Consider the following 72,089-nt stretch of genomic DNA (forward strand, 5'->3'; position numbering starts at 1 on the left):
TCATTTTTGGCCACAAAGCCGAACCAGATGTCTCCAAAGCTGCGTGTTGTCTGGTCCTCCGAGTCCTCCGGGTCTTCAGTGCTGGAGGAGGCCTAGTAAGCAGGGGAGGCCACAGGTGCGACATCGTTCGAGGCAGCAGGGGTGTCAGTGTCTGAGGGAGAGGCAGCAGGTACCAGAGAGGCGGCGAGGGCAGTTCCTGTTGAGAACGCCATGATGTGTGCCTCAGGGGCTTGGAAGGGTGGCAGGGGAGGCAGCTTCACATCCGGTAGTCCATTCTCGGCCGGACTAGCTGAAAGAGTCTGCTGGAAGCAGCGCAGGGATGAGTCTGGTGACCTTGATCTCTGCTGCCAAGATAGCCAGGAGCTGATGGTGGACCCCTGTGTCCCTGGGGCGAGAGTGTTTTATCCTGACTCGGCCCATGGTGCTGGTCAGATCATGTTGTGAATGTGGAACGACAGCCACCGGTTGCGGTTTACACACACTGGTAGAGACACTTTACACACTAGGGGTGCACTGGGGGAAGCACTGAGGGAAGTTGTGGCGTACGCTGCACACGGGGGAATGCAATGGGGGAAGCACTGAAGGGAGTTAAGGCGCCAAGAGACACTGCCGATGTAGCCCTGAACCCGGTCTGTGGTTGTCACGAAAACACACTGATAGAATCCGCACACTGCACTGCTGTGGACTGCACGGGCTGGGAGAAGCACTGTAAGTCAGATGCTGATGTGTAAACACTTCTTGTAAGAGGCAGACAGAGCTGTGAAAAAGAACACTGCACTGCTGTGGGGGAGGAAAGAAAGCACGGCGGAGCACGTAGCAGCTTGGAGAACCCTGCCATTGCAAGGTCTGGCTGCCAAGTGAGGCACATGGGCCAACGAGTGGCTGGCCGCTGATTGGCTGAGAGCAATGCTCCCAGCAAAGGGCAGAGTAGCACGCTGCAGCACGCTGATTGGCCGAGAGAATTGTTCTCCTCCTAAGGATGAGAATGGCTGGGCCTTTGTGCAGCTAAGGAGATCTTGCCTCTGCATGATCTGGCTGCCAAATGAGACGCGCGGGACTGAGAGTGGGGCGGGGCAGCTGGCCGCTGATTGGCTGAGAGCAATGCTCTCAGCAAAGGTGAGCAGCGAGACGATTGGCTGAGAAAATTGTTCCTGTCCTAAGGAGAGAACGGCTGGGCGTTGGTGGGAGCGCGACACGAGACGTCCTTCTTCCACAGCGCCTGGCAGAGAACTGAGTGAGCTAGTGCAAGTGTTTTTTTTTTTTTTTTATTAATTAAAAAAAAAAATTATAAGGGAGGTGAAGAGAAATATAAAGCTAGCTAAAGAGAAAGTGGGTGGGAAGAGAAGGGGGTGAAAGAAAGAAGAAAGATAACTTGTGGGCTAACCACATTGCTCATAATTTATTTATTTATTTAGTTATTTATCTATTATAATAGCAAACACTCAGCACACACTCAGATTTACAACAGAATCACAAATGCACCTGTAGATACTCAGCTCTCCCTAAGACACGGACTTTTGGAGAGGGTAAGTTTGCCTCCAACTTATGCGAGAGAGAGAGAGAGAGAGAGAGAGAGAGAGAGAGAGAGAGAGAGAGAGAGAGAGAGAGAGAGAGAGAGAGAGAGAATGATGTGCTTGCCCCAATGAACAATCTGATATCGAGGCTGCCCTCTCCAAAAGAGACACAACTAAACACTAACAAGAGAGACTGCTAGGTGCTGTGATAGAGGGTGATCAGTATTTGCATTAATTAAATTGTTTTTTTTATTTATGGTACATGAATAGAACTGGGGTTATTATGCAAAATACATTACTTATAAGTATGATAGGACATTATCTCATTTAGCAAAGTGATAATAAAGATAAAGACATAAACATATAAACTTCAGGTACATGTTCATGTAGTATGGACAAAAGGAACAAGGAAGAAGGAATACTTCAGCAGGGAGCTCTCTTTCCACTGAGATGACCATTTCCATTTCTCCATCCGTAGAACATGTTAGTTACCGTTCCAGTGCTGCTCCAACTGCTGCTTGCTGCTGCTGACACCTTTGGGATCTGTGAAAAACTAAAAAAAAAAAAATAAATAAATAAAACGTTCTAGTAATAATTGCTTGTGGAGGCTCCAAGCTAACAATGTCACTAGATTTAGGGAACCACGTGTGTGTGTTGGGGCGTGGGGTCACTAACATTTCGTATTGTTCCGGTTCACCTGCTTGTATGGTTGCCCATATTCTTTGCGCTTTATGATAAGTCGATATATTCAGAAGAGTGATATTATATTTTTGATGCAGCTCCATTGTATTCAGTTCTTCTGATTCATTACAGTGTATGAATCTTACTGCTTTATTTAAGACAGTTTGTATTTTTCTTTTCTGGGTATTAGAAGCCATACATATTGGGATGGATAGATACTCCAGGACTGGAGTATCCATCGTAACGTTTTCACTAATACTGATTTAATTTTTGGTGTTAAATTACGGAACCGTCTTAGTTGTGTTAAAATTCCTTTTCCTTCCTTAGTCATCTTAGTTATATGACAGACAAATCCAGTTAATGAGATATTTAATCCCAAAAGTTTACCATTATTTGTTGTTTCAATTTATGTGCCATTGACTATGATTTTCTTTGTTTTAAATTGTGCCATAGGGATAATTTTGAACTTTCCTTCACTTGTTTTAATTTTCCACATTCTTTCAAATTTATTTATTCTTCCGATTTCACATTCTACTTTTGCTTTTATCATAAGTTTAGATTTGTTGGGTGATGAAATTACTTGGGTAGTATCGTCTGCATACATAATATCTGTGCAACCAAACTCAGGAGGTGTAAGGTCATTTGTATACAGTGTGTAAAGTGTTGGTGATAATACACTTCCCTGTGGGACAACACTTAATAATCTTATAGAGCTACTATATTCACAAACAAAATTTATTTTTGCTTTCCAATTATCCAGAAAATTACATAGAATTTCTCAAAAATGTCCAGGAGTCCCAATCTTAATATTTTATACTTCAGGCCATTGTGCCAAACCTTGTCAAAAGCTTTCGCAACGTCTCTCAAAACCAGATATACGTGTTTTTTTTTTTATCTGCGAGTGCATTGGCTACCGACTCATACATTGTTGTTATACCAGTCGATGTTCCTTTATAAGGTCTAAAGCCATGCTGCCTCTCTTTTAGCATGTTATTCTCAGATAAAAAGGTATTTAGACGTGCTAAAATAGCTCTTTCAGAAATCTTACACGGGACTTCCAGAAGAGAAATAGGTCTATAATTGGTAGGATTCTTCAAATTTTGTCTTTTTTAGGTATAAATTTAATGATTGCTTCTTTAAAAAACAGTAGGAAAGTATCCGATGGATAGATTAAAGTATCCGATGGATAGATTAAAAGTGTTTTTTAGGTGTTCTAATGCTTAAAATGTGCATTTTTCTAATATCTGTATATTTATTTTTGTGGACCCAGGGGCTTTCTTTTTTGCTCTTCGTATATATGATTTGATTTCATCTAAAGTAATTGCTCTGGTGAGGTAGTTATCAGTATTTATTCTGTTTAGATTAACTATTTGGAAAGTGTTCACTCTGTCAGGATTTATATTAATAAAACTATCAATATGGTCTGAATGGCAAGTGTGTGCAGCGTGAGTGGGGGATATTATACCCTTGCCAAATAAGCTCCGACGTCACACATGCGCAGCCAATCAGCGTTCGTAAAAAAAGGTATGTGCATGGCAACACTAAATTTCTGCTATACATCGCTAGCTAAGATATTTTTCATACGTATGACTAAAACTTTTATGGTAATATCGAGGTCGTTATAAATACGATGGTCAGTACAAATAACGTTCATATTGAATATCGAAGCTAAAGGGGAAAAGAATCCTGAGTAGTCGTATGAGTACTCATCTCGGAGAGTGGTATTCGTGTCAGTGGATTCGAGTACCAGCGTCGATAATCGGATCCGTCAGCTCTTCTAGGATCCATGGGATTCGGGTCCAGTACTCAGATCCCAGCCAGCCCTAGTGGAGAAGTGGTGACGCAGGACTGGACTAGCAGGCCAGAGACGGCTGTTTGGATGGCTGAGCACTATAGTGTAGGACCTACAGGTGTTTGGTGGGGGTTAGTGAACATGGCCCTTATCATTTCTCACTAAACTCTCGGAAGTTACAACGTGAGTGATATGTTTGGATTTATTGAATGCATATTAAAATAGTGTGAAATTATGTGACTATACATTACAAACTTCAAGTTTGATGTTGAGGGTCCTTTCTTTATATCTTATTTTATGCTTTAAACTGCAATACATATTGACTGTGTTGATCTTCACAGGCTGAAATAAATGACATTACAACGACAAAACGAGTTAAGTGTGAACCATTTCAACATTGTTCCATGATGGGTAAGGACGACGAGATTGAGGCGCTGAAGAGGAAAAGGGCAGTGTCCAAGGGCAAGTTCACTAGGAAAGCCAACCTCTTCACCACAGCACACGGTGATGAGGCACCCATCACAGTACTACAGGGTATTTATGAAGAGATTGAGTTGTCATTTAAGAATGTTGAAGATATCAGTGATGAACTAATTGAGTTACTTAACTTAGTGTGAAGAAAAGGATTTAACAGAGGAGGCTGACCAGTATATTTCAGAGTTGGAAGCAAAAAAAAAAAAAAAACAATTATGATAATAATAATAATAATAATAATAATAATAATAATAATAATAATAATAGTAATAATAATAAACAAATTCAAAACAGATTTGGAAAATTTAAAGTCTGCTAAACAGAATCAGATTCAGCAAGCACTACCAAAGAAACTTATTGTGAAAAAAAAAAAAATGATCCTCCCATTTTTTTTTTTTTTTTTTGGGTGATGTAAGGGATTTCCCTGACGTTAAAGATGATTATGAGAGACTAGTTGTGCCCACATTTGGACAGGATTCATACGCTTTAAGACAATGTTTGGTAGGTGAGGCATTGCAATCAGTAAAGAGATTAGAGAATGATTACAACGAGATGTTAAGTAAGCTAGAACAAAAGTATGGTAACCACAGAAAGATAGTTGACTTGATTATCAGTAACTTGCGTGCAGTAAAATCATTGGTAGAGGGTGATGATAAAGGATTAATTAAAACTGTGGAAGTAGCTGGGAGATGCTACCTAGACTTGAAGAAAATTAAATTAGAAGCCGAGATGGATTCCACTAATGTCTTAGGACTGGTAGAAAGAGTTTTGCCACATACACAGAAAGGATAATGGATGGTAATAATGTATGTAGAAGCTGTCAAAAATAAGAATGCATGCAAAGTGAGTTTTAAAAAGTTACTGGATTACTTACTGACTCAGAAAATAAAAATTTAATACATGGGATCTGCAGTTACAATTATCAGTAGTACTAGATCAAACATAAACAGTATATCAAATGCAGTAGTTCAGGAAACTGATATACATGCTCGAATCAAAGACATTCATAATAATCAGACAAATATGGAGAGACAGCTACTTAATGTTACAAAGGCACTAGCTGATTTAGCTGGCAATACCAAAAGACCCATAAATGACAGGTACAGGTGTTGGTTTCACGAAACCAACACTCATGACACACAGGACAGTTATCATTTTGAGTCATTAAGTGATGAAGGTAAACTAGATATGCTAAAAAAAAGAAGGGACTCTACTGTTGCATAAGTGGTCAACATTTGGCAAGAGATTGTACAAAATAAGAGGGTTGTAGTGTAATGGTAGACAACAAAGCCTGTGGCCTGTGGCACCACTCCTTATTACATTGGGCACGGGTAAATGGCGTCATGTATCACATTAACAAGGTGGTACATGACCATAAGAAGTCTAGAATAATGCTAATAGTTAGTTCTGTGTATCATAATGGCATCCCTATAACAAGCTTGTGGGACAGTGGTCAGTGGATCAGACATTACAGTCATTACCCACTCAATGGCAAGAAAATTAGGATTAACAGGAAGAGACATTCAGATAACCATAATCAAACTAGGGAATGTGGTGTAGACCTGTTTCAATAAGGAGTACACCATTGCTCTAATGGATCGTCTTGGCAAAATATGGCAGGTCAAAGCTTATGGGTTAGAGGAAATAACAACTGATGTAAGGGGGGTTGATTCACAGAAACTGTAAAATTTTGCAAGTCAGCCCCATTTGTTGGTCAGACCTGTAGGCAAGGTAGATATGCTGGATTGTTGTCAGTTACTCCCAAAAGTAGTGAAAACAGTCGACAACCTTCAATTATTGGAAAACCAATTTGGTTATTGTGTAAGAGGTAGCATAGTCTTTTATGGGACTGGCATTTCAGTGGGCATTTTTTTTTATTAGATTTTTGTTGCCCTTGGCCAGTATCCTTCCTACATAAAAAAAAAAAAAATAGAGTATGGGGAACGTCAAAGCTGTAATAACGTTTGCATCACTTTGTATCATGTCTCTGATAGTGTTAAAGATTATAATATTTATGTTTCTGAGATACCCAGTTTGAAATTTTCCTTAGATAGTGTGCTTGATAGCAATTTCTATCATGGTAATGAAACATACACTTGCAAACATGGTAGTGTAGATGATCACACCATAAAGGAGAAAAGAGAATTGGAATTAATAGAACAAGGACTAGTTTATGATCAAGCTACCAACTTTTGGGCGGTATAGTATCGCTGGATTAAAGATCCCATAGATTAAAGATCCCATAAATAATTATGAGGCTATTTGGAGAGCTGAGTAAAAATTTACTATACTGTGGGAGAGAGCAGGTCTTATACTTTATGTCCTGTTTAATACAACTCTCAGAAATTAAGTGAAAAAGGATAACTTTAAATTTATACAAACTTTTACGGTAAACACGGCCAGCCTCAACTTGTTTGCCATGCATTCCATGCTACTCGCTCTCTTTCCTCTTTCCTCCCCTTTCCATCTTTCCCCTTCCAGCTTCTCTGTTCTGTATCTCGCTGCACGTAATAATAATAAAAATAATTAATAAGTTATATATATATATATATATATATATATATATATATATATATATATATATATATATATATATATATATATATATATATATATATATATATATATATATATATATATGCTACATAATGAATAATTAAGTAGTAGTAGAAGTAATAATAAAACATATCGTACGAGTAAGCGCATTCATTTAATTTATTATGACACTTTCTTTGGGAGTACTCCACGCCACAACAATAACCCTTATTTGTTTGATGTAGACTTCACTCTTCATTCCTACTCTGTCCTTTGATAATGGTGTTCCTCTCATATCTACACGGTATACTTCAGATTTGTATATCTTAACTGTCGTTTCACTTTCTCCAGTGTTTTCATATGGCCAAAACCATTTCAGAGTTCTGCATTTGGTCACATCTACCAATCTATAATTTACTCATTCACTTTTACCTCATATTAAACTTTCCATTCATACATTACTATCGCCATCCACTCTTTTTACACAACAACAGCCTCTCAAATCATACGTATAACATTACATTTGACCTGATCATACTTGCTGTAATTTGGAAAAAAAAAAAAAAGATACACAAGAAATATCAGGACCTTGTTTAATGAAAAATACAGTGAAATGTTCTGCAGAAATACCAACAACTACGTCTGTAATGAATTTTAAGAGAAATACCAAATACATAATTACAATTACGTTATGTAATAACATGATGTGTTCATCTTTGCCAGCTTTGCACGTATGGATTTTGCAAAGAAAACTTGAAGCCTAAGTACTAAGGAAATTTGTTGATAGTGCAGTCTCCACGGTCATAATGAAAGATATTGATGTGCCCACACTTAGCCATATGACCAGAGGAGGGGAAGGGTGGAGGGCCACCAGCTGAACCTGAACAGACCTGCTGAGTCACATCCTCCTCCAGGCCAGAAAACTCCCCCGCTTCACCACTTAGCCAACCTTTGATAACAAACCACCCACCATTTGTGAGTGAACAGTCAAGATCAAAATCTAGCATCCAGTAGGCCTCCCCAAACCTGAAAAAAAAAGTCAGAAAAAGAGTATTTGAGTATAGCCTCGATGATTGTATACTATAACAATTATAATAATTTAAGTGATTTGCGTAAACATAGGATTGCCTTCAGCGGAGGCAATTCCCTGTGTCAGTCTGTTCATTGGAATCATACATCTGAAGCCTAAGCCAGATTTGCAACAGCCCCGTTGTACAATAAGCTAAAATTATTCTCCTGTACGAAATAGATAATCTTAGTTCATACCATTGGACATATCAATGATTACAGGACTCAAATATGTTTACCATATGTCTGTGAGACAAAAAAAAAAAAAAATCGTCAAGAATTGAAGAGAACGGAAGCGCAATCTTAATATATTTTTTTCTTTTATCTCTGTTATTTGCAGCATTTTATCAAATTACTTTCGGATAAACCATCTCACCATAGAAAAACGCCTTTTCTACAAAATGTCAAACGCAAAATGTAAATATAAGTAAAGCACGGAGCTTTTTCATGAAAATATGTCGTAAGGCTATAAATCACCCATAGAGAATCCACTGGATGTCAAAGCACGTGGCAGGCTGTATTAACATAATCCTCGCTCACGCGCCTAGAGGACGGCTGCTCGTGATCGTCCAGTAATATGCTTGATGAGAGCCAACCAGTCAATCAAATTTAGCCTAGGCTGCGGGGCTGGTATGCAGAATACTTCATAAAAGCTCGTCTTAAAGGAACTCATAACTTCAAAATCTCCTCACAGGAGCTAGACTTGTGAATCATACAGAAAAAGTGAAAAGGCGACTCCTGTGTTATGAGCGACTCATAAGAAGGAACTACGCGGTGTATCGTCCGCTTCTAATAGCGCTAACGTTTGGTTAAAAAACACTGTCACTATAGTAAGGTAGTATATTCTTATCACCTTGAAGTTAAAAGTAGAAATTTTGTTAATGCAGTAATTGCAGAAATGAGAATCTACCAATATATTATACCTCAAAAAGAATATGTGTGGATTTACTTTGGCGGCAAGCACTGCCCACTTCGGCTCAGAACAGCAACACAGGTCCAAACAAGTCTATTCAGTATCGACAAACATTACCAATAAACCTTGCCAGCACGGAGCCATCCCTGCAGTCATGCGACTACTATTTACTTAAACATTATTCTGATAGCAACATGTTTCAAGGTGCAAGTTTAAATATGCCGTCCTCTGTCCTGTAGCTCCAGCCCAATGAATCCCCTCTCTTTTTCGCTCTAACCCATTTCACTAACTAAATCAAACCAATCCAGACTAAAACCAAACTTAGCCACACCTAATCTAACTTAAGTATCTTGACATAAGTTAGTTTCGTTAATAAATGTTTAGGTAGGCTTAGTTAGGTGAGGCCTTGGGCCTCGCTGCTCCAGGTGTAGGGCACTGTAGGTTTATTAGGTTTATTAGGTCTACCCAAGTCTTGCGCATGCGTGAACAGTATACCAGTCGTACGATTCGAGTGAACTACACCGGTGTAAGTTCACTCGAGGTCTATCCAAAACTTGAGATCAGCGCATGCTTGAACAGCATGCCAGACGTGAGGTTTGATGCCTCATTTGAGCCCTGCCATCACGGAGTGAGCATCACGCATCTCTGAAGATGAATTCGGTAGATGGTGTATTCATTTGGCTAATGGTTTCTTGGAACGGTTTAAATACTCATATCATTATTGTTACATTTTATGTGATCTCCGTTACCTTAATAAAGTCTTCCTTTGGTTTCCAATGAACCACACTCGATAAGACACGAATTCGCTTGTAAACACTATCACCTCTGCGCTTTCACCATGTTTAGTGTTTACAAGCGAATTCGTCTCTTGTCGAGTGTGGTCCATTAGACTACTAAATACTGAATGAGACTCATATTGAATGGATAAGGACAAGTAAGATTTAGGTGGGGAATAGGAGTGACTGCGACGTTTTTTTTTTTTTTTTTTTTTTTTTTTTTTAAGAGCTGGGTATGCGTCCAGGACGCGTCTAAGTCTTGTCCCTGGTCTGCCTCTCCTCATCTCTCTCTCTCTTTCTCCCCTCTTTCATTATTTTTTTTTTCCTATTAATTTTTACTACTTCCTTCATTTTGTATTGCGTTATCTCGCTGTAAACAAAAAGCCCCCTCATAAATAAAAATTTTCGAGAGATATACGAAAGCTTACGAAAATTTTAGGAATACACACACTTCAAAATGTACACTCAGCCCATCGGACACATCATCAGACTTAAACAAGTGATACGTACTCATCACAAAACATCAATGAAAGGCTAATATAGCCATGACATGAATAATGATTACACAACTAGAAATAATAGGGCTCCCACTAGGCCCTTCAACTCAGAGTGCCATTTCTTCTTTCTCCTACTCCTCCGCCCAGACCCGTCTTCGGTTCTACACCAGGATCTGTGGTCTTCACGGGAACATCGGCGTGCAATTTTTAGTCATCACTTTTCTACAGCAGCTACAGCTGTTCCAGCGTCTTCTGTGACACCACTCCCCCTCCGTCTCCGTGGTCTTCTCGGTCCTCTGCCTTCACTACTTCGCCAACTCTCACCTCTCATCCTCTCTCTACTACACAACGTACTCCCTCTGTATCTCCTTCACACCATACAAGTTTCAGGGTCACCATGCAACAATGACATCCCTGCCTCCTTGCAACACACAATGAGCCCACCAGGGATCGTAGTCTTCCGGTGCATCATCATCACGGCAGGGCCAGGCAAAATACTTACTGGCTAAACATTGCTCTCACTCGGGCCTGCCCTATCCACATCATTAATCTCGCTTGCCCGCTTCCGGCTCCGTGGAGCCTCCGTGCCACAGCTATAAAAATGACAAAATAAAACTGCCACTTCCTTTGCAGAACTAAGGGAGGCCATCTTGCCGCTCTTAAAAAAAAAAAATAGTACTTCCTGGGTGTGATACCACCAAGTATGCCTCTCACTGTCAAATGCAACATTACTATTACTCTGCACTTCTCCCGCCGGTTCCTTGATGACATATGTATCGCAACAGCGAGTTGACAGCTGCTCCTTTCCAGTACGCAGCACACCTATCCCCACACACGGAGCTAAACACACGCTAAACGGAGCTAAACAAACCACGGCTCCAACATGAGTCCGGCCAACGTGCCACTGGGCCAGCGCCACCGGTCCCATCAACTGCTCCCATGTGCATTCACTTCTCATAATACCCGATACCTTGTCGCTTCGAGGAAGCTGGCATCCATTAACACATACTATACATCTCTTGCCCAACACCTGACATTCATCAACAACTCGGACACAGGCAGCCTCCAGCGACACTATATATATATATATATATATATATATATATATATATATATATATATATATATATATATATATATATATATATATATATATATATATATATATATATATATATATATATATATATATATATATATATATATATATATATATATATATATATATATATATATATAAATACAACAGTGATCGTCTACCACAGCAGCAATAGAGCGCTCAGAAAGGAAACTTCAGATGAAGTTACAGAGACAAGGATAGAAGTCATAGGAGGGTAGTTTTGAAAACAAGGCTTTGTGCCAGACTCTATCTAAAACTTATGATATGTCTAAGGTAACAGTAAAAGTTTCACGAAAATCTCTAAAAGAACATGACCAAGACTTAGTAAGGAAAGCCAAAAGATCACCAGTAGAGTGGCTTGTCGGAACCCATACTGACGGTCAACTAGAAGATTGTGAAGCGATAGATGTTTAAGAATCTTGCTGTTGAGGATAGATTAAAAAACTTCAGAGCAGGAAATTAAATCAATTGAACGGTAGTTTGAGGGATTAGAACGGTCACCGTTTTTAGGAAAAGGCTGAATGTAGATAAACTTCCAGGAAGAAGGAAAGGTAGATGTTGACAGAGTTTGACTAGGCAAGGTACAAGCACGGAGGCGCAGTCTCGGAGAACAAAGGGAAGGACCCCATCAGGTCCAAACGTGTTTCAAGGGTTTAGGCCAGCGAGGGCACGGAAAACATCAATTCGAAGAATTTTAGTAGGTAACATGAAGTAGTCAGAGGGTGGAGGAGACGGAGGAACAAGCCCTGAATCATCCAAGGTTGATTTTTTAGCAAAGGTTTGAGCGAAGATAGATAAAATAGATGTGATAGCAGTGGTGCCATCTGGTTGAAATAAAGGAGGGAAAGAAGAAGAAGCAGAAGATATTTTTGGCTAGATGCCAGAAGTCACGAGGGGTATTAGATCTTGAAAGATTTTGACACTTTCTGTTAATGAGATTTTTTGGCTAGTTGAAATACTGAACTGAATGTGCTTCCTGAGCGGCGAGCAACACACTATCAAAATATATATATATATATATATATATATATATATATATATATATATATATATATATATATATATATATATATATATATATATATATATATATATATATATATATATATATATATATATATTATATATATATATTTCCCGAAAAAATGGTGCTGATAATCATTTATTAAAATTCATAATCACATTACTAATTATTTTTTGACAATTTATTTTCTACACATAAATAAGGGAAGGAAATAACTAAATATATTTATTTATTTATTTGTGTGTGTGTGTGTGTGTGTGTGTGTGTGTGTGTGTGTGTGTGTGTGTGTGTGTTGGAGGAGGGGGGATATCAGTATACATACGTGTTGAGTGACTGGTAACCAGGACTGGTGTTAACATTTGAAGTCCACACAGACGGAGAGCCATATGGTGGTTGGCCCAGGTGGAGACCCTGTTTATCCTCTGCTCCATGCCAATCTAAAAAGTTATCATTAACTCGCCAGTCATTGTATCCAGAATAATGCTGCGAGAGGCCCAATGAGCGTGTTGTTATAGCCATGGAGCATGGGTCACTTTCTGCATCACTGCTGCCACCAGTACAGGCTGTAAGTAAAATAAAAGCAACATCTACAATATTGTCTAGCAAATAGTATATTGGATCGGCTAACCATCCATGGCTACTTTTTTTTTTCAAGAATATATATATATATATATATATATATATATATATATATATATATATATATATATATATATATATATATATATATATATATATATATATATATATGCAATATATATGCAATGTGCCGTGAGCGGCACATTTTACAAAATGGCAACTTGTCTCTTCACGGTCTGAAAATATATGCCGGGAGAAAATAACTACATGGCAATTTAATTTTTGCCTCCTATTTTTTTTGAAAGCAAAGTAAACACCAGCCTCGGAGTCCCCCATCTGGGGTAGGGACCATAAATGTCCCTATGTCGTACTGCTTCTCTGGTATCGACCCTAAGTGTCTTGACACCCCCCCTCAACTTTTTCTTCATTAACTTCTGCAACATTCGCAGTCTTAGATCTAATTTTTAATCTGTAGAACACCACCTCTCCTCTACTAATTTCATCTTTTCCTCACCGAAACACAGGTGTCTGAGGTAACAGAGAGTAGTCCCTCTTTTTGTTCCCTCCTACTTTCTTTATCTTCATTTTCAATCCAAAGCTCAATGTTGCATTTATATGCGCAACCACGTAACCTCCTCTCGTGCCCACGCTCTTGAATCTTCTGAGTTTTCCACCATCTTGGTACGACTACAGAGTCACTCTTAAACTAAATTAATTTGTTGTATACATCTCACTTAACTCCTCTGACTACAACAAATTCTTTGACTACTTAACTTCCTAAGTTAAGTTGTCAACATTCTGACTCTCTTCCCTTTTGCGGAGATCTCCATTCTTGGAGACTTCAATGTTCACTACCAGCTTTGGCTTTCCTCTCCCTTCAGTGATCATCGTGGTGAACTAGCCTTCAACATTGCTATCCTCCACGACCTATAGCAATTGGTGCAACACCCTACTCGTATTCCTGACCGTCTTGGAAATACGCCCATCATTCTTGACCTCTTCCTAACCTCTAATCTTTTTGGTTATGTTGTTACCCTCTCTTCTCTGTTAGGATCTCCAATCACAATCTCATATCTGCATCTTGTCCTGTCGCTCCAATCCTTCCTCAGCATCCCACTAAGCAGAGGTGCCTCTGGCGTCTTGCATAGTTTTGCTAGTTGGGGGGACCTGAGAAGGTAATATGCTGATTTTCTTTGCAATGACTACTGCTTCCGTGTCAGAGACCCGTCTCTGTGTGCCGATCGCATACCGGAGGTGATAGTGTCTGGCATGGAGGTGTACACTCCTCACTCTTTCAAATCTTAGTTTAACAGCACGTTCTCGTGCTATACATGATAGAGAGGTGGCCCACAAAAGGCACTTGAACGTTCCATCACCAGAATCTCATGCACATTATATTTCTTCCTGGAACCATGCTGTTCTTCAACAAGCTAAAAACTCCTTCATTAATAGAAAGTATCAAAATCATTCAAGATCTATGAGTAACTCTCCTCTTGACTTCGGACATTTAGCTAAAAACATCTCCAAACATTCTTCTTTTCCTCCTTTATTTCAACCAGAAGGCAGCACTGCTATCTCATATCCAAAGCTGAACTCTTTGCTCAAACCTTTACTAAGATCTCTAGCTTGGAGGATTCAGGGCTCGTTCCTCCCCGTCCTCTGCCCTCTGACTACTTCATGCTACCTATTGAAATTCTTCGCAATGATGTTTTCCATGCTGTCGCTGGCCTAAACCCTCAGAAGGCGTATGGACCTGAGGGGGTTTCTCCTATTCTCTGAAACTGCGCCTCTGTGCTTGCACCTTGCCTAGGCAAACTCTTTCAACTTTGTCAACATCTACCTTTCCCTCTTGCTGGAAGTTTGCTTACATTCAGCCCGTTCCTAAAAAGTGTGACCGTTCTAAAACCTTAAACTACCGTCCTATTGCTTTAATTTCCTGCCTATCTAAAGTTTTTATCTTTTTAATATATCCTGAACATGAAGATTCTTAAACATCAATCACTTCGCAATCTTCTATCTGATCACCAGTATGGTTTCTGCATAGGCCGCTCTACTGGTGATCTTCTGTGATTCCTTACTGAGTCTAGGTCACCCTCTTTTAGAGATTTTGATGAAATTTTAGTTGTTGCCTTATTCATATCAAAAGCTTTTCATAGAGTCTCGCATAAGACTTTGATTTCCAAACTACCCTCCTACGGCTTCTACCGTTTTCTCTGCAACTTCATCTCAAGTTTTATTTCTGACCATCCTATTGCTGCTGTGGTAGACAGTCACTGTTCTTCTCCAAATTTATTAACTGTGGTGTTCATCAGGGTTCTGTCCTGTTACCTACTCTCTTCCTATTATTCATCAATGACCTCTTAAACCATATTTCTTGTCTTATCCACTCCTACGCTGAATATACCACCCTGCACTTTTCCACGTCTTTTCATAGACGTCCAACCCTTCAGGAAGTAAACAGTTCACGCAAGGAAGCCACACAATACATAACTTCTGATCTCTCTAAAATTTACGACTGGAGCAGAGCAAACTTAGTATTGTTCACGGAGGCGCAGTTTCGGAAAACAATAAGAGGGAGGCCAGCGAGGGCATGGAAAATATCATTGCAAAGAATTTTAATAGGTAGCATGAAGTAGTCAGAGGGTGGAGAAGGAGGAACAAGCCCTGAATCGTCCACTGTTGAGTTTTTTAGCAAAGGTTTCTGTGAAGAGTTCGGCTTTAGAGATAGATGTGAAAGCAGTGGTGTCATCTGGTTGAAATAAAGGAGGGAAAGAAGAGGAAGCAAATTTATTGGAGATTTTTTTGGCTCCGTGCCAGAAGTCACGAAGGGAGTTAGATCTTGAAAGATTTTGACAATTACTATCTATTAATGAAGGAGTTGGAGAACAGATTCAGCATGGTTCCGGGCAGAAATATAAAGTGCATGAGATTCTGGTGATTAAAGGCTCAAGTACATTAAGGTTTGGAAGGTTTAGGTCGAGAAAAAGAGTGAAGAATGTACGGCTCCATACTAGACACTATCACCTCTGTTATGCGCTCGTCACACAGAGACGGGTCTCTGACACGTAGGCAGTAATCATTCCAAGGAAAATCAGCATAATACCTCCTCAGGTCCCCACAACTAATAGAGATAAAACGCCAGAAGCACCTCCGCTTAGGGAGATTCGGAGGAGGGATTGGAACGATAGGACAAGATACAGATATGAGATCGTGATCGGAGGAGCCCAAAGGAGAAGAGAGGATTAGAGTGTGTGTGTGTGTGTGTGTTCTTTTTATGTAAGAGTGTCACCGGCCAAAGGCAACAAAATCTTCGAAGAAAGGTCCACTGAAGTGACAGTCGCCAATGCGTAGTCAAGAAAAAAAAAAAATTGGATGATAAGTGTCTTGAAAGTCATATCAAGGGGAAATACACAAATAGGCAGGAAGTTCTAGAGTTTACCAGAAAAGGGATGAATGATCAAGAATACTTTTGCATTAGAGGCATGGAAAGAATAGGGGTGAAAGAAAGTAAAAAGTAGAGCAGCGAGGCCGCAGGTGGAACAGAGGCATATAATATATAAGATCAGAAGAGCAGTTAGCGTGAAATTTATGTTAGAAGATAACAAGAGATGCGACATTGCGGCAATGAGAAAGAGGATAAAGACATTAAGTCAGAGGAGAGGAATTGAAAGGAGGAAATGCTTTCGATTTCACCCTATAAAACAGAGTGGTAGGGGTGGATCGCTATATATATGAAACGTATTCCATTTATTGACCGATATGAGCTATAGAAAAAAAAATAAAACAAATAAATAGACAAGTAATGGTTATGATTATGACTATATGTCTGGATTCTCGTAAGGTTAATGCACATTTAACATATGAGAAAATTTTTGACTGGATTAGATGGTTGTCAAGTAATATATAAATTAATGAATTAATTACAATACGTGACAAATTCGAGTTAAAATACCACAGGGATAACTTTTGTTTACTATTATTATTTTTATTTATTTATTTATTTATTTATTTATTTATTTATTTTTCAGGACAAGTGGCATAATCATGTCAGATTCCGATTTAACCGCCCTTCAAAACTATGTTATTGAAATACGTAGATACATGGTGAATGTAGTTTGACATCAACAAATGCAAAATACGAGTATTAACAGCTAGTAGAGAAAATCCACCTAATAGATGCTTAAACGATAAAGAGTGAGGGTCTGGTAATAACACAGTAAAGAAACATTTACAACTTGCTAAGATCACCATTACAGAAAACAATAAAACGAAGCAAGAAAGCAGGACTATTAACGCAGAGGTTTATGATTCAAAAGACACAAAGGCTGGGTAGTGTCCCATACAAGAAGAATATAGAACTTTAGAATTTTGCATTAATCAGAATATTGCAAGTTAAAAGGAGATTTGAAAGACAGGTTCAAGTTTCATAAATTCAGATAAAGATAGACGCATTTTTTCTTAAACACATGACATGAATAATCATTGATCAGATTATTAGTGCAGAATCAAAAGGGATTCTTTTTTTTTTATTATATAAATATATGCATAATGCTCCCTTTGAGACCACTGAAGTACAGAGAAATTGGTCTGAGAAATTGATCATTAGGCATTAGAGGCTTCTGGATGAAATAAAATCCTTGAACGAGAGGATAACATACTGTGCCTTACACATCGAGGCCATAATGATGGACAAGTCCCGAGATCACTTTAAGTTCTTTGTGCTCCTGGTAACTACACCATTTCCTCAACCCATTTAGATCGATTTCTGATGGTACAGTTTATCAGGTACATTGAACGGATGACCTCCATTTTCTTTAAGGCCGAGCTTCCTGTGAGAGAACGCATATATATATATATATATATATATATATATATATATATATATATATATATATATATATATATATATATATATATATATATATATATATATATAAAGACAGAGAGAGAGAGAGAGAGAGAGAGAGCGTATATATGGGTAGGAAATTCTCTCTTTCACATGTTTCATGAAATGTGATCGCTAGGTCAGTATTTATTTTCTTAAAGATATTTTCTTTATATCTTATAAGAGTCTTATTCTCTTTTGAAATTTGGTTGATGACTTCGCCGTAGCTAGTCATGCTTGCTATATCGCGATTTCGGGTTCCTTAACTGTGGAATGACTGGACATGTTCCTTTCTTCCTTCCTTTTTGGTTTGTCACCCCCCGTAATATGGGTGGTGACGCGGGCCTTTACGCCTTGATGGCGGCCCACAAGTGTGAGATTCGGAAGCATGTTGACGTGGTTGTTTCTTCATATGTATAAATAAGTAAATAAATACCTGCTAAGTGGAAATACACCGACAACGGCTGCCTCGACAAGGAGCGGTTGTGTATTTTGGAGGCGGGTATCTGTTCACAGATGTCGCGTTTGGGGATCTGTGTGTAGTAGGATGTGTGGCGCAGTTTCTGCTTCCCTCCTGAAGAATGGAGCAATTTCAATGCACTCCTCTACATAGTGTAGTAATGGGGCATCGGACTAATGCTCGCAGTGGACACATGTTTGCGGTAGTAAATTCAGTGCTTTTGACTTGCATTTTTGTTCTAGGCGTAGTCTGTGCAATCTTGTGCGCGTGTGTTTAGGTAGTGTATGATCGAGGTGTGGCGTATCCTTCGTCGTGGTCGTGTACCACATTGCACTTTGGGAGCCCCCTTGCAGCTTTTGATTTCACCTCCATGATGAAGTGAATTTTTAAGTTGTGACATGGTCTTTGGTGTGTGTAGTGTCACACGTGGAAGCAGTAAGGCGTCTCTTGCCGTTTGGTCTGCTGCCTCATTCCTCTCGATTCCGGTGTGGCTTGTGATCCAGTTGAGAGTGACATGATTTCCCAAATCTCTCACTGAACTCGCCTTTGCGTGGATGGAAGTGATGATATTAATGTTGTTCGTGATGTTGTCGCTCTTCAGGGCTTGCAGTGGCGCCACTGAGTCGGTGTTTATGGTGGCACTTCTCTCTATAGATATGGCGTGTTCAATCGCTTTCAGTATGGCGGCAAGTTCTTCCTGAAGAGTTGATGCTCCATCAGAGGCGATGGTGTGCTGTCACGTCCTAGTGAACGAAGGCAGCAGCTGCTCTGCCTGTGTTGTGAGTCCACAGAGCCATCAGTATAGTAAACTTCCATGCCCTGTGATTCCCCACCAACAAGCAGTTGATGTGTTTGCCAGGCCAGGTAATTTCTATTCAGGTTATCCTTTTCCCGGTTAGCTATGTTATTTTGATGGTCAGAAGTGGCGGTGCCCATGGAGGATTTTCTTTATAAGCTGGGTGTGGGCGGTCAGTTGTGTGGTGCAGGAAGACTAACTCTACTTGTAGTGACTTGATGCCTTTTTCTATTTTTCTTGCCAGGTTATTTCTTCTGAAGAGGCCTTCATCTTGATGAAGGGCTTGCTGTGTACACTTCGTAGCAATGGAGCGTACCTCTCTTGATTTACAGTTTTCCATATTAGGGCTGTGTTCATGGCGTGGATTCCGAGTTACAGATGGCAGTCCTGACTCTGCTCTGAGGTTGCATGACTTTGTCCAGTGCGGGGCACCCAGAATTATTCTGAGTACCTCGTTTTGGATTTTTTTCCTGAGTGGCCAACTGGGAAAGAGTCGTTTTTAAAAGAATTGGAGCTGCGTAATCGATGATAGAGCGGACTGCTTGCATACAGAATCAGTAGATCAGTAGATGTTATCTTACGCATGATTCTCAGTCTCGTTTTTGTTCTTTCCTTGATGACTACGATGTTGGGTGTTGAAGCACAATTTCTTGTCCATCCATACTCGAAGATACTGTTGTGTCGATCACCATTCGATATCGTTCATCCTCAGTGGAGGTGGGGTTCTGCTTGTCTTGAAGCTGACTGCTTTGATTTTGAGGAGGTTTATATTAAGCCCCATATCCATGCATTTCTCTGCAATAGCTGTTAGAGCCCTTTGAGCGCTTGTGACGTTGTATTGACCAGTCGATACCATTGCTATGTCGTCTGCATAGCAGAGAACCTAGCAGCCGGCTGGAATTGGTGTCGTCACCAGCCTTTCCATGAGTACGTTGAAGAGGAAGTGACTGAGTATACTTCCCTGAGGTGTGCCATTCTTCAAGGTTTCATAAACAGATAGATGTTCTTTAAACCTGACACGTGATCGTCTGTTGTGGAGGAAGTTTCGAGTCCATTTTAAGAGGCACCCTCTAACATCTTTCTCAGATAATGCTGTTATGATCGCGTTGGCATTGGCTAGCTCAAAGGTTTTTTCGAGGTGAAAAAAATTGACCACGGCTTTCCTGTCAGATATGGTGGTGAGGATGTCTGTGAGGCAGTGACGAGTTCCAGATCCTTGTCTATAGGCATAGATGTTGGGATGCAATGACACGACAGTTCAATGCAATCTCTTCAAAACTCTTTTTCCGCTGTCTTACCTAAACAGCTTAGCAGCAGTCGTGTCTTACCAGGTTCTCTCGGTTTTGGTATTGGGAGTATGGTGGCCTCTTTCCATGCCAATGGAGTAGTGCAGTGAGGCCCTCAGGTCCTGCATGTCGGATCATGGAGTAAGTAATTTAGTCTGTTCCTGCAGCAGTGTCTGGTTTTAAGTGTAGTGCCTATTTCAGTTCGGCCTGTGTGAATTGTACATCAGTTGGTCTGGCCTGTAAGCATGCTTCTTTGATGTAGTTCTGTTGTCATTTCCGATCTTGTAATCTTTTTTGTGTTATTGTAGGTAACTGAGTGGTGCTAGCTCTGTGTGAGCTCGGTTATGAGTTATTGATCTCTTCCGGCAGGATTAGGATATGTGGGGTCTGTTCAGGATTGTTGTCCGGCTGCCGTATGGATGTGCTTCCACAGCTTGCTGAGTCTTGTGTGGGCGTCTCTGTTGCCACACCATTCGAGCCATTTCCCTCCTTTGATTTTCTTGGTCCACTCCCTTCTGTTGCGTATCGCTGTTCTGAGTAGGTTTCGTGTTGTTTCGATGTTGTGTCAGCGATTGAGTTTCCTTGCTTACTTTATTCTGTGGTTATATTCCTTGACTCTATCATTGTAGTACCAGTGGTCCTTAAAGTGTTTGCTGGGGGTCTTTCATGAGAGGGATGGCTTGGTCCGCGGCGTGGGTGAAGGCCTCGATGAGATGCTATTCTATCTCGTCCATCGTGTTGTGTTCTGTTGGATAGCTGAGGTGATTTCGGAGTGCCTCTTCGAAGGCTATCCAGTTTGCTTTTTTTGACATTCCATCTGGCTTGTGGAGCGATTCTCTTAAGTCTATTTGCTTGGACTGTGATGATCATAGCAAAATGGTCACTGGCGAGGTAGGGGTGAATATTCCATGTTGCTCCTTGGCTTACATTTTAGGAAACAAATAAAGGGTCAAGTACACCACCTGCTATATGCGTTGGTTCTGTGGTATTAAGGAGAGTGGCTTCGGGGATGTTGACCATCATGTCAGCCAGATGGTGCCCAAATATATTGTTCATGGTGGGCATTAAAATCCCCGCCGAAAAATCCTTGGAGATGGTGCACATGGCAAGTTCACTGAAGTCTATGCTTTCTCGAGCAGGATGCATGTAGACATTGTAAGTGATTATTAATTCTCCTCTTGTCTGGATCGTTACCTCGAGTACTTCAGCTCCTTCACAATAAATAGGTTGCTCTAATATTTTGCTTGGTATAGTATTAGTAGTGTAGTGCATTCCTGTAGCGGTTCGTCGTCTGCTGGCAGATGATAAACTGTGTATCCGATGAAATTGACCTTCGTATTTACCCTTTGTAATGTTTCCTGTAGTAGAATGACATCACGCTTGTGCTGGTAGTCGTCTGCCATTAGTTGGTTGTGCCTACTTCTCGTCCCGTCTCGTCCCGTTTATGTTTCACTGCAAGATTTGGATGTTGTTTTTCTGGTTGCAGTCATCGACGTGATCCCCAAGTGCTGCTTTCTCTTCCTCTATTTGGACTCATGTGGATATCAACCCTGGTGTCCGTTGCTGAGTCATTGTCATTTGCTGGTGTGCATCTGTGCGTTCCATTGGTGAATTGAGTTCAGGATCTTGTGTTGGCGTGAGTTTCTTGGGTTTGGTTGACTGTTTCCGCCTGATAGTCACGACGATATAGTCGGTCATATCCGCTAGTGTTTCCGGTTGTATGTCTTTGTCTAGCATGGCTGCAATTGTCGATGCAAAGGTCTTTCAGATCTTTCAGATCTGTCTTGGAGAGTGTTATCTTTTCCCCTCCAGTATTTGCTGAATCATTCAGAAATGGAGTGGTCTTGAGGGCCACAAGAGGTACTGAGATTCTCTGTCTGGGGTGACTTGCTGATCAGGGCCGAGATGCTCCTTCGCCTAGAGCTAGTGCTGAATCCGGTTTCTGTTGCGTTACGTTATTCGGAAAATGTTTGTGTGGCCTGTCTGCTTTTCCAGGTGGATGTTGCAGCGAGAGCCGATCTGTTTTTTTTTTTTTTTTTTATTTATTAATTTTTTTTTTTATGTAGGAAGGATACTAGCCAAGGGCAACAACAAAAAAAAAAACTGAGATGCCCAGAAAAGGATAAGTGAAGGATAAGTGTCTTGAAACCTCCTTCTTGAAGGAATTCAAGTCATACAGAAACAGACAGGGAGTTCCAGAGTTTACCAGAGAAAGGGGTGAATGATTGAGAATACTGGTTAACTCTTGCATTAGAGAAGTGGACAGAATAGGGGTGAGAGGAAGAAGAAAGGCTTGTGCAGCGAGGCCGCGAAAGGAGGGGAGGCATGCAGTTAGCAAGATCAGAAGGGCAGTTAGCATGAAAATAGGGGTAGAAGACAGCTAGAGATGCAACATTGCGGGGATGAGAGAGAGGCTGAAGACAGTCATTTATAGGAGTTGATGAGACAAAAAGCTTTTGATTCCACCTTGTCTAGAACAGCAGTATGAGTGGAACCACCCCAGACATGTGAAGCATACTTCATACATGGATGGATAGGCCCATGTACACAGTTAGCAGCGGGGGACGGGGTTAGAAAAACTGGCGGAGACGTCTTAGAACACCTAACTTCATAGAAACTGTTTTAGCTAGAGATGAGATATGAAGTTTCCAGTTCAGATTATAAGTAAAGAACAGAACGAGGATGTCCAGTGTAGAAGAGGGGGGACAGTTGAGTGTTACTGAAGAAGAGGGGATAGTTGTCTGGAAGGTTGTGACAAGTTGAGAGATGGAGGAATTGAGTTTTTGAGGCATTGAACAAAATCAAGTTTGCTGTGCCCCAATCAGAGATATTTGAAAGATCAGAAGTCAGGCGTTCTGTGGCTTCCCTGTGTGAAATGTTTACTTCCTGAAGTGCTGGATGTTTATGAAAAGACGTGGAAAAGTGCAGGGTGGTATCATCAGCGTAGGAGTGGATATGACAAGAAGTTTGATTTAGAAGGTCATTAATGAATAATAAGAAGAGAGTGAGTGACAGGACAGAACCCTGAGGAATACGAATACCACTGTTAATAGAATAGAACAGATGAAGTTACAGAGAGAAGGATGGAAGCCGTAGGAGGGTAGTTTGAAAATCAAAGCTTTGTGCCAGACTCTATCAATCCAAGGCAACTCTATATATCTAAGGGAACAGCAAAGGTTTCATCAAATTATCTAAAAGAGGATGACCAAAACTCAGCAAGGAAACCTAGATCACCAGTAGAGTGGCCTTGACAAAACCCATACTTGGTTGTGAAGTGATAGCTGTTTGAGAATCTTCCTGTTGAAGATAGATTAAAAAACTTTAGATAGGCAGGAAATTAAAGCAATAGGACGGTAGTTTGAGCGATTAGAACGGTCACCCCTTTTAGGAACAGGCTGAATCTAGGCAAACTTCCAGGAAGAAGGAAAGGTAGATGTTGACAGAGTTTAAAGAGTTTGACTAGGCAAGGTATAAGCTCAAAAGCACATTTTCGGAGAACAATAGGAGGGACCCCATCTGGTCCATAAGCCTTCCGAGTGTTTAGGCCAACGAGGGCATAGAAAACATCATTGCGAAGAATTTTAATAGGTAGCATGAAGTATTCAGCGGGTGGAGGAGAGGGAGGAATAAGCCTAGAATCGTCCAAGGTAGAGTTTTTAGCAAAGGTTTGAGCGAAGAGTTCAGCTTTAGAGATAGATGTGAAAGCAGTGGTGCCATCTGGTTGAAATAAAGGAGGGAAAGAAGAAGCAAAGTTACTGGAGATATTTTTGGCTAGATGCTAGAAGTCACGAGGGGAGTTAGATCTTGAAAAATTTTGACACTGTATTAATGAAGGAGTTTTTGGATAGTTGGAGAGCAGACTTGGCATGGTTTCGGGCAGAAATATAAAGCGCATAAAACTTTGATCATGGAAGGCTTAAGTATCTTTTGTGGGCCACCTCTCTATCATGTATAGCATGAGAACAAGCTGTGTTTAACCAAGGTTTGGAAGGTTTAATTCGAGAAAAAAGAGTTAGGAATGTACGCCTCCATACCAGACACTATCACCTCTGTTATGCGCTCGACACGCAAAGATGGTCTCTGACACGGAAGCAGTAGTCATTCCAAGGAAAATTAGCAAAATACCTCTTCAGGTCTTCCCAACTCGCAGAGGCAAAACGCCAGAGGCACCTTCACTTAGGGGAATCCTGAGGAGGGATTAGAGCGATAGGGCAAGATACAGATATGAGATTGTGATCGGAGAAGAGAGGGTGACAGCATAAGCAGGATTAGAGGTGAGGAAAATGTTAAGAATGTTGGTCGTATATCCAAGACGGTCAGGAATACGAGTAGGGTGTTGCACCAACTGCTCTAGATCGTGGAGGATAGCAAAGTTGAAGGCTAGTTCACCAGGATGGTCAGTGAGGGGAGAGGAGACGCTGGGTGGTTACCTCTGGTTGGCTGGTGAGCTTAGTCTTTGCCGGCGGTGTTTAGTCCCTTCTCATGCTTGGCAGAGCCTGTAAATCCTCGGCCTGTACATTGAGCCTAGGGTTGAATTATTTTTTTGTACACTGTTTCAAGCATTGCAAGGCGTCTCGTATCTGTAAACATATCTAAAATTTTAGTGATTTCTTCCAGGTCTTTTCTCGTGATCTTGATGCCGTGCTGCTGCTGTAAGTGTATTCTTGTGGCTCCTGGTGTTTGGTGGCACGTGAGCCGTCGAGACAGCTTCGTCATCGTCATGCCGATTTAAGTTGAAGGGAGGACTTTACAGTTTCCTAGTTTACAGGTGAACTTATACATGGCGTGTGACTTCTGGGTTGTCTCTCTTTCTATGCAGGGACTGTTTCTGAGTAGGAAGTGGCTGGTTTTCTTGTTCCTGTAGTATATTTGGAGCTTTATCTTCCTTTCTGGGTCTGTGGGATTGACATTTCTTCTCACTATTTGTGTAACGATTATTTCATCTTTGTATGCTGTGAAGAAGGTACGGTTGTATATGGTGATGTCAGGCTTTCTTGAGTCTTCAGAGGAGCTGGAGTTAGGCCACTTATCGATGATCTTAGTTTGGTGGACGATGTTCTTTTCACTGAAGCCGTTTTTTTTTTTTTTAATAGTTGTGTTGCCCTTTCTATTTCTTCATCCACTTGCTGCCAAGTACTGCAGTGTGTGAGTGCTCTTCTGATATAATCACAGATATATATATATAATCAGGATATTCGCTCCTTCCATTAAGGCAGTACTCAGGGTTAGTTGGTTTGATATACACTGCTGTATTGAAATTCACTTGCTGTTGCTTCACGATGACGTCGAGGAAGAGCATGGTATCATTTAAACTGTGTTCTATGATGAAAATGAGACCAGAAATTCCTTCAAGGCAACGCTTGTGATGGTCAGCACAAGCGTTGCTTGTAGTCTTGGTGAATAGGTCGTCAATATAGCGGCAATATATATCAGGCTTCTCAGTCTTTTTAAACACTTCTTCCTCCACGCAGCCCATAAATAAGTTGGCCATGAGCACACCCAAGGGAGAACCCATGGCTACACCACCAATTTGACTATACTTGTTTCCTCGGAGGCTTTTATTGCGCAGCATTCAAGGAGTCGGTGTAGTGCAATTTCAGGAATGTAAAATGGGGGTGGAGATCGTTATGATGCACTCTGTTAATGTAGTCAATAGTGCATTTGACTGGAACAATGGTAAAAAGTGATTCCACATCAAGTGAGGCGATATTACCATCGGCGGTGTTGCTCTTGAGGATTTGGAGAAAATCAGATGCAGACTGCAGACTGTAGGTGGTGGCAACATAAGGCGCCAGTATGGTGCACAGCTTTTTAGCGATGTGGTACGTCGGTGTACGTATCTGAGAAATTATTGGGTGCAGCTTATTTCCTGGCTCTAGCTTGTGTGTTTTAACACACAGTAACCCATGCTGTACTCGCACATGAGCTTGTTGAAGTTGAGGTTGTTGCTGCTGACGTTGCATTTGGCTGTTATTTTGTTGAGTTTAGTCTTGAACGCGTCTGCGGGGTTCTTGGTGATCGTGGCAGGTTTTGTCATGTCCCCCAGAAGGTTGTCCATCTTCTTGAGATACTCCGAAGTGTCCATGATAACGTAAGCTGCCGTCTTGTCTGCTCTTCTGATTGTGATATCAGGGTCGGATTTAAGTTGCTTTGCTGCTTTAGTATGTTTCTTCTCGATCATACTGCTCCTTTGACTGCCTCTTGTTTTTTATGCTTCTGCTGTGACTGCTTGCTTGAACGAAGGGTCGATAGTAACTTCTTTTTTGGATAATTTTTCGATGTGTCGATGAGCGCCTCACATTCTACTCACTTCTGGAACGTTTTAGGCTTGGAGAGAACGTGACAGTTGAGTCCTCTTTAATAGTTTCTCTTGTTCCGGGGTGAGGATTTTTCTGGTTAAATTGATGTAGCCACGATAGGTCGTGGGTATTTGACTTGGCCTTCATTTAGGGCAATGAGTTTATTTTTTATGGTTTTTATCCGTGATGCCATTTTTGTATTTGTCTAAACATTTTATAAATAGTTTGTCTATAAATAGTTTGTCTATATTCTTTTTAATATCGGCATCAGTGTCGGCTTTATTCAATTTCTCATCCGCCTCACAATACGTTGACTGGAGTCTTTTCATTTTGCCCTTAAGTTCAGTGATTCTTTTCTTCATGTAGCTCTTTCTTACTCCGTCACTGGGTCTCTGCCTCCTTCTTTTGTTTCTGACTGCCCCATCACTAGAGATATTCATCGTATATACGGGCAGGAGATTCTCTCTTACACATATTTCATTAAATGTCATCGCTATGTTAGCATTTATTATTTTCTTAGATTCTTTATTTTCTTTATATCATATAAAAGTCTTATTCTCTTTTGAAATTTAGTTGGAAACTTCGCCGTAGCTAGTCATGTTTGCTATATCGCGATTTCGGGTTCTTTAACCCGAGAGAGAATAAGACTTATAAGACATAAAGAAAATATTTCAAAGAAAATAATAAAAGCTGACCTAGCGATCACATTTCATGATTAATATATATATATATATATATATATATATATATATATATATATATATATATATATATATATATATATATATATATATATATATATATATATAATAGACACACACACACACACACACACACACACACACACACACACACACACACACTAGCAGAATTACCCGGCATTGCCATGGTAAAATTTGTCCATTAACCAAACAAAAGTTTATATAATGAACTCAAAGTAAACGTCCGTTTACTGTTGTACATGTCCTTTATCGGTAGCCACCATCAAAAAATAGGTTGCGGTATATCTAGCGCCACCATCAAGAATTGGGTTACGGTGACAGATTTGCCTGAAAAATCTGTTTTGGGTCGGAAGCAGTTAAGCAGAAGCAGTCTGTCACTTCCCGGATCAAGGGGTACCCCCTACTAAATTTCATTACAATCAGTTCATAAATGTGTTATGTTAACTTCTGTTTACGATTCATAATATTAGTGAATTGATGAAACATACCTGAAAGATGAATTCGATGGAGACCTCTGTATCACAGAAAATTATACCACATACTGAAAGAATCAGTAAGGTATAAGGTGTCATACCTATCTCCAGTATCTGCTTCCTCGTAAACTTTACTGTAAAAGCTCTAGTTCGTAAACCCATACTGTAACTTATTTGTCTATTTATGTTTGTCTGAATGTTCCCTAATGTTCCTCACGATTACTGACTCGTTTATTTTATCAAACCTCAAACTATAGCCATCTAAGACTGATCCCTGTGGCACCTTACTAATTACTTGACTCAACTCGGATTTAGAGCTGTTTATTACAACTCTGTCACCTATTACGTAACTACGTAATAGGCCTTACATCTTCCCATCTATCCCATACACCCTAACCTTTCTCAGGAGCCTCTGATGGGATACCTTGTTGAACACCTTACTGAAGTTCTGGTATAGGGTGTCATAATTATTTCCATTATCTGCCGCCTCGTAGACCTCACCATAGAAACTCAACATGTTCGCAGGGCAAGCCTTTCCCTTCGTGAACCCATGCTGTGAGTGATTTATTGGGTTATGCTTGTCTAAATGTTCGCTAATGTTTCTCACGATTACTGACTCCATTATTTTACCTACAATAACTGAAGTTAAGCTGGCAGGTCTATAACCATACGTTAACGTTTTACCTCCTTTCTTAAGGATGGGTTACTAAATCCGCCTGTCTCCATATTTACGTTACCTCTCCTAAGTCTAGTTTCAAAAAGACACTAACTAGCGGTTCATTAATAACTTTTTTGCATTCCTTAAATACTTTGGAATATATAGATTTCGTTGGGTCGTAGTTTTTCACTATCTCCTTGGTTACCTCTATATATTTATATATCTATCAGCTTCCCATTTTCCTCTGCTCCCCCCAAAAATTTTTCACTATCCGGCAAATCCTGCATGTTTTCCTGGGTGAAGACAAAAAATACCTTAGAATTTTACTCATCTCTTCTCCAGAACTAACTAATTATCCATCAGCTGCCTTTAATGGACTTATTATTTTTCTGTTCTTTGTTCTATATACCTGATAAAAATCCTTAGGGATGAGTCTTTGCTGTCTTGCTACCTTTAATTCGTAATTATTTTTAGCTTTCTTTCTTAACTTCCTGACTGTTCTAATGAATTCTTTATAGTGAGGTGTTAAATTCTTTTCCCCTGCCTTTAATCATCTATATATGATTCTTTTCAGTCCTATATAGCGTTTTAATCTACCAATCAACCACTTCGGGACATTTGGGTCAGTAGCAGTTCTGACTTTTGTAGCAATATTGGTAGCAGCAGTAGTAGTAGTAGTAGTAGTAGTAGTTGGTGTTGTTATTGCTGTTATCGCTACGTTGTAGTAGTAGTAGTAGTAGTAGTAGTAGTAATTTTTGTTGTCATTGCTGTTATCGCTGCTGTAGAAGTAGTAATATAAATAGTAGTAGTAGTAGTAGTAGTAGTACTAGTAGTAGTAGTAGTAGTAGTTGTTGTTGTTGTTGTTGTTGTTGTTGTTGTTGTTGTTGTAATAGTTGTTGTTGTTGTTTTTGTTGTAGTACTAATAGTTGCATTAATAGTAGTAGTAGTAGTAGTAGTACAAGTAGTAGTAGTAGTAGTAGTAGTAGTAGTAGTAGTAGTAGTAGTAGTAGTAGTGGTGGTGGTGGTGGTGGTGGTTCAACTAGTAGTAGTAGTAGTAGTATCAGTAGTAGTAGTAGTAGTAGTAGTAGTAGCTTTTGTTGTTGTTGATATTGTTGTTGTTGTTGTTGTTGTTGTAGTTGTTGTTATAGTTGTAATAGTAGCAATAGTAGTAGTAGTAGTAGTAGTAGTAGTAATAGTAGTAGTAGTAGTAGTAGTAGTAGTAGTAGTGGTAGTAATAGTAGTAGTAGTAGTAGTAGTAGTAGTAGTAGTAGTAGTAGTAGTTGTAGTTGTTGTTGTTGTTGTTGTTGCTGGTGGTGGTGGTGGTGGTGGTGGTGGTGGTGGTGCTCATGTTGTTGTTGTCGTTGTTGCCGCTGATAGTGGTGTAGTGGTTGTTGTGAATGCTGTTGCTGTTGTTGATGATGACGTTGCTGCTGAACCTGCCTTTGTTCTTGTTGCTGTTGCTACTGTTGCTGTTGCTGTTGCTGCGGCTGCTGTACAAGAGGTGACAGAATAAGAGTACACTCACCTGTCATGTCTTCAGAGCCTCCCAGTATGAAAACGTTTTGCCCAACAATTGTGTGTTGCTCCAGGAATATCACTGTTCGCTGAACACTGGGGCCTTCTGAAGACCCTGGCTCGAAACTCGATGATGGAGGAGTGTCAGTGGTTCCATCAGGGAAAGGTTCTATGGTACATTCTCCTTCATTCCAGGTGAAGATATTGATGAATCCACATCTGTGAAAATGTAACTTTTCAGCTCATACTCCCAGTATTTATTACTTACTCCATTTTATAGAATAGTGCATACACTATTGTCACACATGACAGCAATTTGGAGAAACTCCATGGTTTGATGTTACCTTCAAGACATCAAACCTTACGTCAAGAATATAGACTTGTGTCTTGTGTCTGAGGAGAGGATATGTGTTCTCCATATAGCAGACATTTGCCTACCTTTCTTTTTTGAACGAAAGATTAAGAAACAAGAGGATCACACAAGATGTCGGAATTATTGCAGTTAAGCGAAACATTTGATGGAATGAAAAAAACAGTAAAGCGACCCTGAACTAGGTGGATGAAGGGTGAAGAAAAGACACTAGAATTAAGAGAGTCCAGCCTACCACAAATAAGGGAAAACGCGACCTACGAGGACAGAGACGTGTGAAGAGGACCGATGGAGAGCTGTCGCTACTGCTGGCGGAGACGACGCAAAACACCAAACTTCATAGAAGCTGTTTTAGCTAAAGATGAAATGTGAAGTTTTTAGTTTAGATTATAAGATTTTGAGACATTGAACAATTGTACCCTTGTAGTGTGGGATCTTGAGTGTTAAGAGAGAGTTAAGGGTGATAGAATCACATCTGCTAGCTTCTTTGCTTATTGGTGAGGTAGATAATACAGAGTTCTCTCGCTTCAGAATCTAACCCTAAACTCCCTTTCGATGGAGAGGTCAGTCGATATTTATCTCATAGATCCACGTGGGAGAGGAAAGGGGATGGAATATGCAGGTGTCGGGTTTCTTCAAGAGACATGGACGGTGAGGTGAGATGCAAACTGTCACCAGAGAGGAGTGACAATCCTCAGGGACAAGTAGTAGTAGCATTAGTACTAGTAGTAGTAGTAGTAGCAGTAGTAACAATAGTAGTAGTAGTAATAGTAGTAGTAGTAGTAGTAGTAGTAGTAGGAGGAGTAGCAGTAGGAGTATTAGTAGCAATAGTAGTAGCAGTAGTAGTAATTATATTATATCGATACACAATTCTAAGTTTACTCAGCTCCAATTAGAAATTTTAGAGATATCAGAAGTCAGGCGTTATGTGGCTTCCCTGCGTGAACAGTACTTTCTGAAGGGTTGGACGTCAACAAAAAGACGTGGAAAAGTGCTGGGTGGTATCATCAGCGTAGGAGTTAATAGGATAAGAAGTCTGGTTTAGAAGATGAATAATGAAAAGCGAGTGGGTAACAGGACAGAACCCTGAGGAACACCACTGTTAGTAGATTTAGGAGAACAGTGACCATCTACTATAGTAGCAATAGAATGGTCAGAAAGGAAACTTGAGATGATGTTACAGAGAGAAGGATAGAAGCCGTAGGAGGGTAGTTTGGAAATCAAAGCTTTGTGCCAGACTCTATCAAAAACTTTTAATATGTCCAAGGCAACAGCAAAAATTTCAACAAAATCTCTAAAAGAGGATGACCAAGACTCAGTAAGGAAAACCAAAAAGATCATCAGTAGAGCGGCCTTGACGGAACCCATACTGGCGATATGATAGAAGGCTGTAAAGTGATAGATGTGTAAGAATCTTCCTGCTGAGATAGATAAAAAAAAAAAATAGATAGGCAGGAAATTAAAGCAATAGGACGGTAATTTAAGGGACTAGAACAGTCACCTCTTTTTAGGACCAGACCGAATATAGGCAAACTAACAGCAAGAAGGAAAGATAGATGTTGAAAGACAGAGTTGAAAGAGTTTGCCAAGCACAAAGGCACATTTTCGGAGAGTAATAGGGACCCATCAGGTCCATGAGCCTTCCGAGAGTTTAGGCCAACGAGGGAATGGAAAACATCACTGCATGAAGTAGTCAGAGGATGGAGGAGAGGGAAGAACAAGCCCTGAATCATCCAAGGTAGAGCTTTTAGAAAAGGTTGAAGCGTTCAGCTTTAGAAACAAATGAGATGGCAGTGGTGCCATCAGGTTGAAATAAAGGAGAGAAAGATGAAGTAACTAGGTTATTGGAGATGTTTTTGGGTAGGTGCCAGAAATCATGATTGGAGTTAGATCTTGAAAGATTTTGAGACTTTCTATTAATGAAGGAGTTTCTGCCTAGATGGAGAACAGACTTAGTATGATTCCGGGCAGAAATATAAAGAGCATAAGATTTGGCTCATGGAAGCCTCAAGTACCTTTAGTAGGCCACGTCTCTATCATGTATAGCACGATAAAAGACCTTGTAAAACCAAGGTTCGGAAGGTTTAGGTCGAGAAAAAGAGTGAGGAATGTACAGACATTATCACTTCTGTTATGAGCTCGGCATACAGAGACGAGTCTCTGACAGAGAAGCAGTACTCATTCCAAGAAAAATCAGCATAATACTTCCTCAGGTCCCCCAAATTACCAGAAGTAAAACGACAGTGGCACCTCCGCTTTGGAGATCTTGAGGAGGGATTGCAGTGATAGGACAAGATACAGATATAAGATTGTGATCGGAGGAGCCCAACAGAAAAGATAGAGTAACAGCATAAATAGAAGGATTAGAGGTTAGGAAAATGTCAAGAATCTTCGGCGTATCTCCAAGACGGACAGGAATACGAGTAGGATGTTGGGCCAGTTGCTCTAGGTCGTGGAGGATAGCAAAGTTAAAGTCTAGTTAACCATGATGACCAGTGAAGGGAGAGGAAAGCTAAAGCTGTTGGTGAACATTGAAGTCTCCAAGAATGGAGATCTCCGCAAATGGGAAGAGTCAGAATGTGCTCCACTTTGGAAGTTAAGTAGTCAAAGAATTTCTTATAGTCAGAGAAGTTAGGTGAGACACATACAGCACAGATATATATATATATATATATATATATATATATATATATATATATATATATATATATATATATATATATATATATATATATATATATATATATATATATATATATATATATATATATATATATATAGCCTCACAGAAGCTCTTGATAAGGGGTGTCGGTTCCATTCCAGTTTTACCCTACCCCTCTCCGTGGGTCAATCCGGGCACCAGAACAGCAGCCTTTATTCTCGGATCAGCTTCCCCTAGGTTACCTCCTATAGTCAAATGCTGGGTAAATATATACAAGTCCAGGTTACTAGTAGGCCGTAGACAGTGAAAAGCCTCAAAGTCGCCACACCTGCCTCACAATGGAGAGGAAAAGGACTCGATAGCTACATGTTGGGAAGAAACAGGCAAAACTAACGCCACGCAATGAGGCTTAATATTCTGGGGATAAACTACGTTCAAGACGACGTCCACCCATTGTCCTCCAGAATACTACAACCCTCAGATCCGATGTCAGCTCATCTCAAATCTCTTAGAAGACTGACCTTCAAATTGGAAGGTCAGGAGAAAAAAGATCATACTGAACGCCAAACAGTACAAAACAACAATTAATCCTCTTGCTATAAAAAGACACAAGACACAGGGCTAGTGGCATTTAACTAAAGAAAACACACACACCCTTCACTCAAAATTTCAAAATTCATGGCGACTCCTACACCAGCCTTGGAGTCCATATCTGGGGAGGGGACCACAGATGTCCCCAGGTCGAACTGCCCTTCTGACGACGATCCTAAGTGTCTTGACACTCCCTCAACTTTTTCTTCATTAACTTCTACAACATTTGTGGTCTAAGAACTAATTTTCAATCTGTAGAACACAACCTCTCCTCTTCTAAACCTCATCTTTTCCTCACTGAAACTCAGGTGTTTCAGACAAGTGACAGTAGCCCCTTTTCTGTTCCCTCCTACTTTCTCTATCCTCAATTTCGATCCAAAGCTGGATGTTGCGTTTATGTGCGCAACGATTTAACCTGCTCTCAAGCCCACGCTCTTGAATCTTCCGAGTTTTCCACCATCTGGCTACGACTACAGAGTCACTATCAAACTAAATTTATCTGTACTGTATATCTCTCACCTAACTCATCAGACTATAAGAAATTCTTTGACTACTTTACTTCCAAAGTGGAGCATATTCTGACTCTCATCCCTTTTGCAGAGATCTCCTATCTTGGAGACTTCAATGTTCACCACCAGCTTTGGCCTTCCTCTCCCTTCACTGATCATCCTGGTGAACTAGCCTTCAACTTTGCTATCCTCCACGACCTAGAGCAATTGGTGCAACACCCTACTCGTATTCCTGACCGTTTTGGATATATGCCCAACATTCTTGACCTTTTCCTGACTTCTAATCCTTTTGCTTATGTTGTCACCCTCTTTTCTCATTGGGCTCCTCCGATCACAATCTCATATCTGTATCTTGTTCTATCGCTCCAATCCCTCCTCAGGATCTCCCTAAGCGAAGGTGACTGGTGTTTTGCCTCTGTTAGTAGGGGGAGCCTGAAGAGGTATTTTGCTGATTTTCCTTGGAATGACTACTCTCACGTGTCAGAGCGCATAACAGTCTTTGTGTGTCGAGCGCATAACAGAGGTGATAGTGTCTGGCATGGAGGCATACATTTCTTACTCTTTTTCTCGACCTAAACCTTCCAAACCTTGGTTTAACACAGCTTGTTCTCGTGCTATACATGATAGAGAGGTGGCCCACAAAAGGTACTTAAGCCTTCCATCGCCAGAATCTCATGCACTTTATACATCTGTCCAGAACCATGCCAAGTCTGTTCTCTAACTAGCCTCGGAAGGCTTATGGACCTGATGGGGTCCCTCCTATTGTTCTCCGAAACTGCGCCTCCGTGCTTGCACCTTGCATAGTCAAACTCTTTCAGCTCTGTCTGTCAACATCTACCTTTTCTTCTTGCTGGAAGTTTGCCCACATTCAGGCCATTCCTAAAAACTAGCAATAGACTACCGTTCTATTGCTTTAATTTCCTGCCTATCTAAAGTTTTTGAATCTATCCTCCACAGGAAGATTCTTAAACATTATCACTTCACAACCTTCTATCTGATCGCCAGTATGGGTTCTATCAAGACCACTCTACTGGTGATCTTCTGGCTTTCCTTACTGAGTGTTGGTCATCCTCATTTAGAGATTTTCGTGATTTCGAAACTACCTTCCTACGGCTTCTATCCTTCTCTCTGTAACTTCATCTCAAGTTTCCTTTCTGAACGTTCTATTGCTGCTGTGGTAGACGATCACTGTTCTTCTAAATCTATTAACAGTGGTATTCCTTAGGGTTCTGTCCTGTCACTTACTCTCTTCTTATTATTCGTCAATGGCCTTCTAAACCAAACTTCTTTTCCTATCCACTCCTACATTGATGATTCCACCCTGCATTTTTCCACGTCTTTTCATAGACGTCCAACCCGTCAGGAGGTAAACATTTCATGCAGGGAAGCCACAGAACACCTGACTTCTGATCTTTCAAAAATTTCTGATTGGGGCAGAGCAAACATGGAACTGTTCAATGCCTCAAAAATTCCATCTATCAACTCGACAAAACCTTCCAAACAACTATCCTTTCTTCTTCAATGACACTCAACTATCCCATTGAATATTGTCGGTCTGTCCTTTTCTCATAATCTAAAGTTCTGAGACGTCTCCGCCAGTTTTTTTCAACCCCCACCCCCAGCTGCTAACTCTGTACAAGGCCCTTAAACGTCCATGTATGGAGTATGGTTCGCATGTCTGAGGGTGTTCAACTCATACCGCTGTTTTAGACAGGATGGAATTAAAAGCTTTTCGTCTAATCAACTCTTCTCCTCTAACTGACTGTCTTCAGCCTCTCTCTCATCACCGCAATGTTGCATCTCTAGCTGTCTTGTACCGCTATTTTGCTGCTAACTGTTCTTCTGATATTGCTAAATGCATGCCTCCCCTCCTCCCGCGGCCTTGCTGCACAAGACTTTCTTCTTTCTCTCACCCCTATTGTGTCTACCTCTGTACTGCAAGAGTTAACCATTCATCAGCTAATCATTCATCCCTTTCTCTGGTAAACTCTGGAACTCCCAGCCTGTTTCTGTGTTTTCACCTTTCAATGACTTGAATTCCTTCAAGAGGGAGGTATCAAGACACTTATCCTTCAATTTTTTGACAACCGCTTTTAACCCTTTTCTGGGACTGGCATTTCAGTGGCTTTTTTTCTTTTTTTTAGTGGACTTTTGTTTCCTTTGGCCAGTGTCCCTGCTACATAATATATATATATATATATATATATATATATATATATATATATATATATATATATATATATATATATATATATATATATATATATATATATATATATATATATATATATATATATATATATATATATATATATATATATATATATATATATATATATATATATATATATATATATATATATATATATATATATATATATATATATATATATATATATATATATATATATATATATATATATATTGGTGGACACCTGCCGAAACGTGAAGTAGACACCTGCCGAAACGATAATTGTTGCCAGTGAGATCTAAAGCACTGTTCAGGGAGTGCTGTGAACTTATCATTAAACCCAGCTGTGACCTCACTGAACGTTTCCCTTAGTGTCTCACAACACAAGGGAGTAGTCACAACCTGCCCTCTAAAGATAACTCTCTTCCTTCACACAAAACTACAAGCACCTAATAACACAAACACCCTTCACTTAAAAATTTCAAAATTATCATGGCGACTCCTACACCAGCCTCGGAGTCCCCATCTGGGGAGGGGATCATAAATGTCCCCAGGTCGGACTGCCTTTCTGTCGACGACAGATACCTCCATCCTCTGACTACTTCATGCTACCTATTAAAATTCTTTGCAATGATGTTTTCCATGCCCTTGCTGGCCTAAACCCTCAAAAGGCTTATGGACCTGATGGAGTCCCTCCTATTGTTCTCCGAAACTGTGCCTCCGTGCTTGCCCCTTACCTAGTCAAACTCTTTCAGTTCTGTCTGTCAACATCTACCTTTCCTTCTTGCTGGAAGTTTGTCTACATTCAACCTGTTCTTAAAAACCGTTCTATTCCCTCAAACTACCGTCCTATTGCTTTAATTTCCTGCCTATCTAAAATTTTTTAATCTATCCTCAAAAGGAAGATTCTTAAACATCTATCACTTCACAACCTTCTATCTGATCGCCAGTATGGGTTCCGTCAAGGCCGCTCCACTGGTGATCTTCTGGCTTTCCTTACTGAGTCTTGGTCATCCTTTTTTAGAGATTTTGGTGAAACTTTTGCTGTTGATAGAGTCTGGCACAAAGCTTTGATTTCCAAACTAACCTCCTACGCATTCCATCCTTCTCTCTGTAACTTCATCTCAAGTTTCTTTTCTGACCGTTCTATTGCTGCTGAGGCAGACAGTCACTGTTCTTCTCCTAAATCTATTAACAGTGGTGTTCCTCAGGGTTCTGTCCTGTCACCCACTCTCTTCTTATTATTCATTAATGATCTACTAAACCAAACTTCTTGTCCTATCCACTCCTACGCTGATGGTACCACCCTGCACTTTTCCACTTTTCATAGACGTCCAACCCTTCAGGACGTAAATATTTAACGCAGGGAAGCCAAAGAACGCTTGACTTCTGATCTTTCAAAAATTTTTGATTGGGGGCAGAGCAAATTTGGTATTGTTCAATGCCTCAAAAACTCAATTCCTCCATCTATCAACTCGACACAACCTTCCAAACAACTATCCCCTCTTCTTCAATGACACTCAACTGTTCCCCTCTTCTACACTGAACATCCTTGGTCTGTCCTTTACTTATAATCTGAACTGGAAACTTCACATCTCATCTCTAGATAAAACAGCTTCTATGAAGTTAGGTATTCTGAGACGTCTCCGCCAGTTTTTCTCACCCCCCCAGCTGCTAACTCTGTACAAGGGCCTTATCCGTCCATATATGGAGAATGCTTCACATGTCTGGGGCGGTTCCACTCATACTGCTCTTCTAGACAGGGTGGAATGAAAAGCTTTTCGTCTCATCAATTCCTCTCCTCTGACTGTCTTCAGCCTCTCTTACCGCCGCAATGTTGCATCTCTAGCTGTCTTCTACCGCTGTTTTCATGCTAACTGCTTTTCTGATCTAGCTAACTGCATGCCTCTCCTCCTCCTGCGGCCTCGCTGCACAAGACTTTCTTCTTTCTCTCTCCCCTATTCTGTCCACCTCTCTAACGAAAGAGTTAACCAGTATTCTCAATCACTCATCCCTTTCTTTGGTAAACTTTGGAACTTTCTGCCTGCTTCTGTATCTCCACCTTCCTATGACTTGAATTCCTTGAAGAGGGAGGTTTCAAGACACTTATCCATCAGTTTTTTTACTAGTGTTTTGACCCTTTTATGGGACTGGCATTTCAATGGCCCTTAGCCAGTGTCCCTTCTACACACACACACACACACACACACACACACATACATATATATATATATATATATATATATATATATATATATATATATATATATATATATATATATATATATATATATATATATATATATATATATATATATATATATATATATATATATATATATATATATATATATATATATATATATCACTGATATAAACAATTGAGCCTGCCATTACCTGAATTTCATGCACTTAATATTTCAGCATGAAATCATCTCAAGTCAAACTCCTTTATTAATAGAAAGTGTCAAAATCTTTCAAAATCTAACTACCCTCGTTACTTCTGTCACTTAGCCAAAAATATCTCCAATAATTTTACTTGTTCATCTTTTGTTTATTTCAACTTAATGGCACCACTGCCGTCTCATCTACCTCTAAAGTGAAAGACCTCTCTTCGCTGAAATCTTTTCTAAAAACTCTATCTTTAATGATTTAAAGCCTGTTCCTTTCCTGACTACTTCAGGTTCACCATTAAGGTCCTTCGCAGTGATGTTTTCCATGCCCTCAATGGCCTTAACCCTTAGAAGGCTTATAGACCCGATCCGGTCCCTCTTACTGTTCTCCGAAACTGTGCCTCCGTGCTTGCACTTTTATCTTGACAAGCTCTTCGAACTATCTATCAACATTGATCTTTCCTTCTTGTTGGAAGTTTACCTACATTCAGCCTATTCTTAAAAAAGGTGACCGCTGTATTTAATTTCCTGCCTCTCCAAAGTTTTTGGATCTATCCTCAACAGGAAGATTCTTAAACATCCATCATTTCACAACCTTATATCTGATCCCCAGTATGGGTTTTATCGAGGCCACTTTACTGGTGCTCTGACTTTCCCTACTGAGTCTTGCTCATCTTCTTTAAAGGATTTTGGTGAAACTTTTGCTGTTGTCTTAGAGATATCAAAAGCTTTTGTTAGAGTCTGGCACCAAGCGTTGATTTCCGTACTACCCACTATAGTTTTTATCCTTCTCTCTGTAAATTCATTGCAAGTTATCTTTCTGACCGTTCTATTACTGCTATGGTAGACGGTCACTGTTCTTTTCCCAAGTCTACTAACAGTGGTGTTCCTCAGGGTTCTGTCCTGTCACCAACTCTCTTTCTGTTATTCATCAATGATCCTCTAAACCGAACTTCTTGTCCTATCCACTGATGATAACATCCTGCAGTTTTCCACGTTTTTTCGTAAACACCCAGCCCTTTAGAAATGAAACATCTAACGCAGGGAAGCCAAAAAATGCCTGTCTTCTGATCTCTTTAATATTATTGATTGGTGTAGGAGAAACTTAGTATTCTTCAATGCCTCAAAATATAAGACAAGACCAAGAAATTTTCAACACCGACGTCTACATGAAACTCTCTAAACCCGGCCACTGCCTGAAGGCGAAAAGCGAGTGTCCTCAAAAAGTGCGAGCCGTGGACGGCCTGAAATACCACTGGTATTTCAGGACATACCAGCTACTTCCCAAGGCCTGAAAGCACCACAAGCCGAATGTCTACAGCAAGAATAATCTCCAATACAACTACCGCCAACTTATTAAAACTGGTGGGGCTAACTCCGCCCCTCATGTAACACACACAACGCACACAACATTGACAAACACCCCTAGAGACCTCTGTATAATCCAGCTGACATCATATCAATAAAAATCAAAGGAAGGAAGTAAGGACCAGCTACTCATTCTAGTTCCAGTTCTCGCCGAAGCAAAACCTCCCCTCACGTTCCCAGCACAAGCCAACCGTAAGTCATCGGCCAGTTAAGCCTTCCATCACCAGAATCTCATGCACTTTATATTTTTGCCCGGAACCATGCCAAGTCTGTTCTCCAACTAGCCAAAAACTCCTTCATTAACAGAAAATGTCAAAACCTTTCAAGATCTAACTCCCCTCGTGATTTCTGGCATCTAGCCAAAAATATCTCCAATAACTTTGCTTCTTCTTCTTTCCCTCCTCTATTTCAACCAGATGGCACCACTGCTATCACATCTATTTCTAAAGCTGAACTCTTTGCTCAAACCTTTGCAAAAAACTCTACCTTGGACGATTCTGGGCTTGTTCCTCCCTCTCCTCCACCCTCTGACTACTTCATGCCACCTATTAAAATTCTTCGCAATGATGTTTTCGATGCCCTCACTGGCCTAAACCCTCAGAAGGCTTATGGACCTGATGGGGTCCCTCCTATTGTTCTCCAAAACTGTGCCTCCGTGCTTGCACCTTGCATAGTCAAACTCTTTCAGCTCTGTCTGTCAACATCTACCTTTCCTTCTTGCTGGAAGTTTGCCTACATTCAACCTGTTCTTAAAAAGGGTGACCGTTCTAATCCCTCAAACTACCGTCCTATTGCTTTAATTTCCTGCCTATCTAAAGTTTTTGAATCTCTCCTCAACAGGAAAATTCTTAAACATATATCACTTCACAACCTTCTATCTGATCGCCAGTATGGGTTTCGTCAAGGCCGCTCTACTGGTGATCTTCTGGCTTTCCTTACTGAGTCTTGGTCATCCTCTTTTAGAGATTTTGGTGAAACTTTTGCTGTTCCCTTGGACATATCAAAAGCTTTTGATAGAGTCTGGCACAAAGCTTTGATTTCCAAACTACCATCCTACGGTTTCTATCCTTCTCTCTGTAACTTCATCTCAAGTTTCCTTTCTGACCGTTCTATTGCTGCTGTGGTAGACGGTCACTGTTCTTCTCTTAAATCTATTAACAGTGGTGTTCCTCAGGGTTCTGTCCTGTCACCCACTCTCTTCTTATTATTCATTAATGATCTTCTAAACCAAACTTCTTGTCCTATCCACTCCTACGCTGATGATATCACCCTGCACTTTTCCACGTCTTTTCATAGACGTCCAACCCTTCAGGAGGTAAACATATAACGCAGGGAAGCCACAGAACGCCTGACTTCTGATCTTTCTAAAATTTCTGATTGAGGCAGAGCAAACTTGGTATTGTTCAATGCCTCAAAAACTCAATTCCTCCATCTATCAACTCGACACAACCTTGCAGACAACTATCCCCTCTTCTTCAATGACACTCAACTGTCCCCCTCTTCTACACTGAACATCCTCGGTCTGTCCTTTACTTATAATCTGAACTGGAAACTTCACATCTCATCTCTAGCTAAAACAGCTTCTATGAAGTTAAGTGCTCTGAGACGTCTCCGCCAGTTTTTCTCACCCCCCCTCCCCAGCTGCTAACTCTGTACAAGGGCCTTATCCGTCCATGTATGGAGTATGCTTCACATGTCTGGGGGGGTTCCACTCATACTGCTCTTCTAGACAGGGTGGAATCAAAAGCTTTTCATCTCATCAACTCCTCTCCTCTAACTGACTGTCTTCAGCCTCTCTCCCACCGCCGCAATGTTGCATATCTAGCTGTCTTCTACCACTATTTTCATGCTAACTGTTCTTCTGATCTTGCTAACTGCATGCCTCCCCTCCTTCCGCGGCCTCGCTGCACAAGACTTACAAGACTTTCTCTCACCCCTATTCTGTCCACCTCTCTAACGCAAGAGTTAACCAGTATTCTCAATCATCCATCCCTTTCTCTGGTAAACTCTGGAACTCCCTGCCTCCTTCTGTATTTCCACCTTCCTATGACTTGAATTCCCTCAAGAGGGAGGTTTCAAGACACTTATTCATCAATTTTTGACCACTGCTTTGACCCTTTTATGGGACTGGCATTTCAGTGGGCATTTTTTTTATTAGATTTTTGTTGCCCTTGGCCAGTGCCCTTCCTACATAAAAAAAAAGAACCAAATATTTACTGAGAAACGTGTGTGAAATATATTTGGCAAAAAAGTATTTTTTCCCCCGCAATTTCTTTCTACGTCAAGGTTATCTAGGCAAGAATTAAGACATCATCTCATAGCGGAGAACTCTGATTGACATTTGTTAACCGTTACATGTTTAAACATAAACAAGACAGTGAAAGAGGCCTCTCACGCCATCAAAGTTAAAAATCGAATACTGACCCCCTCTCAAGACCACGGGGTGGAATAAAGCAGCGTTCATAGCAAAGAGACTGTAGGCTCCAGGTTTACTGTATCAGCCGTATGCTAGGTAGAGCATACCATAACAACATACCTACTATCAGTAGGTATGTTGTTAAGGTAACTTGTATAATTTAAACTTCTTTTTCACAATACTAATGTAAACATTATTTTCCTTTTTTATTCAGGTGCCCCTAATGAATATGCTAATTACATGATGGCCTTTCATTAAGAATTCCAGTGTTAACGCTTTTAATATTTGTTTTAAATGCCTGCGTCGTAAACTGAGGTAACTGTGCCATAATACTTACATAAAGGGATGCAAAACACCCTGTTCTTTATCCGTAAGTGGGTAATTGATAATGTTCATTAACTAAATCATCAATTACTGACATCAATGCCCACAGCACAACTATCGTTTTCTTTCACCTTCAATTTGATGCATCACATGATCTAGACTGCAACTGGTGCAACACCCTATCCATCCTCCTGACCACCTTGGAAACGTGAACTTTTTCTTCTAAATTTTCCTCTTATTCTGACAAACTGAGCTTTTTGTTGGGCGGCTCTGACCACAATCTTGTTTTTTGTATCCTGTCTTATCCCCCCCCCACAGTGCTGCCTCCAAGAGGTGCTTCTGGCACTACAACTCTGCTAAGTGAGAAGACCTGAGATGGTACTATTCTGACGTTCCCTAGAATGGTTTTTGCTTCCATGAGTTGCACCAATTTGTGCAAAAGAACGTAATGGAAATAACTGTCTATACTCATAACTGGTATGAGGGCATGCATTTCAAGCTCGTAAACCTTGGTCCAACCCTTTTTTTCTCTCGTGTTGTCCAGGATAGAGTGGCGGCTACTTCATCCTTTCATTTCCTGAAATTATTGCCGTACAGTTCTGTCAAAAATCATGCAACAACTGCCTTTCAACTACACCAAAACTCCCTTATAAATAACAAAGGTAAAAATCCTACCAGACCCTCTTTCCCTCGCAACTTTAGTCACACATCCGATTTATTTATTTTTTTCCTTCTCCAATACAGATGAAATCACTGCCATTACCGCTATCTCTAAAGCCAAATATCTTCTCTTAGACTTCTGTTAACAGTTAAAATCTGGTCGAATATGGGTTTTTCCTCCTTCATCTATTCCCTTCGTCTATATTAAACCTATTAGTGAAATTAATCGTAAAGATGATTTTATATGATCCCTCAGGCATTAACCTTTGGAAGGCTTATAGATCTGATAATATCCTTCCCATCATTCCTGGACTTTACTTACTTTAGTGTTTGTACCTTGTTTATCAACATATACCTTTCCTTGTTGAAAATTACACTATAGCACATTAATATATTTCTGAGCTTCTTGCTGAAAGTTTGCCTGTATTTAACATAAGTTTTTTTCTAAGAAGAGTGACTGTGCCAGTCACTCAAACATTCAACCTATAAGTATGATGTACTGTGTTCCCTAAGCTTTTAGTTTATTCTCATTAGTAAGATTCTTAATCTATTCATAATTATTTATTTATTTATTTGATTTATTAATTTTCTAACTAAGGATTTGGTTCTGTAAATGATGTTCCACCAATAATATTCTAGTTATCATTACTGCAGTCTTTCATTTTTCATAAATTTTTCTTACTTACATCTAACTTACATTTAACTCTACTGAACCATATATCCTTCGGATGGCCTTCCCTTAAAATATCAACCAGAATTTTCACATCTCGTCTGTTGATAAATACACACACACCTTTAGCTAAATAACACGAGTTCTGTGGAGACGTGTTACTAGGTATGCCTCGGAATATAATCTGTTTCTTTTTCTACACTTATAATTAGAAAGAAGATTCCCTTCCCTCATGCACTCTCTGCACTCACTAACGAGGGCCAAGGTCTGTCCTTGGCTAGTTCCTGAGGTTCTGTGTTGCCAGTAACGCCATTTCCTCCTAGAAGGAAGAAGGGAAGTTCTGGCTTCTGCTCTAATAGTCGATCCCAAGCATCAGAGTGGTGAAAGCTAGCCATCCCATGGAAACAAAAGGGTGCTTTATAATGTATCAGGGTGTAAATAGATGGTGAGCGTAGCTATGCCCTAGAACTGCAACTTTTATCTACGGATTTGTGTTTTCTGTCGGGGAAGGGATAAACCCGTAGCCGGTGGTGAAAGTATGGCGGTTAGTTGATGATCTGCGTATCTCTGTGGTGCAGTCTAGCGGCACGCAGCACATAGGGTGACTGGAATGGAAGCACCATTGAGGATCCAGTTCAAAGGACCAATATAACGAACTGGCATAATAAAAGGTCAGTGCCAGGTTTTACATTGTTAGGCGGACACACGATAGCTAGGTATCTATCAGTTCACAGGCTTGCGATTAGATACAGTACTTAGCTGGAATTTGACGTGATATGTCCACCAAGGATGGTAGAATGTTGAGAAGGAGTTTGTTATGAGTTGGCCGCTGGCTGGAGTCTAACTTTGATGAAGGAACGGGTATGTTATCTGGATCCGCTGTTTGGAAGTTGACTGACTCCCTGCTTAACGAGCGGATTGATATCGGTTTCCCCCGGGATGGTGAATCCGCTCTACCTGGATCCGCACTGTTTCATCCACTCATCACAATGGATTGTTATAATTAAATTTAATTAATTCCCATCACCATTAATTTCCTTCTGGAACGATAGTTCCAACAGAGCTAAGATTTGACGAAATGTTTATTAATGTGTGTATATTGGTGAGCATATATATATATGAATATATATATATATATATATATATATATATATATATATATATATATATATATATATATATATATATATATATATATATATATATATATATATATATATATAAGAAAAAAATGATGAAATTCTGAATGTTTAGATAATTAACGCTCCTAAACTTCATGACAGCAAGACTTTTTGGTATAGGAATTTGGATCCTTCAGCAATTTTTTGTTATGCATGGAAATATTGTAGATTTTCTGCTAATTCTGCTTAAATGTTATAGATTTTCTGCTTCTGCTTATGCTGTCACCCTCTCTTCTCTGTTGGGCTCCTCTGATCACAATCTCATATCTGTATCTTGTCCTACTGCTCCAATCCCTCCTCAGGATTCCCTAAGCAAAGGTGCCTCTGGCGTTTTGCCTCTGCTAGTTGGGGAGACCTGAGGAGGTATTTTGCTGATTTTCCTTGGAATGACTACTGCTTCCGTGCCAGAGACCCGTCTTTGTATGCTGAGCGCATAACATAGGTGATAGTGTCTGGCATAGAGGCATACATTCCTCACTCTTTTTCTCGACCTAAACCTTCCAAACCTTGGTTTAACACAGCTTGTTCTCGTGCTATACGTGATAGAGAGGTGACCCACAAAAGGTACTTTAGCCTTCTATCACCAGAATCTTACGCACTTTATATTTCTGCTCGGAACTATGCCAAGTCTGTTCTCCAACTAGCCAAAAACTCCTTCATCAACAGAAAGTGTCAAGATCTTTCAAGATCTAACTCCCTTCGTGACTTCTGGCATCTAGCCAAAAAATATCTTCAATAACTTTGCTTCTTCTTCTTTCCCTCCTTTATTTCAACCAGATGGCACCACTGCTATCACATCTATTTCTAAAACTGAACTCTTCGCTCAAACCTTTCCTAAAAACTCTACCTTGGACGATTCTTGTTCCTCCCTCTCTTCCACCCTCTGACTACTTCATGGTACCTATTAAAAACTTTGCAATGATGTTTTTCATGCTCTCGCTGGGCTAAACCCTCAGAAGGCTTATGGACCTGATGGGGTCCCTCCTATTGTTCTCTGAAACTCCGAAAGAGTTTGACTAGGCACCTTGCCTAGTCAAACTCTTTCAGCTCTGTCTGTCAACATCTACTTTTCTTTCTTACTGGAAATTTGCCTACATTCAGCCTGTTCCTAAAAAGGGTGACCGTTCTAATCCCTGAAACTACCGTCCTATTGCTTTAATTTCCTGCCTATCTAAAGTTTTTGAATCTATCCTCAACAGGAAGATTCTTAAACATCTATCACTTCACAACCTTCTATCTGATCGCCAGTATGGGTTCCGTCAAGGCCGCTATACTGGTGATCTGGTTTTCCTTACTGAGTCTTGGTCATCTTCTTTTAGAGATTTTTATGAAACTTTTGCTGTTGCCTTGGACATCTCAAAAGTTTTTGATAGAGTCTGGCACAAAGCTTTGATTTCCAAACTACCCTCCTACAGCTTCTATCCTTCTTTCTGTAACTTCATCTCAAGTTTCCTCTCTGACCGTTCTATTGCTGCTGTGGTAGATGGTCAGTGTTCTTTTCCTAAATCTATTAACAGTGGTGTTCCTCAGGATTCTGTCCTGTCGCCCACTCTCTTCTTATTACTCATCAATGACCTTCTAAACCAAACTTTTAGTCCTATCCACTTCTACACTGATGATACCACCCTGCACTTTTCCACGTCTTTTCATAGACGTCCAACCCTTCAGGAAGTAAATATTTCACGCAGGGAAGCCACAGAACGCCTGACTTCTAATCTTTCTAAAATTTCTGATTGGGGCAGAGCAAATCTGGTACTGTTCAATGCCTCAAAAACACTTCCTCCATCTATCACCTCGACACAACCTTCCAGACAACTATCCCCTCTTATTTAATGACACTCATCTGTCCCCCTCTTCTACACTGAACATCCTTGGTCTGTCCTTTACTTATAATCTGAACTGGAAATTGCACATCTCATCCATAGCTAAAACAGCTTCTATGAAGCTAGGTGTTCTGAGACGTCTCCGCCAATTTTTCTCACTCCCCCATCAGCTTACTCTGTACAAGGGCCATATGCTTTCATGTATGGAGTATGCTTCACAGGTCTGGGGGTTTCCACTCATACCGCTCTTTTAGACAGGGTGGAATCAATAGATTTTCGTCTCATCAGCTCCTCTCCTCTCCTCTCTCTCATCGCCGCAATGTTGCATCTCTAGCTGTCTTCTACTGCTATTTTCATGGTAACTGATCTTCTGATCTTGCTAACTGCATGCCTCCCCTCCTCCCGCGGCCTTGCTGCGCAAGACTTTCTTCTTTCTTTCACCGCTATTCTGTCCACCTCTCTAATGCAAGAGTTAACCAGTATTCTCAGTCATTTATCCCTTTCTCTGGTAAACTCTGGAACTTCCTGCCTGCTTCTGTATTTCCCCTTCCTACAACATGAATTCTTTCAAAAGGGAGGTTTCAAGACACTTATCTTTCAATTTTTGACTACCGCTTTGGACCCTTTTCTGGGACTGGCATCTCATTGGGCCTTTTTTTTATTGGATTTTTGTTACCCTTGGCCAGTGTCCCTCCTACATAAAAAAAGAAAAAAAAAAATATTTGAGTTCTTTGAAAATTGATTCTTTAAAGACATACGTGAAGTTCCGAACTGTTGAAAGAAGGGATTGCTACAGCTTGATTTTTTTATTTATTTACTTATTTTTTTTTTTTCTTATTTCTTTCTTTCTCCCCTTTCTGCTTTTTTTTTTTTATTACTGCAGTTAAATTATATATTCAAAGGTATACTTTTCTTACATATATAAAGTTCAGGCATTTATTTATCATATTGTGTAGTACATACCTTGCTTTGTGGTTAGTGGAGGAGGAGGAGGGGGCAAGTCCTCCCGCTGCTCCACCACATAATCCTTGCTGAATATCAATCTCCCATCCTGAGTATCCACCAGCAAATTCCAACCATCCCTTGATTTCAAACCAACCATTGTCAGTACTGGAACAGTCTACTTCAAGCTTCATCATCCAATAGTCTTCACCATAGCTGTTGAGGTTGGGAAGAGAAGGTAAGTCTCTCTCTGTGACATTAATATATATATATATATATATATATATATATATATATATATATATATATATATATATATATATATATATATATATATATATATATATATATATATATGTGTGTGTGTGTGTGTGTGTGTGTGTGTGTGTGTGTGTGTGTGTGTGTGTGTGTGTGAGTGGAATCGTTGTTACCACTGGAATGTGAAGGCATACTCGCACAACACCCTGTTTATTCAGCACTGGGACAAAACTTACCATCTTCAGATATTAAGAGGAATAAAACTATTAAAACACTAAAACCACCTCACCATGATGGAGGAAGGATGATATCTGAGCTCTGCAGCAGAGGACCTAGCAAACAATGGCTCAAAAACTCAATTCCTACATCTATCAACTCGACACAACCTTCCAGATAACTATCTCCTCTTCTTCAATGACACTCAGCTGTCCCTCTCTTCTCTCTTTTGTCCTTTACCTGTAATATAAGCTGGAAACATCTCGTCTCCAACTAAAACAGCTTGTATGAAGTTAGGTGTTCTGAGTCGTCTCCACCATTTTTCTCAACCCCTTTCCCCCGAAACCGGAGTCGGAAAAATCCCAGATAAAAAAAAAAAAAAGTTTCGGGGGTTTTATTTTTTCGTGGTTTTATTTTTTGGGGGGGGTTTATTTATTTACATTTTGTTTATTCTTCATATTTATACGTAAATGAGTTTCAATAACATTTAAAAAGGAATCTAGAGTGAAACAAAAGGTTTAAAGCTTATTTTTTTCTTACATGTAGGAGGAACACCGGCCAAGAGCAACGAATATATATATATATATATATATATATATATATATATATATATATATATATATATATATATATATATATATATATATATATATATATATATATATATATATATATATATATATATATATAAGCCCTCTGAGGTGCCGGTTCCCGAACAGAGTCAAAAGCGTTCGTCAAAAATTAAAGGATAAGTGTCTTGGAACCTTTCTCTTAGAAGAGTTCAGTTCATAGGAAGGAGGAAATACAGGAGCAGGAAGGGAGGTCAGGAGTTTACCACAGAAAGGGATGAATGACTGAGAATACTGGTGAACTCTTGGATTAGAGAGGTGGACAGTCAAGCCTTACCCGTTCATTTTCTGTGCAGTACAAGATAACACAAGCAATGTTGCATCTCTTGCTATATTCTACCGCTATTTTCATGCCCACTGCTCTTTTGATCTTGTTAGCTGCATGCCTCTCCTCCTCCCGCGGTCTCGCTGCACAACACTTTCTTCTTTCTCACCCCTATTATGTACTCTTAATCATTCATCCCTTTCTCTGGTAAACTCTGGAACTCCTTCCTGTTTCTGTATTTCTTCCTTCCTATGGCTTGAACTCTTTCAAGACGGAGCTTTCAAGGTACTTACCCTTAAATGTTTGATGGCCACTTTTGACTGTTTTTTCTTTATTATAATTTTGTTGCCCTTGGCTGGTGTCCCTCTTACATAAGAATTTTTTTTTTTCGTATGAACATCCTACTGGAGACGTAAACAACAATATAAACAATGTAAACGTAAGATCTATATACTTATATATGGAGTGTTCAACTTGCTATTGAAAACTAATTACGGGAATTTATTTCTGGGCATGTTCATAACGATATAATAAAAGCAATTAAAGTTCATGACAAAATATTATGTTTAATGAAATAGCCATTTGAATAATTTATATTGTTGTATCGGGAAGGATTCAACCATTCTAAGATCCATTTAATTATATATATATATATATATATATATATATATATATATATATATATATATATATATATATATATATATATATATATATATATATATATATATATATATATATACATTTTTTTTTTCTCTCTATTCTGAAACACTCAAGATTCCGGGACGTGGAAGATATCTGGCTAGACATCAGAACAACTGAACAGATGTTATATTTTGTTCAAGCACTCGTGTTTTGTTAAAACATTCTAATACTCGTATTAAAAAAAGTAACTGAATAAATAGGAGGAGGCAGTAGACACCTGCCGGAACGATAATTACTCCCAGTGAGGTCTAAAGTACTGTTCAGGGGGTGCTGTGAACTTATCATTAAACCCAGCTGTGACCTCACTGAACGTTTCCCTTTGTGTCTCACAACATAAGGGGGCAGTCACAGCCTGCCCTCTAAAGACAACGCTCTTCCTCCACACAAAACTACAAGCACCTAATAACACACACACCCTTCACTCAAAAAATTTTAAAATCATCATGGCGACTCCTACGCCAGCCTCGGAGTCCCCATCTGGGGAGGGGACCATAAATGTTACCAGGTCGGACTGCCTTTCTGTCGACACCCTAAATGTCTTGACACCCTCCTCAACTTTTTCTTCATTAACTTCTGCTACATTCGCGGTCTAAGATCTAATTTTCAATCTGTAGAACACCACCTCTCCTCTTCTAAAGCTCATCTTCTTTTCCTCACTGAAACTCAGGTGTCTGAGATAACCGACAGTAGCCCCTTTTCTGTTCCCTCCTACTTTCTCTATCCTCATTTTCGATCCAAAGCTGGATGCTGCGTTTATGTGCGCAATGACTTAACCTGCTCCCGTGCCCACGCTCTTGAATCATCCGAGTTTTCCACCATCTGGCTACGACTACAGAGTCACTCTCAAACTAAATTTATCTGTGCTGTATACCTCTCACCTAACTCCTCTGACTATAAGAAATTCTTTGACTACTTAACTTCCAAAGTGGAGCACATTCTGAACCTCTTCCCTTTTGCAGAGATCTCCATTCTTGGAGACTTCAATGTTCACCACCAGCTTTGGCTTTCCTCTCCCTTCACTGACCATCCTGGTGAACTAGCCTACAACTTTGCTATCCTCCATGACCTAGAGCAATTGGTGCAACACCCTACTCGTATTCCTGACCGTCTTGGAGATACGCCCAACATTCTTGACCTTTTCCTGACCTCTAATCCTTCTGCTTATGCTGTCACCCTTTCTTCTCCATTGGGCTCCTCCGATCACAATCTCATATCTTTATCTTATCCTATCGCTCCAATCCCTCCTCAGGATCCCCCTAAGCGAAGGTGCCTCTGGCGTTTTGCCTCTGGTAGTTGGGGGGACCTGAGGAGGTATTTTGCTGATTTTCCTTGGAATGACTACTGCTTCCGTGTCAGAGACCCGTCTTTGTGTGCTGACCACATAACAGAGGTGATAGTGTCTGGCATGGAGGCGTACATTCCTCACTCTTTTTCTCGTCCTAAACCTTCTAAACCTTGGTTTAACACAGCTTGTTCTCGTGCTATACATGATAGAGAGGTGGCCCACAAAAGGCACTTAAGCCTTCCATCACCAGAATCTCATGCACTTTATATTTTTTCCCGGAACCATGCCAAGTCTGTTCTCCAACTAGCCAAAAACTCCTTCATTAACAGAAAATGTCAAAACCTTTCAAGATCTAACTCCCCTCGTGATTTCTGGCATCTAGCCAAAAATATCTCCAATAACTTTGCTTCTTCTTCTTTCCCTCTTCTATTTCAAGCAGATGGCACCATTGCTATCACATCTATTTCTAAAGCTGAACTCTTTGCTCAAACCTTTGCTAAAAACTCTACCTTGAACGATTCCGGGCTTGTTCCTCCCTCTCCTCCACCCTCTGACTACTTCATGCCACGTATTAAAATTCTTCGCAATGATGTTTTCCATGCCCTCGCTGGCCTAAACCCTCGGAAGGGTTATGGACCTGATGGGGTCCCTCCTATTGTTCTCCGAAACTGTGCCTCCGTGCTTGCACCTTGCCTAGTCAAACTCTTTTAGCTCTGTCTGTCAACATTTACCTTTCCTTCTTGTTGGAAGTTTGCCTACAGTCAACCTGTTCCTAAAAAGGGTGACCGTTCTAATGCCTAAAACTACCGTCCTATTGCTTTAATTTCCTGCCTATCTAAATTTTTGAATCTATCCTCAAGAGGAAAATTCTTAAACATCTATCACTTCACAACCTTCTATCTGATCGCCAGTGTGGGTTTCGTCAAGGCCGCTCTACTGGTGATCTTCTGGCTTTCCTTACTGAGTCTTGGTCATCCTATTTTAGAGATTTTGGTGAAACTTTTGCTGTTGCCTTGGACATATCAAAAGCTTTTGAAAGAGTCTGGCACAAAGCTTTGATTTCTAAACTATCCCCCTACGGTTTGTATCCTTCTCTCTGTAACTTCATCTCAAGTTTCCTTTCTGACCGTTCTATTGCTGCTGTGGTACACGGTCACTGTTCTTCTCCTAAATCTATTAACAGTGGTGTTCCTGAGGGTTCTGTCCTGTCACCCACTCTCTTCTTATTATTCATTAATGTTCTTCTAAACCAAACTTCTTGTCCTATCCACTCCTACGCTGATGATACCACCCTGCACTTTTCCACGTCTTTTCATAGACGTCCAACCCTTCAGGAGGTAAACATATCACCCAGGGGAGCCACAGAACGCTTGACTTCTGATCTTTCTAAAATTTCTGATTGGGGCAGAGCGAACTTGGTATTGTTCAATGCCTCAAAAACTCAATTCCTCCATCTATCAACTCGACACAATCTTCCAGACAACTACCCCCTCTTCTTCAATGACACTCAACTGCTCCCCTCTTCTACACTGAACATCCTCGGTCTGTCCTTTACTTATAATCTGAACTGGAAACTTCACATCTCATCTCTAGCTAAAACAGCTTCTATGAAGTTAGGTATTCTGAGACGTCTCCGCCAGTTTTTCTCACCCCCTCCAGCTGCTAACTCTGTACAAGGGCATTATCCGTCCATGTATGGAGTATGCTTCACATGTCTGGGGAGGTTCCACTCATACTGCTCTTCTAGACAGGGTGGAATCAAAAGCTTTTCGTCTCATCAACTCCTCTCCTCTAACTGACTGTCTTCAGCCTCTCTCTCATCGCCGGAATGTTGCATATCTAGCTATCTTCTACCGCTATTTTCATGCTAACTGCTCTACTGATCTTGCTAACTGCATGCCTCCCCTCCTTCCGCGGCCTCGCTGCACAAGACTTTCTTCTTTCTCTCACCCCTGTTCTGTCCACCTCTAACGCAAGAGTTAACCAGTATTCTCAATCATTCATCCCTTTCTCTGGTAAACTCTGGAACTCCCTGCCTGCTTCTGTATTTCCACCTTCCTATGACTTGAATTCCTTCAAGAGGGAGGTTTCAAGACATTTATTCATCAATTTTTGACCACTGCTTTGACCCTTTTATGGGACTGGCATTTCAGTGGGGATTTTTTTTTATTAGATTTTTGTTGCCCTTGGCCAGTGTCCTTCCTACATAAAAAATAAATAAATAAATAAATAAATAAATAAATAAATGCATTAAAAATATTTTGTATTTATTATTATTATTATTATTATTATTATTATTATTATTATTATTATTATTTTATTTATTTATTTATTTATTTATTTATTTATTTATTTATTTATTTATTTTTAAGCAAGGAAACTCCTCTTCAATAATTAATCGAAAAGGTGCCCGGTAACCCCATGGAAGTATGTGAGGAGTCGGGATGACGTCATGAATGTGAAGCCAACGTGTCATTGGTCCGCTGTCGCCCGTACCCCCTTACACCCAAAACATTACCAGCTGAGCATCGAAAGCATAGGGGAATGCCGGTGTACCGCTCCTTATTTCTTCATTTTTTGCTGTTGCTTCCATGTCTCCCACCGTATTTGTAACCATAAAAGACTGCAATAGTGGTGTTGTGCCGTGCCACAAGGATTTAGACGGTAAATCATACATACAAATCAGATCATAAAGGGTTTTCAACTTGGGTGGACTTGGATGAGAAGTGGGAAGCTGTCTTTGGGGTAGACATATGGGTGGACGAGATCATGTCCACATATACATATACGTACATATACATGTGCATTAAAAATTTTTTTTTTATTTATTATTATTATTATTATTATTATTATTATTATCATTATTATTATTATTATTATTTTATTATAATTATTATTATTGTTATTATTATTATTATTATTATTATTTTTTTTTTTATTATATGTGCAATAAACATCGCACAATTAGTATCATGAGTCAGGTAACAAAAATAATTTTATGAGTTGTTCTTGATAGAATGAGGAATAAAATACTCCTTGAGATTGGAAATGAACAGTGTGGTTTCATCAAGGAGAAAGGTACGAGGAATGCGATCTTCATCCTGAGGATGTTGATGGAAAGATTAATAGAAGCGAAGAAAGATCTTTATGTTTGTTTTGTAGATTATGAGAAAGCGTTCGACCGTGTTAAACATGTAGACCTTATGAGAATGCTGGAAGGGTTGGAAATAAATGGTAAAGATCTTCGACTAATACATAACTTATATTGGAACCAAGAAGCAGCAGTGCGAGTAGGGGATAAAGAGTCGGAGACGTAGAGCATAAAGAGAGGCGTGAGACAGGGATGTGTGATGTCCCCTGATCTCTTCAACTACTACAGTGAAGTTATAATGAGGGATTTAAGAGATATGGAAGGAGTAAAAGTGAGAGGCACCAACATCAACAACATAAGATATGCAGACGATACGGTGCTGCTGGCGGAATCCCAAGACAAACTGCAAGACCTGGTTAACACACTAAATAGATCAAGCAGACAGAAAGGCTTAACAGTTAATTAAAAGAAAACGGAAGTGATGGTAGTATCGAAAGAGGAGCAACCGCCACAAATAAATATATTACTTGATGTAGAACCCGTCAAACAAACAGACAACTTTGATTATTTGGGAAGCACTATCACATGTGATGGGAAATGTGAGATGGATATAAAAAAGAGAATAGTACTTGCAAAGAATACATTTGGTGACGAATGTTAAAGTATCAATGGGTACAAGAAGAAGGTTTTGTTGTACGGCTGTGAGTCCTGGACAATGAGAAAGGCAGATGAACAAAGACTTCAAGCAGCTGAGATGTGGTTCTGGAGGAGGATGCTTAAGATATCTTGAACAGAAAGAAGAACAAATGAATAAGTGTTGCAAGGGGTGGGTGTTGGAAGAGAGTTGATGAGTACGGTTAGGAGTAGACAGATGCGCTTCCTGGGCCATGTTATGAGAAGAGAGGGACTGGAACATCTATCTCTAACTGGTAAAATAGAAGGCAAGAGACCACAAGGAAGACCAAGACAGAAGTACATGGATGGACTGGTGCGAGTGACTGGAGGAGGAATGTCTGCAGCTCAGTTGATACAAGCAACTAGAGACAGGGAGCAGTGGCAAACCATGGTTGCCGACGTCCTACGGGATATGGCACGTCAGTAAATACATGTGCATATAAATAAAGGAGAAGAAATAACCTGTGTATCAGGTGAAAGATGGCCTCAAGGATTTTTTTTTTTTTTCTCTTAACCAAGATTGCGCTCAAATAGAATATATATTTGCATACTGCTTATTGAACCTATATGAAATTATATGAAATTTAACTCTCTCTCTCTCTCTCTCTCTCTCTCTCTCTCTCTCTCTCTCTCTCTCTCTCTCTCTCTCTCTCTCTCTCTCTCTGACGGTTTGCACCTCATCGGGGTGAGAGCAGCACGACTCGGGAGGCTGCTGAGTAACAAAGTTTCTAGTTTCAGCACAATAAACGCCCAACAGTATCTTGCAGCCTCATCCACGTAAACGACATCCACCTACTCGAAATAAGCTCAAGATCTTCTATGTGAACGCTCGTAGCTTGCGTAACAAGTTTTCAGAGTCAGAAGAAATAGCGTTCACAGAAGACTACGATATAATAGGCGTAACAGAGTCATAGCTAAATGTAGAAGTCAGGGATTATATAGCAGAATATAAAATCAAAAGTGTCAAAACCTCTCATTGCAAACGCAGATGCTCTATTTATATTATTAAAGAATACTTACGGGACCAAACTAGCATTATTCCTTATGTACAGACCACAAACCCAGCCAGTCCAAATTGACAGCGAAATTTTCCACCAAATTAGCGAGATAAGTGACACCCGCGACACCGTAAAATAAAACGTTAAGCCTAAGTGGTGGAACACAAAAATAGCTGAATGTTTGCGCGCCAAGAGGGATGCCCATAACAGATTAAAAATTCTTCAGTAATAACGAAGAACACACTAAATTCTTTGAGCTAAGACGTAAAGCAAAGAGTTTAATCAAACACAGCAAAAGTCATGCTTATCTGAATGTTTCCTAATGTTCCTCGTTATTACTGACTCCGTTATGTGCCTACAATCGAAGTTAAGCTTACAGGTCTATAATCAGACGTTAACGTTTTATCTCCTTCCTTCGCCCGCCTCTATATTACTAGTAACCTCTCGAGTCTAACGATTTCCTTAAGACAGTAATTAGCGACTCACAAATAACCTCTTTACGTTCCTTAAGTACTCTAAGTTATATTTCGCCTGGTCCTAGTGACGATTTTTTTTTTTTTTTCTGTTCCACTGTCTCCTTAGTTATAGAAATATCTATCAGCTTCTTTTTTTTTTTTTTTTTTGCAAAAAAATCTCACCATCTGGCATATCATGTTTCACTGGGTAAAAACTATTAAAAACTACTCGTTCATTATTTTACTCATCTCTTCCCCAGAACAAACTAACTCTCTATTAGATGCCTTTAATGAACCTATTATTTATCTTTTCTTTGTTATATATATATATATATATATATATATATATATATATATATATATATATATATATATATATATATATATATATATATATATATATATATACTTATATATACGTATATATATATATATATATATATATATATATATATATATATATATATATATATATATATATATATATATATATATATATATATATATATATATATATATATATATATATATATATATATATATATATATATATATATATATATATATATATATATATATATATATATATATATATATATATATATATATATATATATATATATATATATATATATATATATATATATATATATATATATATATATATATATATATATATATATATATATATATATATATATATATATATATATATATATATATATATATATATATATATATATATATATATATATATATATATATATATATATATATATATATATATATATATATATATATATATATATATATATATATATATATATATATATATATATATATATATATATATATATATATATATATATATATATATATATATATATATATATATATATATATATATATATATATATATATATATATATATATATATATATATATATATATATATATATATATATATATATATATATATATATATATATATATATATATATATATATATATATATATATATATATATATATATATATATATATATATATATATATATATATATATATATATATATATATATATATATATATATATATATATATATATATATATATATATATATATATATATATATATATATATATATATATATATATATATATATATATATATATATATATATATATATATATATATATATATATATATATATATATATATATATATATATATATATATATATATATATATATATATATATATATATATATATATATATATATATATATATATATATATATATATATATATATATATATATATATATATAAGATAAGATAAGTCTTCGCTTGCCTTAATACTTTTAACTCGTTATTGCTTTTAGTTATCTTAGTTACCTTCGTGACAATTCTAAAGAATTCATTATATTAATGCGTTAAATTATCTTTCCTTACATTTAATCTCTGATATATATATATATATATATATATATATATATATATATATATATATATATATATATATATATATATATATATATATATATATATATATATATATATATATATATATATATATATATATATATATATATATATATATATATATATTATATATAGTACTCACCTCTCTACCCTCTCCCCTCCTCCATCCATTTCTCCGGTATTTTCCTGCACCGAATCACAGGTGTCTAAGGCACTGACAATAAAATATCTGTTCCCTTTTCAATCTTGAATTGAATGTTATATTTAAGTCCGCAACGACTTGCTTTCGTGGCAATGTTCCTGAATCTCCTAAACTTTCCACCATCTAGACTTGACTTAAAGAATCATCTTCACCAAAATCAATTTGTGCTGTATGTATGTATGTAGCCCATCACATCTAACTATGAAAAAAAATAAAATAAAAAAATCGACATTTTAACTTTGAAAAGTGGAGCTTATCTTGACTTCCCCCATACGGAGATCTCGATTCATGGAAACGTCCACGTTGACCACAAGCCATGGCTTTTACTCCTTAACCTACCTTGTGAACAAGCCTTCGGATTTCTCTCCTATAGAACTTGAGCAATTAGTGTCGTATCCTAGTGGTATCGCTGAACTTCTTGATATTTTTGTATCTTTTTTTTTTTTTTTTTTTTTTTATGTAGGAAGGATACTGGCCAAGGGCAACAAAAATCTAATAAAAAAAAATGCCCACTGAAATGCCAGTCCCTAAAAGGGTCAAAGCAGTGGTCAAAAATTGGTGGATAAGTGTCTTGAAACCTCCCTCTTGAAGGAATTCAAGTCATAGGAAGGTGGAAATACAGAAGCAGGCAAGGAGTTCCAGAGTTTACCAGAGAAAGGGATGAATGATTGAGAATACTGGTTAACTCTTGCGTTAGAGAGGTGGACAGAATAGGAGTGAGAGAAAGAAGAAAGTCTTGTGCAGCGAGGCCGCGGAAGGAGGGGAGGCATGCAGTTAGCAAGATCAGAAGAGCAGTTAGCATGAAAATAGCGGTAGAAGACAGCTAGAGATGCAACATTGCGGCGGTGAGAGAGAGGCTGAAGACAGTCAGTTAGAGGAGAGGAGTTGATGAGACGAAAAGCTTTTGATTCCACCCTGTCTAGAACAGCAGTATGAGTGGAACCCCCCCAGACATGTGAAGCATACTCCATACATGGACGGATAAGGCCCTTCTACAGAATTAGCAGCTGGGGGGGTGAGAAAAACTGGCGGAGACGTCTCAGAACACCTAACTTCATAGAAGCTGTTTTAGCTAGAGATGAGATGTGAAGTTTCCAGTTCAGATTATAAGTAAAGGACAGACCGAGGATGTTCAGTGTAGAAGAGGGGGACAGTTGAGTGTCATTGAAGAAGAGGGGATAGTTGTCTGGAAGATTGTGTCGAGTTGATAGATGGAGGAATTGAGTTTTTGAGGCATTGAACAATACCAAGTTTGCTCTGCCCCAATCAGAAATTTTAGAAAGATCAGAAGTCAGGCGTTCTGTGGCTTCCCTGCGTGATATGTTTACCTCCTGAAGGGTTGGACGTCTATGAAAAGACGTGGAAAAGTGCAGGGTGGTATCATCAGCATAGGAGTGGATAGGACAAGAAGTTTGGTTTAGAAGATCATTAATGAATAATAAGAAGAGAGTGGGTGACAGGACAGAACCCTGAGGAACACCACTGTTAATAGATTTAGGAGAAGAACAGTGACCGTCTACCACAGCAGCAATAGAACGGTCAGAAAGGAAACTTGAGATGAAGTTACAGAGAGAAGGATAGAAACCGTAGGAGGGTAGTTTGGAAATCAAAGCTTTGTGCCAGACTCTATCAAAGGCTTTTGATATGTCCAAGGCAACAGCAAAAGTTTCACCAAAGTCTCTAAAAGAGGATGACCAAGACTCAGTAAGGAAAGCCAGAAGATCACCAGTAGAGCGGCCTTGACGGAACCCATACTGGCGATCAGATAGAAGGTTGTGAAGTGATAGATGTTTAAGAATCTTCCTGTTGAGGATAGATTTAAAAACTTTAGATAAGCAGGAAATTAAAGCAATAGGACGGTAGTTTGAGGGATTAGAGCGGTCACCCTTTTTAGGAACAGGTTGAATGTAGGCAAACTTCCAGCAAGAAGGAAAGGTAGATGTTGACAGACAGAGCTGAAAGAGTTTGACTAGGCAAGGTGCAAGCACGGAGGCACAGTTTCGGAGAACAATAGGAGGGACCCCATCAGGTCCATAAGCCTTCTGAGGGTTTAGGCCAGCGAGGGCATGGAAAACATCATTACGAAGAATTTTAATATGAGGCATGAAGTAGTCAGAGGGTGGAGGAGAGGGAGGAACAAGCCCAGAATCGTCCAAGGTAGAGTTTTTAGCAAAGGTTTGAGCAAAGAGTTCAGCTTTAGAAATAGATGTGATAGCAGTGGTGCCACCTGGTTGAAGTAGAGGAGGGAAAGAAGAAGAAGCAAAGTTATTGGAGATATTTTTGGCTAGATGCCAGAAATCACGAGGGGAGTTAGATCTTGAAAGGTTTTGACATTTTCTGTTAATGAAGGAGTTTTTGGCTAGTTGGAGAACAGACTTGGCATGGTTCCGGGCAGAAATATAAAGTGCATGAGATTCTGGTGAAGGAAGGCTTAAGTACCTTTTGTGGGCCACCTCTCTATCATGTATAGCACGAGAACAAGCTGTGTTAAACCAAGGTTTAGAAGGTTTAGGACGAGAAAAAGAGTGAGGAATGTACGCCTCCATGCCAGACACTATCACCTCTGTTATGCGCTCAGCACACAAAGACGGGTCTCTGACACGGAAGCAGTAGTCATTCCAAGGAAAATCAGCAAAATACCGCCTCAGGTCCCCCCAACTAGCAGAGGCAAAACGCCAGAGGCACCTTCGCTTAGGGGGATCCTGAGGAGGGATTGGAGTGATAGGACAAGATAAAGATATGAGATTGTGATCGGAGGAGCCCAACGGAGAAGAAAGGGTGACAGCATAAGCAGAAGGATTAGAGGTCAGGAAAAGGTCAAGAATGTTGGGCGTATCTCCAAGACGGTCAGGAATACGAGTAGGGTGTTGCACCAATTGCTCTAGGTCATGGAGGATAGCAAAGTTGTAGGCTAGTTCACCAGGATGGTCAGTGAAGGGAGAGGAAAGCCAAAGCTGGTGGTGAACATTGAAGTCTCCAAGAATGGAGATCTCTGCAAAAGGGAAGAGGGTCAGAATGTGCTCCACTTTGGAAGTTAAGTAGTCAAAGAATTTCTTATAGTCAGAGGAGTTAGGAGAGAGGTATACAGCACAGATAAATTTAGTATGAGAATGACTCTGTAGTCGTAGCCAGATGGTGGAAAACTCGGAAGATTCAAGAGCGTGGGCACGAGAGCAGGTTAAGTCATTGCGCACATAAACGCAGCATCCAGCTTTGGATCGAAAATGAGGATAGAGAAAGTAGGAGGGAACAGAAAAGGGGCTACTGTCAGTTGCCTCAGACACCTGAGTTTCAGTGAGGAAAAGAAGATGAGGTTTAGAAGAGGAGAGGTGGTGTTCTACAGATTGAAAATTAGATCTTAGACCGCGAATGTTGCAGAAGTTAATGAAGAAAAAGTTGAGGGGGGTGTCAAGACACTTAGGGTCGTCGACGGAAAGGCAGTCCGACCTGGGGACATTTATGGTCCCCTCCCCAGATGGGGACTCCGAGGCTGGTGTAGGAGTCGCCATGATTTTAAAATTTTTTGAGTGAAGGGTGTGTGTGTTATTAGGTGCTTGTAGTTTTGTGTGGAGGAAGAGAGTTGTCTTTAGAGGGCAGGCTGTGACTACCCCCTTGTGTTGTGAGACACAAAGGGAAACGTTCAGTGAGGTCACAGCTGGGTTTAATGATAACTTCACAGCACCCCCTGAACAGTGCTTTAGACCTCACTGGGAGTAATTATCGTTTCGGCAGGTGTCTACTGCCTCCTCCTTTTGCTTATTCTGTCACTCTGTCCTCTCCGTTGAGCTCCTCTCATCATAATCTTATACTTGTATTTTGTCCTATCGTTCCATTTCCTATTCAGAATATCCCCCCAAAAAAAGCTGCCTAGTTTTGTCTCCTCTAATTGAGGAATCAGGAGGAGATGTTCTGAATTTACATGGAATGAAAACTGCGTCCGTGTCTAGAACCCATCTTTGTGTGGAAATGATTGAGTCTGTTATGGAAACATACATTTCACGCTATTTATCTCTACTTAACCTTCTAAAATTTGGTTTACTTCAGCCTGGTTTTATATTGTACGAGATAAACAGGCTGCCCAGAAGCTCTACCCAAGTCATTCATCTCCTGAAACTCATGCGCATTACGCTTTTGCCCAGAACCATGACAAAAATGTTCGTCAATTAAACAAACATTCATTAATCATGAAAAAATGCCAAAACCTTTCCAAATCACACTCAATGACTCCTGGCATCTAGGCATCTTTTTCTTTGGCATTTTTGCCTCCTTTGCTTTTATCTGATGGCACGACTGATCTCATCTATCACTAAACTCCTGGTTCAAATTTTTCATAAAAATTCAACACTGAATGATTCAAGGCTTGCTCCTCCCTCTCCACGTACCTCCGACTATTTCGTGTCTTTTATTAAGATTCTTCCTAAAAATGTTTTCCATGTTCTCTTAGGCATTAACCCTCAGAAGGCTTATAAATGGGATGAATGTCGTCTTTTATTTATTTATTTATTTACTTATTTATTTTACTTTATTTTTTCCTCTCCCTGGAACTATGCCTCTAAGTTCGCACCTTGTCTGTTCAACTCTGTCAACATTGATCCTTTCTCCCAGTTGTAAGGTTGTTGTTTTTTTTTATATTTATTTATTTATTTATTTATTTATTTACACGTAAGCGAATCACAGGCCAAAGAAAACAAAACCGGAAAAGAAGAAATTCCACTCAGGCGCCAGTTCCAAAAGATCTCAAGAGAATCATCGCAAATTGGAGGATAAGTGTCTTGAAACCTCCCTAATGAAAGAGTTCAAATCATAGGAAGGAGAAAATACAGAAGCCGGCAGGGAGTTCCAGAGTTTACCAGAGAAAGAGATGAATGATGAAGAGGTGAACAGAAAAGGGATGAGAGAAAGAAGAGTCTTCTGCAGCAAGGCCGCGGGAGGAGGGGAGGCACGCAGTTAGCAAGACCAGAAGACCAGTTAGCATAAAAATATCGATAGAAGATAACAAGAGGTGCAATATTGCGGCGATGAGAAAGAGGTTGAAGACAGTCAGTCAGAGGAGAGGAGTTGATAAGACGAATAGCTTTTGATTCCACCTTGTCTAAAGTAGTGGTATGAGTGGAACCCCCCCCATACATCTGAAGCATACTCCATACATTGGCGGATAAGGCTCCTATACAGGGTTAGCAACAGGGGAGGGTGAGAAAAACTGACGGAGGCGACTCAGAACGGCTAACTTCATAGAAGCTGTTTTAGCTTGAGATGAGATGTGAAGTTTCCAGTTTAGATTATGAGGACAGACCGAGGATGTTCAGTGTAGAAGTGTCATTGAAGAAGAGGGGATAGTTGTCTGGAAAGTTGTGTCGAGTTGGTAGATGGAGGAATTGAGTTTTTTTGAGGCATTGAACAATATTAAGTTTGCTCTGCCCTAACCGGAAATTTTCGAGAGATCAGAAGACAGGCATTCTGTGGCTTCTTTGCATGGACTGTTTACTTCCTGAAGGGTTGGATGTCTAGGAAAAGACGCGGAAAAAGTGCAGGATGGTATCATCAGCGTAATAGCGGAAAGGACAAGAAGTTTGGTTAATTCTGGTTATGTTCATTTTGTTTCTGTAAGGGTAGTAAAGGGAGACCGCTATAATGCTTAAAACTACAGATCTATTGCTTTGATTTTCCGTCTGCTAACATACTTTTAATTATCCTGAAAGGGAAGATTAAAAAAAACAAAATCAATCTTATATATGATCACCAGCATGCTTTTCGGTGTAGCCGTTGCTCTTAGTTATGTTTTTTTAGGAATTTTGTATTTAAGAATGTTCCAGCTAGGTAAAGATCAGATATTCACACACACACACACACACACACACACACACACACACACACACACACACACACACACACACCAACTAGTATACTTACATATTGAGATCCTGATAACCATCAAAGCCGGGCTGATTCGTGGTCCAAGCCATTGGGGATCCTGAGGCTGGAATGCCTTGATACTGTCCCTGGTCAGACTCAGCTCCAAACCAATCCATGTAATGGTCTTCCTCCCGCCATGCATTGTATTTGGCATAGTTTGCAGAGGAACCAAGAGACTGCAGAGTGATGGGGATGGCGCAGATATCTGTATCGGCTGGTGGTCCACACTCTGATGGAAAATAGGTAACAATAGCCTCACGGTGGGAAAAAAAAATAAATAAAAAAAAAGATACCCAAGAGTTACGCATGTGTCTAAGACTGAATTTGAGTATGAAATTATATACCATGCTCATAAGTGTGTGTGTGTGTGTGTGTGTGTGTGTGCGCGCACATCATCCATCTATCTATAACTATCTATCTATCTATTTATCTCTCTCTCTCTCTCTCTCTCTCTCTCTCTCTCTCTCTCTCTCTCTCTCTCTCTCTCTCTCTCTCTCTCTCTCTCTCTCTCTCTCTCTCTCTATATATATATATATATATATATATATATATATATATATATATATATATATATATTGTGTCAACAGCAAGTCCTCCCCCCACACGGCAGCCTTTATCTCGGCGAATCTCTCTAAGTTTTCGCTTACGTAACTTAGTGCAAGGCCCAGTTATGGGTCACAAAGTCCTAGTCTTTTGCAACCTGTTAACATACTGTCATTACAGCAAGTTCTGCTTCAAATTATGGCTGCCACTACCTGGGTCAGCCTCCCTTCACTGCCTCCTGTGCAGCATAATGAACTCACATTCATCTTTACAGGGTCTTTCTGGGCTTGTGGGATGAGTTACACAAATGAGGTTGTCAGCCTGTTTCACCCAACAACAGGGAAGGTAATATTAGTATAACAAGGTCACTCTCAACAGCTGGGAAAGAATCAGTAGAATAGCTACGACAAGTGACAAACACATATAAGAATAATATTCTATGGATTACCGCCCTTTCAAGCTTCAAGACTAAAACCCATCCACATCCATTGAATATTATCTCTCCTACCATGTAACACCATTTGTGTCTTCTCAGAAGATGAACCGTGGCATCCACGACCATCCGGGCTTGAAGAAGAAACAGATGACACTGCACAGCAGAGACTCAGGTGTTCTCTAAGCTCAAAGCACCCTTAAAAAACACTGTAGCCTAGTAACATTTAACAACACACACACAAAAAAAAGTATACACAGACAAGCTGCCCTCAAACAGAACAGAGAGATCTACTGAGCGCTTACAGACACGCCAAATACTCGACTAGTACAGCCGAGGAGTCAGTGTGGGAAATATCTCTTTATGAGGTATTATAATCGCAGGCAGACTCTTGGAGACACCTATCTCTTACCTAACATCAATGGGGACTTACTGCTATACTGCTTACTGCTACTGGGGAAGTCACATAACAAAGAAGAGGAGAAGAGGGGGAGAGTACAGGGATGGGACAGACGAGTGATGTTTCGGGCCCGCCTGCTACACACTACGAGCAGCGAAATTTTAATAATTTTGCTTGCTACACCTCCATGAAAGGCTAGTGCCAATTTAACTGTGTCATGTTGTTTTTTACTTTATAATGTTTCAAATAATAGTACTCCCAACATAGTGATCAAAAACAGAGTTGGGGGGGAGGAGATAAAACAACTATTACAGCCTACTTAGCGAGCGGGACCCCCACCCTTGTAACGCTCTGGACACACTCTTCGTCTCATTGGTGTTTTATCTCCTTTCCACTTAACCCGTCATCTTCTCTTCTTTAATTTTCGCCACTCGCAACACGCTTTTCCTCCACAGAAAATATCGTATGTTACATACAGCTTACGAAAATTTTTTGCACATGCAATAAATTCAAAACTCTAAACACATCATACTCACATACAGCGCTCACAAATCATAAAACACGGGCTGCTTCAATACTAACAAACATTTATCAGAACAACAAGAAACAATAGGGCTCCACCTTGGCCCTCCTTACTTAAACTGCCGCTTCTTTCTCCTCCTACTCCTCTCTCGAGATCTGTCTCTGGTTTTTAGCCAGGACCTGTGATCTCCTCGGCTACATCAGTGTACAGGTTCATTTCTACAGGGTGTTAAATGTAGATCTCTCCTCCAGCAGCTACAGCTGTTCAAGCTCCTCCTGTGACTTTTATCTTTCCTCCTCCGTCGTCTTCTCTTTGTCCTGCCTTCACTACTTCCCCATTCATTCTCACCTCTTCTACTCTCTCTACCACTTATCCTACTCCTTCTTCTGAACTTTCTCCTCCACACTATGCAAATGCAAGAGCTACCAAGCAATGATATCCCTGTGCCCTTGCAGAACCCAACGAGCCCACCAAGGACCGTAGCCTTCTGGTGCATCATCATTACAGCACTATCAGGGAATATACTTCCCTACCAAAGCTCCCCTCAGGACCGCCAAGCAAGTTCACCTCGCTCGCCCCCCTTTATGTCTCCTCACTGGAGAACACACTAATCTCTCCTCCGGGCTTTCATTACCCACAACATCACTCCTGCTTTCCCGCTCTCGACTTATCAGACCCTCCGTGCCACACCCATAAAACTTATAAAACAAAAATGCCAGTTCTACGGAAAAAAAAAAAAATAAATAAATTAAATAAATAAATAAATGAACAAAATAAATAAATAAATAAAAAATAAGAGGTGCCTCCTAGCAGCTCTTAATCAAATTATTCTTGTAGGGTGCGACACGACCCAGCTTGTCTCAATGTCAGGCACAGCAATTCAGTCACACTTCATTCCTCCCGAAGACCACTCGGGTATTGTCACAACGCGCTAACGGCTGCTCCCTTCCAGGATACAACACACCCATTCCCGCACACTGAACTAAACTCTCGCACGCTGCCATCACAACACAGCAACTACCGGCTGCACCATGAGCCCGGCCAACGTGCCTCTTGGCCAGCCTCACTGGTCCAGCAACTACTTTCGTGTGTAATCAATTCTCGTCATCCCCAATACCTTATCGCTTTGAAGAATATGGCATTCACCGTCACATAATATCCTTGCCCAGCACCTGACAATCAATAGCAACTCGGCCAAACGAAGGCCCCAGCAATAATACTAAGGGTGTTTCCTTTAGTGACAATAATCACAGGCAGCCTCACTCAGCACTACCTCCCGATGAGGCGCCGTAACGCTCGCGCCAGTTACATTATAGCTCAACCAGGAAGGAGGAATCGGGCTAGCAACATTATGTACAACCCCCACACTAGGGGAATCAAGTCTCGACATAACACAGGGGAGAGGGACTACAGATAAGAGGTCATCAGGCATGCCAACCTAACTCCACGTGGTTACAGCCAACAGACGTGACCGCAACCGGCCTCCAGTACCACGCCAAACGCTCCCGAGTCATCCTGACTCCAAAACGGCATTAATAGCAGTCCGCTACATGTTGTTAGCACCCATGCCTCCTTAACTGTGGATGGCACAGCAAAATGGAGCCTCAAACCTCTGTCATCCTCTCTCCGCCGGCTATTCACAATACTGTTGCTCTTAGCAAACGCTGCCCGACCCTCTACTTCCTTGTTATCCATTCCTGCCTTAGTAAGTATCAAGACAACAAATGTTTTTTTTTTTTTTATTAATTTATTTTTTTGATGTAGGAGGGACACTGGCCAAAGGCAACAAAAATCCAATAAAAGGAAAAGCCTACTGAAATGCCAGTGCCATAAAAAGGTCCAAAGCGGTAGTCAAAAATTGAAGGATAAGTGTCTTGAAACCTCCCTCTTGAAGGAATTCAAGCCATAGGAAGGTGGAAATACAGAAGCTGGTAGGGAGTTCCAGAGTTTACCGGAGAAAGGGATGAACGATTTAGAATACTGGTTAACTCTTGCATTAGAGGTGGACAGAATAGGGGTGAGAGAAAGAAGAGTCTTGTGCAGCGAGGCCACGGGAGGAGGGGAGACTTGCAGTTAGCAAGATCAGAAGAGCAGTTAGCATGAAAATAGCGGTAGAAGAGGTAGAAGACAGCTAGAGATGCAACTTTGTGGCGATGAGAGAGAGGCTGAAGACAGTCAGTTAGAGGAGAGGAGTTGATGAGACGAAGAGCTTTTGATTCCACCCTGTCTAGGAGAGCGGTATGAATGGAACCCCCCCCCAGACATGTGAACCATACTCCATACATGGACGGATAAGGCCCTTGTACAGAGTTAGCTGGTGGAGTGAGAAAAACTGGCGGATACGTCTCAGAACCCCTAACTTCATAGAAGCTGTTTTAGCTAGAGATGAGATGTGCAGTTTCCAGTTCAGATTATAAGTGAAGGACTGACCGAGGATGTTCGTTGTAGAAGAGGGGGACAGTTGAGTGTCACTGAAGAAGAGGGGATACTTGTCTGGAAGGTTGTGTCGAGTTGATAGATGGAGGAATTGAGTTTTTGAGGCATTGAACAATATCAAGTTTGCTCTGCCACAATCAGAAATTTTAGTAAGATCAGAAGTCAGAAGCTTGAGGGGCTGAAGCCTCTGTGGGTACACTAACAGCTGTAACAGCAGCTGTCAGCTGGCTCACTAAGTGAGCAAACACCCACCGTGTCTGGTGGGTGTTTGCTCTAAGTGGCTTGGTGGGAGTGGCTTGCTCCCTGCCTTCGATACACTCCGCAGGGAAGGAAAGTCCCACCTCCCCAGCAGAATCAGAAGTGTCTCCGCCCTCAGCACACCAAACACAAAAGACTGGTGTGCAGACTGAGTACCCATGCCCACAGCCTCAACTCCAGGTGACAACTCTGCCTGAGTATCACCTCCGAGAGGGTTCGCAGGGTAAGGCAAGTCAGCAAACAAACAAGCCAAACTCAACAGTACTCTTGTGGTCGACCCTGCCTTGTAGCAGTCTGTCCCAGGATTCACAGAACCCACGAGTACCCAACGCTGGGGAGCTCGCTTCGCCTAAGGGTGATAGATAACAGAAACATATTTACGAACACCAGCAGCCTCCACATTTGGGATGTTTTCCTCGGAGGGGGCTGTAATCAAAACTCTCTCCTCTGCCAAGTCATTCCCCAAAAGGAAATCAATGCCCGACACTAGCAGGTCCTCCGCTAGTGACACTCGCGCCTCTGTTGTCACATTACTTGGCGCTGGTCAGACCTCATCTAGACTACGCTGTGCAGTTCTGGTCCCCACATTACAGGAAATATATAGATCTATTAGAATCAATACAGAGGAGAATGACTAAAAGGATACAGGGGATGAGGAGTATTCCTTACGAGGCGAGATTGAAGCTGTTAAATTTAAATTTACATTCTTTAGAGAGACGTAGGTTAAGAGGGGACCTGATAGAAGTCTTTTAAGTGGTATAAGGGTTATAACAAGAGGGATGTAAGCAAAATTCTTAGGATCAGCAACCAGGGTAGAACAAGAAATAACAGGTTCAAGCTTGAAAAATTTAGGTTTAGGAAGGAGATAGGAAAAAACTGGTTCTCAAATAGAGTGGTAGATGAGTGGAACAGACTCAGTAATCATGCTGTTAGTGCTAGGACACTAGAGAGCTTTAAGAGAAGATTAGACAAGTTTATGGATGGGGATAATAGATGGAAATAGATAGGTATATTTCATACAGGGACTGCCACGTGTAAGCCTGGTCGCTTCTTGCAGCTTCCCTTATTTCTTATGTTCTTATGTTCTTATGTCACTAGCGGACACACAAGCCTTATCTCCACCGTAGCTACGCTTTCTATGATGCTAATTTCCTGGCACCACACAGGCTTGTCAGGAGGCAACTCGCCTCCCAGTCACATTCCCTGCACAGTGACTGCTGTCCGGCTGTATCTCTCAAAACAGTGACAGTATTCAACACCATCAATTTTAACAATGCCCTGACACAAAAATGGACGATACTAGTGCAAACTAGAACTCAAGAGGGACGGTGAGGTATCAGCAGATGAGGGGGCATTACTTCCCGCCTTAAAACCCTCACAAACAAATACTGGCCAGATCCTACCACACTGCTTGTCCCGGCCCTGGGATACAATCAGAGCCACCGACTTCTGGGGCTTCTTGGAAGCCGTGGCCCTTATTAATTTTGGACAGTTAAATTTAAAGTGTCCAATATTTTTACAATAGTGACACATCGGCTGGGGTGCTTTACCTGGGAGTGCTGTGTTGCATGCTCCCAGTCTGTCTCCGTTGTGGGCTCAGTGGAGACTTGTTACCTACGGGGCTGATTCGCCCAGACCCATTACTGATGCCACAATTAAAGTGTAGACTTCTTGACGAACCTGCCACGCATCCAGACAAATTCTCCTTGGCCCTGCCAGATGTCCCAGACCGGTGCACCAACACGTAGCTGCCTCCTTCTGGCTTTTAAAACCTTTTCTCGCGGAGCAGCAATACCAGCTCCTTCTCGGCCATATTAACGAACTGCTCCATTATTATGAGGTCCTTTAATTTACGGTAGGAGGTGGACTGCTCACTAGTAATCCATTTCTTAAACGTCTCCTTCAAATAGCGAGCACACTGAAGTTCTTCCCTCCATGAAATTGTAGCCTATAAGCCTCCAGCCGCAGCTTGTAGGCTCTCAGGATGTCAGCCTTAAACTTCTCTTAAGTATCCATATCCTTTACTGGCATCCTATCATAACCTTCGAAGGCTTTGCTCTTCAAAATATTAGACACCAGACCAACCCATCTCTCCTGAGGCCAATCAAATTCGGCTATTTTCTCAAATCTCCCAAATCATTCTGTTTCCTTCTTCTCATTAGACTCTGGAATGAACTTCAAACTCCTCACTATTTCACTTTCTACTGTATCTTCCCTCACTCCTGTCGTGAAACCACGAGGTAAATTATATCTCTATTTGAGTCTTCTCAGCCTCTTCCCTCTCTTTGCCTCCTCGGCCTCAATCAACCTCATTTCCTCCTCCTTCTCAGCCTTCTCCCCGGCTTAAGCCTCCTGGCTTTCCTAGCCTCCTCAGCCTTTATAATCCTTTCCTCAGCTACCAATTCAAGCCCTCTGAACTCTCCTTCCTCAGCTTCCAATTTCTTAGCTTTTCTAGCCTCCTTCAACTCCATTCTCCTCATTTCCAACTTAAATTTCTTTAGACATGCCTTCTGCCTAGGAAAATCCCCCAACACTGTGGCCACGGCTAACACGTCCGTGGACGTTGTTTGTGGGACTACGTGTCCTCACACCAATTCGTGTCGGATCTACTGTCACTTCCAGCAGAGGTAGGGGATTAAGGTCGCTAGCCACTCCTGCTGCCAGCCAGTCCCTCCATGGCATGAGCTAAATGCAGGAACACAAAATATACCGAAACAAATAATAAACAACTGTCTCTCCCATGTAGCTAAGAAGCTTCCAGCAATCCTGGGGAGGTCGCCAATTTCTGTTATACCGCCTCTCTCACGGTGGCCTTTGTCGTGGCAAGCCTCCCTAAGCTACCACCTAAGTAATTTAGTGCAGGGCCCAGTTATGGGTTACAAGGTTCTTTTGGTCCCTGGCACCCTGTTAACAGACGGTCATAACACCAGGTTCTGCTTCCCTTTACGCCTGCCACTACCTGGGTCAGCCTCTCTACCCTGCCTCCTGCGTAGTGTAGTTTGGAGCTCACATTCACCTCCACAGGGTCCTTCTGGGTTCTTGGGATGAGTTACACAAATGAGGTCGTCAGCCTGTTTCATCCACGAATAGGCCAGGGAATATTTCGACAGCAAAACCACTCTTAACAGCTGAGAAAGAATCGATAGCCACGTT

At 40.2% G+C, this 72,089-nt stretch overlaps 2 protein-coding genes across 2 annotated transcripts in view; both read right to left on the minus strand.

Moving 5' to 3' along the window:
• Positions 1-7,575: 7,575 nt before the first annotated feature.
• Positions 7,576-44,616, minus strand: LOC135090457 (alpha-amylase-like). Its single transcript, XM_063987195.1, has 5 exons — positions 44,477-44,616; positions 33,272-33,427; positions 30,078-30,286; positions 12,717-12,957; positions 7,576-8,022 (listed from the first exon to the last, which is right to left on the minus strand). The coding sequence occupies exons 1-5, from the start codon at positions 44,614-44,616 to the stop codon at positions 7,764-7,766; spliced, it is 1,005 nt and encodes a 334-aa protein (XP_063843265.1). The 3' UTR covers positions 7,576-7,763.
• A 26,834-nt stretch (positions 44,617-71,450) lies between these two features.
• Positions 71,451-72,089, minus strand: part of LOC135090458 (uncharacterized) — a 22,585-nt gene continuing 21,946 nt past the window's right edge. Inside the window, exons 8-9 of the mRNA XM_063987196.1 lie at positions 71,896-71,974; positions 71,451-71,621 (exon numbers count right to left, since the gene is read on the minus strand). Coding sequence (XP_063843266.1) covers positions 71,451-71,621; positions 71,896-71,974 — 250 coding nt within the window. The remainder of the gene's footprint in view (positions 71,622-71,895; positions 71,975-72,089) is intronic.

This window comes from Scylla paramamosain, chromosome 35 (genome assembly GCF_035594125.1).
Source record: "Scylla paramamosain isolate STU-SP2022 chromosome 35, ASM3559412v1, whole genome shotgun sequence".
In the NCBI taxonomy this organism is placed as follows: Eukaryota; Metazoa; Arthropoda; class Malacostraca; order Decapoda; family Portunidae; genus Scylla; species Scylla paramamosain.

Coding starts and splice junctions, on each gene's coding strand:
- LOC135090457 (XM_063987195.1), bottom strand. CDS start 44,616: ATGGCTAGCTTTCACCACTCTGATGCTTGGGATCGACTATTAGAGCAG. Junction 33,428..44,476: donor AAGGACAGACCTTGGCCCTC/GTTAGTGAGTGC, acceptor ATTGTGAGGCAG/GTGTGGCGACTTTGAGGCTT. Junction 8,023..12,716: donor GGTTACCAGTCACTCAACAC/GTATGTATACTG, acceptor TTTTTTTTTCAG/GTTTGGGGAGGCCTACTGGA.